Source organism: Onychomys torridus, chromosome 18, assembly GCF_903995425.1.
Source record: "Onychomys torridus chromosome 18, mOncTor1.1, whole genome shotgun sequence".
In the NCBI taxonomy this organism is placed as follows: domain Eukaryota; kingdom Metazoa; phylum Chordata; class Mammalia; order Rodentia; family Cricetidae; genus Onychomys; species Onychomys torridus.
The window spans coordinates 30774678-30844153 of NC_050460.1; the positions used below are offsets into that span (position 1 = coordinate 30774678).

Genomic DNA, 69476 nt, shown 5'->3' on the forward strand with positions numbered 1-69476 from the left:
GGGAGAATTTTAACTGGAGAACTAGATGAAGAACTAGAAGAATGAGGTGGAAGACGAGGAAGAGCCAGATGGGGAAGAACGAGATGAGAGAATTAAGATAGAACTTAGAGGGCACAGCAGACAAAGGTAGAGAGAAATCAGGCATGAAGGAGCCAGGCACAAGAACAGAACTGAAGCTGTGCAGACAGGATAGTATCCCACAGGAATAAAGTAGACGGACAAAGAGCTCAGTGTACTTAGATTCTTTTCCCAAAAATAATTCTCGCCATTTGTAGCTTCTCTTCTGGGTCCCTGGGAAGAAGATTATTAAGGCTGGTCCATAATAATATTTGAGAATGTCAACTTGACAGTGTTAGTTATTTGGCGCTAGAAACACGTCCCGAACACAACAAGACCACGGAAGAGTTTTATTAAAGTGGATAGAGGTGACAGTCCTGGGTGAAACACACATGGGTGGGGAGAGAAGGGGGGGAAGGGAGGGAGGAGGAGGAGGAGAGAGACTGAGAGCCTGAGAGAGAGTCATGCAAGGTGGCGCCGGCTTTTTAAAGGTTGGGCCGCGCATGCGTACAGGGACTCCTGTGTATACTCCACGCATGTGCGTAGATTACATGTAATTATCTATCAGACAGCCGCTAGAGTCATCTGAGAAGGGGAACCCCAATTGAGAAAAGGCCTCCATAAGATTGGGCTGGAGGCAAGTGACTAGGCCTTTTTTTAATTATAATGATTGATGGGGGAGGGCCCAGCCCATTATGGGTGGTGCCACCTCTGGGCTGGTGGTTCCAGGGTCTATAAGAAAGCAGCTAAGCAAGCCATAAGGAGCAAACCAGTAAGCAATGTTCCTCCATGGCCTCTGCATCAGCCCCTGCGTCTAGGTTCCTGCCGTGTAGTGTTCGAGTTCCTGCCCCGACTTCTTTCAGTGATGAACACTGATGTGGAAGAGTCGATGAAATAAACCCTTTCCTCCTCAAGTTCCTTTTGGTCATCACAGCAGTAGAAACCCTAGCTAAGTCACATACCATAGCAATAACTAAAATTTAAACAAATACATAAAGCAATCAGAAATACAGGTGTACAGACTTCACTAGACAGATGAACCAAGGAAATAAATGAGAAAGTGTGGAGAGGCCCCAAAACAACTTGACCACACAGCAGCCATGACAGGCTTAGGGGCCTAGACACAGCTTCTGTGACAGGCTTACTGGCAGGCAACACTCAGATCCAGGAAAAGCCTTAAGCTGATACCATCCAGGGATTCACCCAGGGATGAGGAAGTACCTGACATCCCAAACATTCCAACGCTTAGATAAGGTGGCCAGATGTCCCTGAGACTAGCACACACCTATTTTTGTTTTACAGATATCACTAGACAATTGTCAGCCAATCAAGGGTTCTGGGCCCGGAAATCCCCTCACCCCTACCTCTGCTGTGATAAAAACTCTGCCCCACCTAAGCTCAGGGCTCTCACTGCTATGATGGACAGACAGAGGGACCAAGCTCCAGAGCTTGAAATAAAGGCTCTCCATGGTGGTCTTTTGGGGGTCCCCGAGATCTGGGCATAACAAAAGTTGCAGAAGGAGAACAGAACCTCGGAGGGTTGGAAGAAAGAAGCAACTTTCTCTTTTTGGTAACAAGGTTGTGATTTTAGTTGTTGTGACTCAAGTTCTGTGGGAGCTAATGCAACAACAGGAAACTCAGGCGTTTTGAAGTATTTTTCTTTTCAAAAAGTTTTTTGAATTTTAGAGACAAGGTCTCATGCAGCTCAGGGTAGCCTTGAACTCACTACGTGGCTGAGGATGGCTTTAGACTCATGATCCTCCTGTCTCCACCCTCGAGTGCTGGGATTTCAGGCTTGTGGTCAAGCTGTTTTGGGGCCCCACCACACTTTCTCATTTATCTCCGTGGTTCATCTGTCTAGTGAAGTATGGACATCTGTATTTCTGATCGCTTTATGGTGCTCTGGGAGTCAAACCCAGGGCTTCTTGGAGGCTAGGCCAGCACTCCTAGCAACTGAGCCGCAGCTCCATCCCCTCAAAAAATGTTTCAAGGGTTGAGGATCTGCAAAACCTGGAAGAGCGGTGCAGCACTGCCATAGGCTGCTTAGAGAATGCAAAACTAGTGTATTACCCCAGGAACTAGGGTTCTTAAACACGTCCTCCATTTGCTACAACACATGCTTGTTTACTGAACTATCCAAACAGAGGAGTCTGAAATGCTGACAATTTGTGAATACAAAACATTCCTTTGGAGCCTGGAGAGGGGGCTCAGTGGTTAAAGAGCACCTGATGCTCTTCTAGAGGACCTGAGTTCAATTCCCAGCATCACAAAGTGACTCACAGCCACCTGTAACTCCAGATCTGACGCCCTCCTCTGGCCTTTGTGGCCACCAGCCATGCCCATGGCGTGCTGGCATACATGCAGGCAAAATTTCCATAAACAAAATGAAAATAAAGACATGTTCATTAAGATATCAACTGGGAGGAATGAACAACAAAAATGAGGAAAATAAATCAAGGGCCATGAAGATGGCTGGGCAGGTAAAGCTGCTTGCCCAGCCTGATAACCTGAGTTTAGTCCCTGGGACCCACATGGCAGAGCAAGAGAAACCCCAGGTTGTCCTTTGGCCTCCATTTACTTTCCTGGCATGTGCACACATGCACTCATTCACATACACACACACACACACACACACACACACACACACACACAATGTAATGTAAAATTTTTAGTTTTAAAAAGTCAAAAGTTCAGTTGGGTGGCAATGGCACACACCTTTAATCCCAGCACTTGGGAGGCAGAGACAGGCAGATTTCTGTGAGTTCAAGGCCAGCCTGGGTCAAATTATGACATATCCAAAACTGGGTATACTAAGGAAGGCAAACACATTTTCAAGCATTCTTTGATACCTTGAAAATTTTCTTGAGATAAAATATTAAATGAAACCTTCATGGTCCCACACCAAATGAACAGCATTCTTTCAACCTCTGCCTTAGTATGTGCAAACAGAAACTGTACAAAAGAAATAAAAACTCACTACAGTCAAGTCTAGATAATAGGACCAGAAGTGAATGTCTTTTTCTTTACAAAAGTTTTCTACTTTTTCGTATTTAAATTTTATTTCAGAATTGACAGAATAATTTCTGTCATAGTATTTTCTTCTGCTATAACAGAAAACCAGATTGGATGGGCTTATCTGTCTGCCTGTCTGTCTGTCTGTTTTTGAAACAGTGGCTCCTGGAGCCAGAGTGCCCCCACCACGTGTTGTACAGCTGAGGATGACTTTGTATTCTGATCCCCCTGCCTCTACCTCCCAAGTGCTTTGATAAAAGGAAAATGCCACCGTGTCCAGGTTATAAGTGCTGGAAGTGAAACCCAGGGCTTTGTCCATGCTAGCTAGACAAGCAATTTACCTAACTGAGCTGCACCCATATCCCTACGTAGTGTGTTAAGGTGGGAAGTTCATTTAGCTCATGGTCCTCCTGAAGGCTGGAAGTTCACTCACATGGCACTACCCTTTGCAGCGGGATATTAGCATCCACCATGGCTTGAGAATGGAAGAGGCTAAATCATTCACAGAAAGAGAAAGCACAAGCGTCAGATCCCATAGGCACAGCCGCCCACTCCCTTTGGATCACCAATATCTTCCTGGAAGCTCTGTCCTCAAGCCCTTGTTATCTGTTCTGGTCTCACCTCCCAACATTACTGGTACAGGAAGCTTCCAGTGCTGAAACCATAGCAGGCTGATTCTTTCAGTAAACAAATGAAGTTGACTGGGGGGGGGGGGGGGGGGACAGCTCATTTGGTTAATGCAGGACCAGAGTTTAATGCCCCAAACCTACAGTTAAACTGCATGTAGTATCTGTAATCTCAGTACTGAAGAGAGGCAATGCCAGGAGGGATCCCTGGGGCTCACCAGCCAGCTGAGCTGGATTTGGGGAGTTCTGGGACAGTGAGAGACCCTGACTTTAAAAAGAAACTAGGACCCTCAAGATGGTGATGGCACAGTCCTTTAATCCCAGCACTAGAGAAGCAGAGGTAGGTGAATCTCTGAGCTCAAGGCCAGCCTGGTCTACAGTGTGAGTTCCAGGACAGCCAGAGCTACCAGAGAAACCCTGTCTCAAAAAACCAAAACCAAACAGGGTCCCTACCAAAACAAAAAAAAAAACAAAAAAAAAAAAAAAAACAAAAAAAAACAAACAAACAAAAAAAAACCTCAGAGCAACACAAAAATGAAAAAAATCAAAATATATGAGCAAATGAGCAAGACAAAAAAAAAATGCCTAGACAATGCAAAAATATGTACAGAAACACCACTGAGTTCATTTTGTGTTGGCTGTCTACTGCTAAGCATGAGGCTGACCCTCAACTGCCGTTAATACGTCCAGGGAAACTCCATTGCAGAAAAATAGTTTTTCCTTTGTCAGCAGGTACCCATTGCTTCTTGGTTAGAGGTGGGAGCCCATGTCCAGTTCCCCATCTCAGTGCTGGGGCCCCGTCTGCCTTGAAGCTGTGTGTGCTGTCACGGTCTCTGTGCATTCAGATGTGCATCAGTCCTGTTGTGTCTGGAGGACACTTTTTCCTTGGAGTCATCTGTCACCTCTGGCTCTTACAATCTTTCTGTCTCCTCTTCCATACAGATCCCTGACCCAGAGGGGAGAGGGTTGGTGAAGACATCCCATTTAGGGCTGAGTGTTCCAAAGTCTCTTGCTCTCTGCACATTGTCCAGCCATAGGTCCCTGTGTTAGTTCCCATCTAATACAAGAAGAAGCCTCTCTGATGATGGCTGAGTGAGGCAGGCAGTGACCTGAGTCCCAGCCTGGTGTGGTCACGGGGGTCCCTAGTAGGAAGTATGACTGAGATTGGCAGCTGACACAGGGAAATGGTACTGAGCTGGAAGGAAAGTCTGAGAGGATCTGCAGGAAAGAGCTGGGTTCAGTTTTGTTTGTTTGTTTGTTTGTTTGTTTTGTTTTGCTTTTTTGTTTTTTCAAGACAAGGTTTCTCTGTAGCTTTGGAGGCTGTCCTGGAACTTGCTTTGTAGACCAAGCTAGCCTCGAACTCACAGAGATCCGCCTGCCTCTGCCTCCCGAGTGCTAGGATTACAGGAGAGCGCCACCACTGCCCGGCCCAGGTACGGTTTATCCAACTTCTATTTCTTTAATTTATTACTGTTTCATGTGTGTATGTGCTGTGTGTGTGTGTGTGTGTGTGTGTGTGTGTGTTTGAGTGTGAGTGTGTGACTGCAGGAGCATGTGTGCATGTGTGGAGGTCAGAGAACCACCTGAGGCATAGGCCCTTGCTTTCTACCTTGTTAGAGCCAGGATGTCTTGTCCTTCATCACTGCATGCATACACTAGGCTAGACGATCCAGAAGCTTCCAGAGACTTCCATCTCCACACCCATCTCCCCATAGGACACCCAGCCCTCCTGCTTGCAGAGCGAGAGCCTTATCCACTCAGTAATCTTCCCAACCCTTGTAGCTTCTATTTCTTGCCTACGACTTTCTATTTTTAAAATGTTTCAAGAGAATTTCTAATTGCTTGTTGAGGCATTTTTTAAAATGGCTACTTGAAAATCCTTCCAGATAATTCCAACACCTGACTTAACTATGTGTTGGCATCAGCCGATTTTCTTTTCATGCTTAAGCTGCAATTTTATATTTTTGGTTGTGAGCCTAGCCTTTAACGGCTGAGCCATCTCTCCAGCCCAATTTGCCCAATTTGGGGGAATGAAGAGTGCTTTTTTTTGGTTTGGCTTTTGTTGTTGTTGTTTGTTTGTTTGTTTGTTTGTTTGTTTTTATCTCCCTGACATGTTTTCTATTACATTAAGAAATATGAGTGCTGGTAAATGCTTTATTTCCACAGCCAGTTCCCATTAGGCTGAGCAGGCAAGTCGCAGCACGTATGGTGGGTGGGCTGTGGCTCTGTAAGAATCTCCTTTCTGAAGCCTTTTCCTGCACCGCTTTTGTCCATGTGTGGTTTATCTGGTTCTTCTGGTCCTTCCATGGGCTGCTGCTGCTGGTGGTGACTGAGGGCCAAGTGAATTGGCTGGTCCTCCAAGGGGATGGTGGAATGTTCCAGCTAGCTGAGCTGAAGGGGGCTTCCCAGGATAAAAAAACAAAACCTCTACTTCCCAACATCGAAGTCAAGAGACTAACAAAAGGAAAACAGTTTTAAATTCAACTCTGAAAAAAAAAAATAAATAAATAAATAAAGGACACTAGCCTAGAGAAAAAGCAAAAGTAGCTTTGAAAGGCCCTGACTGTGAGAAACCCCTGTGCTCTTTCCACAGGGTTACAATCTGATCTCTTCTAGCATACCCCCTCCCCAGCTCCCCGTCCTATGGGTTCAGGATGCAAAGCTTTAGCTACTGCATGTTCTGGGGCTTGAGACTGCCCCCTTTTCTGAGAGTGGGCTCCCTCAATTTTTCCGAGAGTGGACTGCCTGCTATTTCCCATCTTTCAGAGTTCCAAGACAAGTAGCTTCCAGCCTCTCGCTAGGGAGGTGTGGGGCAGAGAGCCTCCTGCTTATCTGTGGTTCTTTAATGAGCTCTAAGCACACTTCAGGCTGGAAACGGGACCGTAATGATTTACCTCTTGTACAGGTTAGGCTACTCTGAGTATGTGGAGGCGACAGGGTGGAGATAGGTGAGTGGGGTGTACACTTGGCTAGTGCCACCCAGTGATATGTGGGGACAGGACTGGCACCTCAGGGAAAGGAAATTCCCCAGTCCAGTCTGTTATCCCAATAGCATCGCTGCTGGCCTATCTAGAAAGGACACCAGATGGTCCATCTGTGTCAGTTCACCTTGAGAAGTCCATCTACCTGGGAAGATACACCCAGGGAGACACACCCAGAGAGGAGACACACCCGACCCACCTTCCTCTTCTTTCCCAGGCCACAGTTCAGATTAGCTTCTCTGTCTCCTTCCCCTCCCCACCCCCCCCACGGCTTGCATCAGCCTCCTCTGATGCCATTTCCATGGTCCAAACAACACTCAGCAAAGAACCACAGAAAGAGTCTACACCACCCAGACCAGAGCTGGACTACTGCTGTGTCTGCCTCTACCTGCTCCCACCTGCCTGGGAGCCAGTCCATTGTAAAGGAGAGACCCAGGGAGCCGTCTGATCCCCGTAATTGCTGAGGCTTTCTTTTTCTGTCTTAGCTTTTGTTTATGAAAAATTAAACTGAACACAGACATCGAGCAGGTGGCATCATAAGGGACTTGCTCTTTCCCAGTCCTCCCCCAGCTAGAAGCCCATCAGGTTTCCCACAGCCTTGGGGACATCTGAAGCAAACCCCAGATGTCACAGTCCTCTCACAGAGTCCTTGTGCTGTATCTCGGACAGAGCCCAGACAACCACCCACCTGTTTGGACAGTCTGGTGTCTGTTTGCTAGGTTCAAGGGCATTTATGGTTTTTGAAATTTCTAAATTTGGGGGATCTTACAGGACCCCCATCCAGACAGAGGTGTGTGATTACTTAAGGGGAAGCATATGACTGGGGTGTGAGGCCACAGTTCAGCACAGTGGGGCTCTGGGCCTGCAGAAGTGTGCAGGGTATACAGGCAGCAGGTCTGAGTCTCCAGGGACAGGCCCGGATTTGACTGTCAGGGGGATACCTTGGCCCATGTGTCTCCAGCATCCATCCCATCTTAGCCTGGATCTCTGAGTTCTGCATTCCCATGTGGGGCATAGTAGCCTCTGGGGCCTGTCTCTGCACCAAAGACTCAGGGGTGGCCTAGAGTGCCTGCTGGGCCCTTCTCTCCCGACCAAGGAACCACAGCTTCATCTTCTGGACTTCCCTCAGTGATGGACTATGAGATGGAACTGTAAGCTAAAATAAAGCTTTTCTCCCAAGGTTGCTTTTGGACATGGTGCTCTATCATAGCAACGGTAACCTAACTAAAGCACCCAGATTCATGCTTTGCATCTATAGACCCTTGAGTGTCACTCAACTTAGCCTAAAGCCCATGGCCTTACCAATGAACTCGACTCCCTAGATCTCTTATCCATTAGGAAAGACAAGATCATGAAGGCCCTGGGCAGCACTGGTGATGCTACCTGTGAGGCAGTGGTTCTCAATCTGTGGGTCTCGACCCCTTGGGGGGAGGGAGGGGCCATGTACCAGATATCCTGCATAAGAGATTTTTTTTTTTAACATTACATTTCATAACAGCAAAATTACAGATTTTGAAGTAGTAAGGAAATATGTTATAGTTGGGGTCACCACAGCATGAGGAACTGGGTTAAAAGGTCACAGCATTAGGAAGGTTGAGAACCACTGCCAGCGTGAGGGCTGAACACGGCTAGCCCAATCCTACCAGAGGGCCAGCTATTGTCAACAGATACACACGGCTCTGAGCTGAATGACTACCCTCAGACCTGACAGGTCTAAGCTCCCATCCCCAGTTGCTGAAAAAGCGTCTGTGCCCTGCTACTCCTCCAGGAGCTCACCTCCTCCTGGTGGTCCCAGCTAGGTCAGGGCCCCTTCTGGGAAAAGGATAGCCATGGCAGGAATCTGGAAGGAGACCTCCCCCACTCCCAGCAAGTGGGCCTACAGCTCCATTTTTGCTCTGAAATTTCTCAAGGCAGGTCCTGGCAGATGTTCCAAGCAGAAAGGCCCAGTCAGGGATCTGAGCAGCTGGCTCAGCAGATAAAGCCCTTGCTGTATATGTAAGTACGAGGGCCAGAGTTTGGATCCCCATCCTGGGAGGCAGAGACTGGAGAGGCCCAGAGATTAGATCCCCCAGATTAGCAAAACTCCAGGTACAGCAAGAGACCCTGACTCGGTAAAGAAAACAGAAGGACCTCAAGGAAGACACAGTTGTGAATACCTGACCTTCACACACACTCAAAAACACATGCATGCCTACTTACACACACATATGTGAAACACACACACGTGCACAACACTCACGAGTATGTGCAAGTGCGTGCACACAGGCACAAGCAGGCAAAACCCTTTGGGTAACCATTTGGACAGTGTGTCTGGCCACATCTCAACAAACCGTAGGAATCTGCCTTGCCCAGCCTGCCATGGTGGGGCCACTAGCTAGTCACAGAGATGTGTCCTGGGAAGAGGGGTGCGTGGTGCTCAGAAAAGTCGAGAGAAAGGGGCTTGAAATTAAGTTCCCACAGCTGGACGCACAGCCAGTAATGACAAGGACCAAAGTCTCCCTTACATAGGCAGCCTCCAGGCCAGGAAGCTCAGTGGTTCCTCGGGGGTGGCCTTCTTCAGACTGGCGCCAGCATGCAGCAAGCTACTCAAACTCCGGGGTAGAGGAGGGGGCAGTAGATCTCCCAGGGGCTCTGGTGGCCACCTCAGGTCTGCGTCCTTCAATCTACCGGAAATAGAGTATTTTTTAGGGGACAACTAGATCTTGTGTGTTCTCCTTGGGTCTGAGCAGGCAGGCCTTTGTGGAGATGCTTGGAAGGGTGCTGCAAAGTTCTGGAGCAGAGGCCCACCTGCCATAGGGCAATTCTGCCATGGGAGGGAAGGGAACGGGAGAGAAGGCTGTTTAGTGGAGGATGCCGGGCACTCCAAGAAAGTACCATTCCGGAGACCAGGCGACAATAGAGGGTAAAGGGAGCAGACGGGGTCTACGGAGACTGATGGGCTCAGGTTCCGTGAGAAATCGGCCCAGCTCGGCTCCCCTGGCCCCCACAGTACCAGCTCTGGACTCAGTCCCTTGGCTCCTGGAGGGCCTGAAATTCTATCGCTACCCCGAGTCACCTTTAAAAGTTTGTCCTCAAGCAAAACCTCTCTCGGCTCCCTCCTGCAGCCCCAGGGGAGGCTCTAAAGACAGCGTGACTGCCCCCTCCACTCCTTCGGAAACAATGGGCAGACAGCCGACGGAGAACCAGGGAAGCAAGTGTGGAAAATCCCCCAATTTTACAATGTCAACTGCTGAAACGAGGGAGCAGCCGGAGGCTGTGCCCCCGCGTGTCCGCCGGCGGGACTGCACTCCCGGGGATGGAGGGGGCGGGGATTGATCTCCTGGTTCTCAGACTATGAGGACGCATGGTGGGTAGGGAATTATGCTAGCTTGCTAAAGACGAAAATCTTTTTTTTTTTTTTAACGTTTCATAAAATCTTTATTGACAATTCACATCGTATATAATTTGCCTGTTTGCACAGTTTAATAGACTTTAGTCCAGCATCCTCATTAGGCCCATGACACCATCACCACTTTCTATTTTAGAACATCGCTGTAAAGACAGAATCTTAATATTTTCTCCAACAGAAGTACTATAACCCGTTTTCATCGGGGTCATCACAGCTCATCACCACTTGTCCTTTTCCTTTTCGTCCACAGTAGCTCAGAGCTCTGAAGTAAGCCTTCAGAGGACAAAGTAGTATCTGAAACACTGAGGCTAGACACTGCCTCCAGCAAACACTCAAGGTGGCTTCTTCTGTGCTCTCCTGGGGCTACGGGGAACCCTGGCTACCAGGGAGAGAAAGGAAACAGCAACCAGAACCCTTCCTGAGTGCCAGGAGACAGCTGGGCCTCATCGATCTCGCTGGCAATCCACGGCAAACCCTCGGGGTCACATTTCTGCCAGCTTTTCAGGGCAAAGAGTCTGGTAAAGCCTGGCAGGTCAGGCTGCAAAAGCCTCACTTACTTAAGACTTGGGGTACTTGATTTCGGGGCAGTTCACATGACTGCCTCGGGAATATCAAGAGGGACTCCTGGGCTTAAAGAGGATGGCATAGTCAAACCTTCCTTGTAAGAAAGGGCTTCCTGGCTAATGAGGGGACTCTTCGCCCATTCTGGCAAGAATGAAGTCTGAATAAACAGCCTCTCTAGACGAGATGCTGCCGACGCTTGAGGCAGAGTGCTCTGGCTACCACTGCGGTTTGTCACTGGGACACCACCCACTGCATACCTGTACCAGACTCTTCTGCCTTAATGGGGCTTCAGTTTTCCCACTGGTCCAGTCCAGCAGAACGCTTCCCTTGAATGCTCTGGGGCCACTTGGCGATAGGGACCATTTGGGGTGGCCTTCTCAGTCCTCAGCGCTTCTACCTCTGGCCCAGGGAACAGAGATGAACACAGGCCGGGCAAGGGCAGAGCTCTAGAAAGGTTTTCACCTGGTCAGGGAACAGAGTGAGAAGTTTGACTGACTCTGGAGTGGCCCCTCCCCCTACCTGTTTTTTTTTTTTTTCTTTTAAAGAATGGTTATTACAGGCGGTGCTTACAGATGCTTGCTGGTGGGGTTGGAAATAATGTATGTGTTGTGCCTGGCACCAGAGCAGCCCTATTTAAGATTTGCCTCTTGGCAGAGCCTTAGCAGCTGGGCTAAATAAATAAATATTCTGATGGGTTAGCTTGCCTCAATACCCTGTAAGTCTGGACTTCTATGTGAACCAAGTGCCATGCAGGAATACCACCCTGGTCAGCTACTAAAAGGGAGCTCCCTCAGTACATTGCTGTGTCCCTACACATAACCAGAATAAATCATTACTGGTACAGGCTGACCTCAGGTTTTCTCTGGGTCCAGGACAGTTCCAACTTGTAAGTTCTACTTGTAAGATGGGCAGGGGCAAAGGGCCCTGGATCTCACCAAGGGCACCCCTTCCCCAGGATCTAGGTCACAGGCAGTGTGTTCAAGGTCATGCATCCATCTGACCATAGTGGTTATTTCTGTGCTCGGACAAAATTTCATGTTCAGTGTGTGTGTGTGTGTGTGTGTGTGTGTGTGTGTGTGTGTGTGTGTGTGTAATAGAGAACAATGGACAACCTTGGATATTGCCCTTTGAGAGTGCCCACCTTGTTTTTGAGACAGTGTCTCACGTTGGCCTGCTACTCAGCAAACAGGCTGGTGACTTGCAGCTGCAGGGATGTGCCCATCTCGTCTTCCTCCCCAGTCCTGGAATTGCAAACAAATGCAAACACGTCTGGCATTTTAAAGGTGGGTTCCGGGTGCTGAACCCAGGCCCCCGTTCTTGCACGGCAATCACTTTACCAACCGAGCTATCAGCCCAGTTTCTGCTGTTCCTGAGGAGTTGGATTTGAGTATGTCTGTATTCTCTTCTTTTCTCTGTTTGCTTCTGGGAGGGATTCCTGGTTTGATCTTATTTTCAACCGTCTTTTTTTTTTTTTTTTTTTTTTTTTTTTTTGACATGCATTTATCCTGGTTTGATTTTATTTTCAACAGTCTATTTTGACATGCAACACTCTAGACCTGGAGTGTCATCCTCTCCCTCTCTTCCTTTGGATCTACCCCCTTAGCAGGACAGAACCAGGGCATCACCCAGCAGGACTTGATGTGGGCACCTGAGCCCGACAGCAGGAGTGCCTCCCAGAGGCCATGCTGGCCTGAATCCAAACACTGGAGCCCATCCCAGCTGCCCTAGGGTGTGCAATTCTGGACAGATTATCTCACACCCCACCTCCAGTTGCTGCTGGGGGCTAAGTATAGCTGAGGACCCGGTATAGAGTGCATACAATACGGCACAGGCTGAATGGAGCTGCTCATCGGGGCCTCCAACTTGCAGGCTGGGGCCTGGGATTGGGTTGAGGGCCCATGCTGCACCCCACTGCAGGTAGAACACCCGTCAAGGCTGCAGGTCCCTCCACTAACTTAAAAAACATAAAATTAAGGAAGTTGGAATGTTAAATGTCTTTTAACGTTGGTTCAGTTTTTTAAAACTATGTTCTGGAGTGTGACCAGGATCGAAACAATGCTTACTGGAGGAGAGGGACAACACAAAGCTGGTCATCCGCTCTTTGCAGACATTTCGCTTATCTCCATCGCTGGCTTCGGGTCATTGTCCCCATGCCACCAGGGGAATGAATGGTGAAGTCCTCTTCCGACCTGGATCCGGGCTCTCAACCCTCTCTTTACCTTCCCCACGCTTGCTGGTAGCCTCAGACCGCATGGTGGTCCCAACTCCCAGCGCTCCTCGAACTTGGAACTTGAGATCCTTCCGTGTGAAGGTCAACACCCCACCCCCACCCTCCGTATTCCCGTGGGGGCGCAGGTGACACAAAGTGTCCGGAGATGAAGACACTCAGGCTCCCAAAGCCATGGCCAAGGCCCAAAAGAACCACCCACGGCTGGGCTCAGGACAACCCACTCGCCACCCACAGGTCTGCGAGCTGGAACCAATTCCCTTTTCCGTCAGCCATCAGCGCAGACAGTGTGTGAGAGCCACGCGACCCCGCGCCCGGCAACTGGCCCGGCGCCCCGGCTTTCCTCCCCCACTCCACCCCCACCCCTCCCCCCAGGGCGCTCCAGAGGCGGAGCGGAGGATCGGAGCGGGCGGCGACAGCAAGAGGCGCCGCGAGGGCGGGCCGGGGGCGGGCCGGGGCGGGGCCGCGACGGACTGCGGAGACGCGGCGGCGCACGGGGCGGTGCAGAGCGTTCTCGGCGCTGGGCTCTGCGGGCGGGTGCGGGCGCGCGCGGCTGTGGGGCGCTGTGGCGGGGGCCGGGCTGTACGCTAGCCAAGCCGGGGATCGGGGCGGGGAGCAAGCACGGCGCCGCGGAGGCCCGGGGCCCGCGACGCTGCGCACAGCCTGGGCGCCGAGTAGCCGGGCCGGGCCAGAGTGCGGGCGGCGGCGGCGGCGGCGGCGGTGGCGGTGGCGGAGCAGCTGCGCCCCCCGCCCTCCCAGGCCCGGCGCCCGGGCCGCCGGCGATGGTGACACATGCGGCGGCGGCGCGCCGGCGGCAGGACCATGGTTGAGCGCGCCAGCAAGTTCGTGCTGGTGGTGGCGGGCTCGGCGTGCTTCATGCTCATCCTGTACCAGTACGCGGGCCCGGGGCTGAGCCTGGGCGCGCCCGGTGGCCGAGCGCCACCCGACGACCTGGATCTCTTCCCCACGCCGGACCCACATTACGAGAAAAAGTACTACTTCCCGGTGCGCGAGCTGGAGCGCTCGCTGCGCTTCGACATGAAGGGCGACGACGTGATCGTCTTCCTGCACATCCAGAAGACCGGCGGCACCACCTTCGGCCGCCACCTTGTGCAGAACGTGCGCCTCGAGGTGCCCTGCGACTGTCGGCCGGGCCAGAAGAAGTGCACCTGCTATCGGCCCAACCGCCGCGAGACGTGGCTCTTCTCTCGCTTCTCCACCGGCTGGAGCTGCGGGCTGCACGCTGACTGGACCGAACTCACCAACTGTGTGCCGGGTGTGCTAGACCGCCGCGACCCAGCAGGTCTGCGTTCGCCCAGGTGAGCGCCCGCTGCGGGCGAGTGTGATGGCCGGGGCGGGGGGTGTGTGTGCCCTAAACCCCGGGTCAGATCAGCCTTCCTTGCTCTCTTGGGGCCCCTTCCGATCTGCTGGCTCATCTGTCCCTGCAGCTGCTACTCCTGACCTCTGATCTCTCTTTTCACCCTCTCTTCCGTGCCTTTTCCTCACCGCTGGCCTGGCTGCGCAGTGCCCAGACTTCCTCTTGGGTCTCCGCCCGCTGCCCTCTGTCCACCTCACCTGCGGTGTACTGCTGGCTAGCCTAAAAGATAAACCTCCGGACTCAAGGTCCAGCCTTGAGTCTAGAGGCGGAAAAACAGGTGTGTTTGTGTGCGTATGTGTAGCCCATGCCTGTCTGGTACCAGAAGTGGAGCCAGAGAAATGAGGTCCCTCTTTCCCTGCACCTGTGGTGTCTCCAGGCCCTCCAGTGCCTGCCAGCCTGGGGAGGAGCTGCCAGGAAAGGGGTGGGCTCTGGCTGCCGGTGTGTGCAGGTAGAACAAAGGCCTGTGTGACCCGGGCTGAAGGCGGGGAGAAGACAGCACTACCTGGCCACCCCAGCCACGAAAGTGGAACAAAAGCCTCGGGTTGGGGACTGCCTTCCCTAGAAATCTGTCCGCCCTCCAGGTTAGGGATAGCTGAGGTAGTTAGGGCTACTTGTGCAGTCTTCCAGCAGGGCCCTTCAGTCTCCTTGTCTGGGGGGAGTGCGGATGAGGGTCAGTGAGGTTGGGGCAGCCCCCCAGGAAGCACTTTGTAAAGTTGAGACAGTAGTCCTGTTCCGGTTGGTGCGGGCTGGTCCCCCCAACCCCACCCCAGCCCACCCCTGGAAGGGCCAGGATTTAGGGTTTCTTGCCTGCCTTTGTTTCTCTCCCATATTCACTGTAGGACTGAATTTACAGATGAGCTAGGAAGTGGGCGTGGGCAAGCCTTGGCTGATGTAGCTGTTTTCTTTGGTACTCTTGGGGCAGGAAGGTGCTGGCTTTCTGGTGGGGTCAGGGACCCTCCAGGGTCCAGCCAGCCTGGAGCGGTTAATGGCTCACAGCACTGCTTACCTTACAACCCCAAGTCCCTTTCCCAAACTGCCAGAACACTCTAAGATATTAGAGTTGGGTAAAAGATCTATTTTCTTTTGCCAGACATGCTGTGCCCCCACCCCTAGCAGTTCCCATTCTCAAAGGACCCTAACCTAGACCCAGAGTCTCCTTTCCAGGCCCTTGAAATTGCTTCCTGTCCAGCACAAGCTCTGCTATGCACACATACATGTTCCAGGTACAGGACCCATTCCATGGTTCAGTCATGCTATGCTAGATGGAGCTGGGTATGGCCACAGCAGCTGTCTACTTGTCAACCAGTCAAGGCTGTGGGTGCCCAGTGCTGGGCACTGACAGACGCCAGCAGGCTGGGGGAGGCCCTCTCTGTCCACAGGATGTGGAAGCTGGGACAGGGGGCATCCTATTTATAGGCAAACTGTGCGTGCTGCTCTTGGAGCTGTAGAGAGGCCAGAAGCTTTTGGAGTGAGCCTACCCATCACAGATGACTATTGGCTACAGATTATAACCAGGGTGCTCTTCTTGTAGTCCTATGGGTTCCCAGGGTGAAGAACCCCGGTGCCCCTTGGCTGGAGTTTGTTCCAGAACAGAGGCTCAGGTGGCCTCACGGCTGTGAACAGGGGTGGATGGCACCAGATGCTCTGCACAGGCCTGGGCTGCCTGGAAAGGGTGTGTGGCACAGGGATGAAAATGCTGTGTGGACTGCTAACCCCCTGAGCCAGCAAGTTGCTGACTCAGCAGCAGTGGACTGGGTGGGGGAGGGGGCCCTTGGTTCCAAAGCCTCTGACTGTGCCCCCCAGTAGGTGACACTGGGTTCCTCTATGTCCCTGTCTTCTCCCTCACCCCATGTGTTTCCTTTCTAGTCACTAGGTATATAGCCGCCACTCCCACCCCCCACCTCAAACTAGCTCAGGAGACTTTTATGCATTGACCTCCTGGCTGTACCTGAGTTCCCCCACTGAACCCTGTCTCAAGCAGGACCTGTACGCCCATCTGCCCAGGGACCTTGCCGCTGCCTGCCATTGTCAGGGTAGGGGCTGAGCCCGTGATGGCAGGGTGCCTGGTGTTGAGTGGCACTCACTGTCCCCCTAGAAGGCTGTTCCCTCCCAGACTCCTTGTGAACTGGGTGGGGTGGATCTTCTCTTCCTCTTCTCTTTGCCCTCGGGGTTAGGATAGAGCTTGGACAGCTGACTCTGCCCAGCAGCTCCCAACCTCCCGTGGAACAGCTGTCTGGGACTGCTCTGAACTGAGCACACATTTGGGTGACTAATGGGGCTGGACAGGTTGGCTGCTTACAGCAGCTCTGGTACTTCTTGCCTTGGTGGGGGAACAGGTGTGTGAGGAAAGCGTTGGAGGTTCCTGTGGCCTCTGTCGACTACAGATGTCTCACATCTGCTAGCTGTGTGCTTCTAAGACCAGCCTGGAGAGACATGAGAGTTGCTGGCTGGCCTTGGACAGATGGAGCTGCCAGGGGATGATATTTACCAAGGGCCACTGGCACCTGGGCCAGCTCTAGTCTGAGGATGTGCCTTCCCTTTCTGGTGAACACAGCATGCCTCTGGGGGCCGCTGAAACCCACAGTTGATGGCTCTGGGCTCAGTTTGTGACTTCATTAGTGACTAGGGGTGAGGGCAGGAGGTTTGGATGCCATTCTGGGGTGGTACCTCATGGGTCTGGAGTCCTCCAGAGTCGAGGAGTGAAGAAGTGGAGTAGCCTGGCATTAAAGTAAGAGTCTTTTTTTTTTTTTTGAAGCTGAAGATCGAACCCAGGGCCTTGCGCTTGCTAGGCGAGCACTCTACCACTGAGCTAAATCCCCAACCCTAGAGTAAGAGTTTTATAGTCATATAGTCTTCCTCTCTGTTGTAGTAATGGTTTTCTGTGACTGAGCAGGAAGAAGGTGTAGGGTTGAAAAGGGAAGCCCATATTCCCCTCCATGGTTTTGTTCATGTTGAAAGCCCCAGTGTCAAGGAAAGCTCAGACTGTGGCAGCCGTAACTGGGCCCTCTGTGGGTCCATTCTTAGCTGCCCCATGTGGAGAGTTGGAGCATTCCCTTACTTCACATCCGTAAAGAATGAGTGCCGAGTGGACACCACAGTGTGCAAATATTTCACATAGCTTTGATTTCCTTTGGAAATCCGTCTGAGTAGAATATCTGAGCGCTCTGGAGAGCATCCGTGTTAGTTACTCTTGGGGAATGTCCATGCTTCATGCCTTCCAGCCTGTGCCCTCAGAGTTCCCTTCCCAGCTCCCACCTCACTGGGATCACAACTGTGGTTTTTACAAAGTTTTCTTGGGCTAGGAATGTAGCTCAGTTAATAGAGTGTTAGCCTAGCATGCAGGAGGCCCTAGGTTCTAGCCTAGTACCACATCCAGCCAGACAAGGGGGTGTACCCCTCTATCTCCAGCACTCCAGGAAGTGGGAGCAGGGTGGGGTCATAAGGTCGCAGTCATCCTTGGCTGTATAGTGGGTTCCAGCTTGCACTACATGAGACCAGGTCTCAAAAACAACAGTAACAAGTTTTTCTTTCCTTTCTTTATGTCTTTCTTTCTTTCTTTTTTTTTTCATTTAAAACCTTGGCCCCAACTTGGAAGTTGCTCTTATTAAAAGAAAACTATTATTACATTTTGCGTGTGTGTGTGTGTGTGTGTGTGTGTGTGTGTGTGTGTGTACACGTAACTGCCATGGACACACATCAGAGGTTAGAGACCATCCTTTGGAAGTCAGCTTTCTCCTTCCACCCTGTGGGTCCAAGGGATCAAGTTTTATGGCTGGCATCTTTTATCTATTGAACCATCCATCTTACTGGGTTTTTGCTTGTTTGAGCAAAAGGTACTTAGATTTTTTAATGCAAAGCCCTACCCTAGCCATACCATTGGGGCAGTACGGCCTTGTAGGGAACAGGACAGGCATGTCTTATCATTCTAGTTGCTTCCCCACCCGATTAAGGACATCTACAGCAGGGATCCGAGGACAGTCTGAGGTGCTGGTGAGGTAGCGCTTGTCCCTGAGCTCTTGGTGGTGGTCTCAGTTGGCCCTGTGGCTTTCTGGGAGTTCAGTCTCCAATGTGATGATAATCTTGAGGCTCTGAGCCTTTAAGAAGGGGGTCTAGGTGATGCAGTTATCTGAGGACACCTTCCTAAGGGATAGGGAGATCCAGCCAGTTAGTTCCTGAAAGAGTGAATCTGGGCCTTTCCATGGTTGCTCTGTGGCTTCCGGTCCAGCCATGTGCTCTCTCTTGCACACTGTCCCACGGTGATGTCATCTGTGCGCCACAGGGCCCTCACTAACTCCGAACTGCCGCTGGCATCATATCCTTGGATCTCTAAGAACTGAGGTAGTCAGCTTGGCTTTGGAAAGCACCCAGCCTTGGGGATTTCATTACAATGGAAAAAAAGTATGAGATAGTCCTCAAACACCCCATAAAACAGGTGTATGCAGATTGGCCGAGGTCAACTCATCCGAGTGTCTAAGCCTGGAGGGCCTGGGGCAGCATTTGGCTATCTGTCCATCCTGAACCCTGTACCTCAGCCAGCCCTCTACTGTCTCCTGCCCCGGTGGGAATGATTGTCCCAGGTAAGAAAGGCAGCCACAGGTTCAGGGTATACAGGCTTCCCATACCTAGACAGAAATGAACAATTTTACATGAAACCTGAGCCATCAGGCTTACTAAACCTGACAGCCTTCACCATAGGGCAGGAATCAAGGCATGTTCTCTTGGCTCTGAAAGGGAACACTGGCGAGGTCTGCTGACTGACCGTCTGTAGCGGCACAGGGCAGCTTCGAGCAGCCTCCCCTGCATGGCTGGGCTGTTCTCACGTGGTTGAAAAGAGTAAAACAGGAGAAGCCGTGCTTTGGAAAACAGTTACAGAGTGAGGGGCAGGGCAGATCATCAGGCCAGGCTCTCCCGACCCACTGAATAAATGGTATGCACTGGGGGCAGGTACTTCTGCTTTTCGGGACCCATCAGCAAGGTGATGGGACGCATGTATACTAAGTGTCTGTCATCTTGTAAGACTTTTTTTTTTTTTTTTTTTTTTGTCTTTTGGGGAACTCGGTTGCCTTTCTTTTCTCCAAAGTTAGACTTTGTTATTTTGCTTTTGTTTTGAAGGGAGAGTGCATGAGACTGGCAGGGGAGGGGAGGGGAGGGCACTGCCAGGGCAGGCAGAGTGTGTGTGGTTCCAGTGGGAAGTGATGTGGGCAGCATCGGACTGGGTGGGAAACCCTCTCCTATGGACCCGGGTTGGCGGGATGGGGGAACTATAACTGGTTCCAGAGGGCGGTTCCCTCTGGTTTTGGTGTGGTGGCCAAAGCTGGTCAGAGAGATGAATGGAAACAAGAGATACTTGGAGTACTTGGAGATAGCCTAAAGTGGAGAGAGACAGCCCAGCTGTTAGTGTCTCATCTGCCTTAGAATTCAGGCCTGTCCTTTGCTGGCTCTTGGTCTTCTGGTCTTGTTTGTCCCTGAATAAAATGCCCCTTCCTGCTGTGGTATTGTCCCGAGTCCCCAGGGTCTGTGACTTTGTAGAAACGGCTAGTACATTTGCACACACACAGGACAGAGCTAAAAGCCGGTCAGTCCATTCCTGACCTCTGACCCAGAGAAAAGACTCTCCAGCTTCCAGATAGTTTCCACTGGAGACAATACAATGCTTCAGCCTTGGTGGGAAGCTGGGGCCTTGCAAAGCCAGCTTGGATAAGCCTTCTTCCCCTACCGTCCGCCCTTCTGAGGCCAGGCCCATTGTGTGGGCACTGGGAGCTCCGCTGGTCCACACCCCTTAGCATCCTTTTCTTGCTTCCAATCTGCTCTCCTATGCATCCCATAAAACGTGTCATATAGTGGAGGCTTCTCTAGCCTCTGTGGCTGGCTTGTGCTCTGTGAGATACCATCCAGACAGTTGGACCATTTGGAGGCTTCACCCATACTCCCAGCTTCCCCGTTACTCATTCATGGATTCACTGAGCCACAGACTTTGGCCTGGGCAGTCTGTCACAGGGCCAGTGTGACTCTGGGACTGAGTAAGACACATCTCCATCATAAAGATGGAGATGGCCGGCCACCATTGGGGTCTAGAGAAGGACAGGTGACCTCATGATGCATCCAGCCCCAGATTGTGCTCACATCTTGTGGGAGCCATAGCCGTTCATGATGTTAGAATTCCACAGTCCGCCAGCAGGGAGGGCCCAGCTCCCCATCTGGAGAACAGGCTGTCTGTGGTACCCTGGTGGGTACTGCTGAGCAGGGCTTTGTACATATGCATGGGGCTTCAGAGAGAAGCCCCTCCCCACAGCCCCGCATCTGACTCAGCTTTGAAGGCCCTGAGCCTTGCAACTGCCTCTGTTTGTTTACATGGAGAACGTTAAAAGGCCCAGCAGCAGGGACATCAGAGCAAATCAGTAGTCGTCTGGAAAGACAGTCAATTAGGACTGGGGAATTAATGGTTTACAAAACTGTAAAGCACCGAGGTCAATGGCCAAAGTCACCTACCCCTCCTTCCCTCTCATGGCAGGCCTAAGCCCCTCCGTGGGCCAGGCTACTCCAGCCAAAGCCCTCTACTAACTAGTCAGCCAAGCCACTCCTCAGAAACTGTGCTTGCCCGGGGGACCCTGCCAGGCCTGCATCTGGAGTCAACAGTATGGGGTCCAGTTTGGGCTGCTCCCTGCCTGGACCACTCAGAGCCTCGTTTTCGGTCTTCACTTATTCCCTCGTGAAATAGTGAGAGTCCAGAGCCCAACAGGGCTCAGGTGGTAAGGTCCACTGGGTGCAGTGGGTCAGGTAAGGACAGGAGGTACTATGGCTGCCCAACATTACAGAAGCCAGCTAGGGAGATGGAGGAGAGCAGGAGCTGGGTGTGGCGGGCATCTCCAGGACCATACTGAGGTGAGGGGCCCAGGCTTGAAGCTGGCCCAACCAAGTACGATCCCAGCTTTGCCTTCCCTAGGCTTTGCAGCATCTGTGCCCCGATTCCCCTTCTGTAAATGGATTACCTTGACTGCCTGCCAGAGGGGTAAACTAGATCCTGCACATAACAATTCCTCCAGGGGCCTTTCTGTTTCTTCGACGGGTTACAATGAGTCTTGCCACTTCTGGGAACAGAAAAAGGGCCTCCAGAGCCAGCTCTCAACCTTGCTCTGTGACCTGGTGGGATCTGAGGCCGGCAGCTCAAGCCTAGGCAGGGTCTAAGTAAGTAGCAGAGGATGATCCTGAACTGATGTCATTCATGCCTCTGCCCTCTGAATGTTGCGATTAGAGCCGTACACCTCCATGCATGGTTTTATTCAGTGTTGAGGATTGAGCTCAGGCCTCTGTGGCGCTAGGAAAGTACTCTGTCAACTGAGCTACATCCCCAGCTCAAATGTGGAGACAAAGCACATCAAGCCTGGGATTGTATCCATGGTCTGACTGCCCTCTGTTCTGAGGAACTGAGGGGGTGGGGGCAGGAAGAGTGAACTTGCTATGGGCCGTGCTCATTGACATGTGGCACCTAGGCTCTAATCAGCCCCACTGCAGGGGTGCAGTGGAGAATGGGGTTGTGCTCACTTTTGTTCACTTCTGTCTGTCTGCATCTGCCCCATCCTGCCGCCTGTCTTCCTTTTACTACTTAGCAGCTAGGCTACCTCTCCCCAAAACCAAACACTAAGCTGCTTCAATGTTGCAAACTTTCTAGGCCCTGTATCCAGCTGTATGCACTTGGCCTCCTGCCGGCCTGCTGTCTGTGCTCGGTCTGTCTCTGAGGTCTATCCTTGCTGGTCCATGACGTGCATATATAATCCTTCCACCTCCCACTTCAGCCCCATGGCTGTCTAGACACAGCTCCTGTTTTCTCGGCTTTGTTCTGCGAGCAGCCTGGAGGGAGCTTCATTTCATGTTGCCTGCCACAGTCCAGGTTATTAAAACTGCACCTGTTCGTGGTCCTTTCTACCCCTTCTAGTAAGAGAGAGCGGCCCATCCTCAGCCCACAGCAGGCCCCTGCAGACTTAGGCATGTCGTTTGTCTGCTATGAAATAAGCATCAGTGGCCTTGGTGCTCAACTGCCTGCCGCCGGGTAACCTCTCCTGTGTGTTGACTGCTGAGGCTTTCACTGCCGTTATCTGTGCATTTGGCTTTGGATTTCCACTCCAACCAGGGGTTGTTGATCCTCTCCCTGTTGGCTGGTCGGGTCCTCTGTGTGTCTTAGGCCAAGTTCCACGGGTGATCCGCCCAGCAGGTGTCACCTCCAGCATGCCCATCCACCTTTAATGTAACTCTAGGCTCTTGGCTTACATGGGCACTGCAGTAGCTAGAATCAGGACAGCTCGGGCACCCTCTGTCCTGTCGCTGGGACCATGTGTACACATGGGGGAGGGGGGTGTGCCTGCTGACCTCTGACCCCTCTGGGACCTTGCTGATAGAGGCAGTTTCCACCATAGGCCTAGATAGCCAAAGACGTGGACAGATGGCTGTTTTATTACACTGTGCTCCCAACAATGCAGACACCGCAAAGCTGCCGTCAGAGGTACCCAGTAGGGTCAGGGTACACAAGCTGAGCCCAGGAAGGCCAGGTATTGCAGGCCCCATTTATCAGGGTCTGAGTGGAAAGAAAAGGCCTGAGAGCTAAAACCAGAGCCTGAAGGCTGCTGCTTGGAAAGTACACAGGCTCCATCTCTCTGCATGGGAGATGCATGTCCAGGACCTTGGACACCGCTTGTCTGCATCTGGTACCTGACCCTCCTCCCCATCCACAGTCTGTACCATCTGCTGCAGCCACACCCAAGGCTGTCCCCTGCATGATGCCGTTTTGTGGACAAGCTCTTAGCTCTGTCCTCTCAGGGGAGGAGCTTATCACGGATGACCCACACACACTCAGCCCCACCCCGATGCCTCACCCCACCAGTGCGGGACAAGAGAGCCTGACAAAGTGCCCCCCCCCCAGTATGAGAATTAGAATGCTCCGGGGCTTGCAGAACCCAGGGGACAAATGTAGGCCGTTGCTTTTAGCTCATGGGCAGCGAAGGAGAGCATCTCCCTCCAAGTCGTCACTAAAACTCCCGTGTAAATATTTACCTCCCTGGAGCTTCGGTGTCCTTGGGAAATAAAGAATAGTTTGGGTGTTTGCATCACCGTGGTGAGAAGCGAGATGGGTGTCATTTCAAGCAGGGAAATTGGGGGTGTAGGGCATAGTATGAGCCTTCCTGAATCTTAGACCTGAGGGAAAGCTTTGTCACGAGCACTGCCAGAAATGGGGGGAGGTACCAAAGAGTGACACCGTGGGGACCAAGGCAGATAGGAGTCACAAGAGTACTGGTCTTAATAATGTAAACCCAGAGTCAGATGTCGGGGGAAATGCCGAAAGGTCCGAGAGACAGAGGAGCAAGGCACAGCCACCACCTCTCACCTCACCAACTCCTCAGCATAAAGACACTGAGCTCCTGTCTCCTGCCTTACATTCCTCCCTCCAGCCATATCACTTCCTGTCTCCACCTCCCTAGTGCTGAGATCGAAGGTGTGTCCACCACTCTGACTCTGTTTCTCTTTTAGACTGGATCAATCTTGTGTAGCCCAGGGTGGCCTTGAACTCACAGAGATCGGTCTGCCTCTGTCTCCTGAGTGCTGGGATTAAAGGTGTGTGCCGTCACTGCCTGGCCTCTGTGGCTAGCTAGTGGTTTAGCCTCTGATCTTCAGGCAAGCTTTATCTATTAGATCATAAACAAAGTATCACCATAGATAGGCTTTGCCAGGACAGATGATAAATGATCCCACTACAACCCTCACTTAGTGCCAGGCTTCCTTCAGTCTCCATCATTAGGGGCCCCATTCTGTAAACAGTAAACTGAGAGACAGAGAGCATAAATTAATTGTCACATAAGGTCACCCATGGCAGAGCCACAAGCTTGTGGTTCCATAGTCCCCTATATCCCTCTCTTACCCCTCCCCAGCAAGGTGGTCTCCCCACCAGGGGATCTGGGAGTCTGCCTCATGCCAGAGTCTGGGACCCACCATGCTTCCTGTCTGCAATGGGGGTAAATGGGGGTCATGGTAGGCCTGTCAGAGGCCTGGGATGATGGAAATGACATGGGTGGAGGTCCCTGAGTGGCCACCAGGTTCCCACAGAGTCTAAGAAAATGGATGGTTGCATAAGTTCATTACGTGTGATATGGTGGCTTCCCAGAGATTCAAGTCAGGGGGATGGGAAAGCTCATGGTCTCCCTTGTATGGGAGAGGCCTTTTTATTGTTGTTGTTTTTGTTTTTTTGAGACAGAGTTTCTCTGTAGCTTTGGAGCCTGTCCTGGAACTCACTCTGTTGTAGACCAGGCTGGCCTAGAACTCACAGAGATGCACCTGTCTCTGAGGCCTCCCAAGTACTGGGATTAAAGGCCTGTGCCACTACCGCCCAGCTTCTAGAGGCCTTTTTAAGTATAATTTTTAAAGATTGATTTGTATGTATTTATTTTATTTGTGTATATGACACGGGTGTTTCTGTGTGAGTGTGTATGCCCAGTGTGTGAGTGGCTTTGGAGGCCAGAGGAATGCATTGGATCCTCTGGATCTGGAGTTACGGATGGTTGTGAACTGCCCAGTGTAGCTGCTGGGAACCAAGCCCAGGTCCTCTACACGAGCGGCAAAGGTTCTTAGCTGCTAGCCACCTCTATCTAGCCTCTAGTTCCGTGCCCAGTGTGAAAGTCAGAGGACCACTTGGAGAAGTGGTTCCCTCCATCCAACCTGAGGGCTCCAGGAATTGAACTCGGGTGGTCAGGCCTGGTGGAGAGTGTTCACCTGCTGAGTCACCTTGGAAGCTGGAGTCTAGAGGTCTCTGATGGAAAGAGAGGCCCTGCCCAGGCCGGGGGTGGGGAGAGAATGAGCCACAGGAGAGTGGGTTGCAGCTTTTCTTTGTGAACAGAGACTTTGGTGGCCATGCCGTACATGGCCTTGAGGGGCTCGGGCTTCCTCTGCCACCTCTGTCCCTGTGACAGGTGTGGGTTGTTTGGCTCATGCAAGCCCAGGCAAGGCTACTTGCCAGCCCACCTCCTGAACTCTGAGAAGGTCCACTGCCTCCCCCATCATGCTGTTAGAGTCATCAGGAAGTCGAGTCCTGTAAGGACAGGTTTGTGTGCCTTTGCTTTCCTGGAAGCTGGGCTGGCAACATGCCCAGCAGAAAATGCAGCTTCTATAGGGGACCAGCCGGTTTTAGTCACGTGGGTAGAAGTCAGGAATGGGACCAGTGGGCCATTTGATGCAAAAGCACATCTCTTCATATCCTCAGCTCTCAGGGAGCTGGCTTGGAAAGGATCCAGAGCATATCCCAGCAGCCCAGGATTGCTGTATTAAGTAGGGTTTCTAGAAAGAACTGAGTGTGTGTGTGTGTGTGTGTGTGTGTGTGTGTGTGTGAGAGAGAGAGAGAGAGAGAGAGAGAGAGAGAGAGAGAGAGAGAGAGAGATGAGGGGGGTTTGATATGAGTGTCTGGGCAGTTGACATCAGACAGTATGCATTCTGGAGAGGCTAAGAACCCAGTAGCCCACTTGCTGCTGAGTCTAAGAGGCAGATGCCTCTGAAGGCCTAGAAGATTCCTAGGGCATCCCGTGTCTTCAGTCTGTGCTGGAACCCAAACAGGCTGGGTGCTGATGCCAGTGAACAGTGAAGGATGGCAGCCCCACCAGGAGCACCTGTGCCCTGACCAAGAAGTGAGGGCAGACCATCAGGCAGCCATGCTTTCCCTCTGACCTCTCTACATCTAAGCCATCACTGGGGATGATGGGATAGTCGTCATTGTCTTCCCCCAGGTCCTGGAAATGCCTTCACAGACCTTTCCAGAGATGTGCCTCTTAGTTGAGTCCAGGCGCAAACAAATTGGCAATCAAGATAGCCATCACAGAAGGAAAGATCTTCTGACTCGTCTGCAGTGTGTGGATGTGTGCATTAGGTCAAGCTCGGGTGCTGTTCCTTAGGTTCTCTCTGCCTTAACTGTTTTTTAATTGATAAAGTTTCTCACCAGCCAATAGCTCCACAAGTAGGCTAGGCTGGCCAGCCAGTGAATCTCTGCCTCAAAGCCTTCCCAGTCCTGAGATTACGAGTGTGTAATTGCAAGCCACCAAACCTGGCTTTAAAAAAAAAAATTGTTTGTGTGTGTGGTGGTATGTGCATGTGTGTGTGAAGTTATACATCCTGTGCTGAGGCCAGAGTAAGACATGTGGTGTCCTGCTCTATCCTTCTCCACTGATTTCCCTAAGGCAGGGGCTCTCATTGAGCCTGGCAGCCAGCCAGCCCTGGTGATCCTGTCTCTACCCTCTCTAGTGCTGGAGTAAGAGGAATGGGTGTGTGTGTGTGTGTGTGTGTGTGTGTGTGTGTGCGCGCGCGTGCGCGCACATGCAACTTTTCAAAAGAATGCTGGCATTTTGAGCTCCGTAGCCAATACTCAGAGGTGTGTGTCTTAGTTGATTCCAGATGTGATCACATTGACAATCATGATAGCCATCACAGGACGAACATGGGTTCCTCACTGCTCACAGATGTCCAGAAGACTTGGGGGTGTAGAGGCCATGCAGCCAGGGCTGTGGCCTCCTCCCACACTGCAGCATCCTCCCTGCACTCAACACTTTTTATCTGTGAGTGAGCACCATGTGATCTCCGCCTGGCACAGGCTCCCAGGCAAGAAACTGTGCTTGGGGGATCTGAACCTGAGCTGACTGTTCAGCTGAGCAAGCCCCTCCAGGCCCTGTCACCCACCTTCTTTCTCTGTATCCTCCCTTGGCCTCAACTCTGCTACAGTTAGCTACTGTGTCCCCTGGCCCAATCCCCCTATCTCTTTTGCTGGTCAAGATGGGACTGTGCATGGTCTTGGCTTAGTACTGTTTCACAGTGTGCAGCACCGTGAACTGTGAATGACCCTACCCTTATGATACATCATCGCAGGAACTTGGTCAGGTCAGTAGGAGGGGCTACCACAGAGCCCTGGGGTGATGATGCCTTCCCTACAGGGAGTGGTGCTTGATCATGAGAATGGAAGCAGGTGGCCATCCCTTGAGGAGACAGATGCTGAGCTGTTCCAGGGTGGGGTCCTCTAACTGAGCTGGACATCAGTGTGCAGCTGCTGCACCGCTGCGCTGCTCTGCAAGGGCTCAACCAGGACACAGCCCGCCTCCTTGAAGGCCCCTGAGGTAGAGGCTTTTCATACCCCAGCTGCAGGCCGGAAGACCACTCAGAGCTGAAGGACTCACCACAGTTCCAAGCTGGTCTTATGAAGATATGCTAGCCCAGGGGTCTTTGCAGAGACCTCTGTTTCCAAGGCCACCCTGAGAGACACTAGACCTTTGCAGTCTGTGGTGTAGGTGCTTATTTTTCACTTACCCCACATAGGACAAATCACCTGTGCTTGGGACAGCAGTAGGCTCTGCCCTGAAGGCTTCATGGCCCTCTTCTCTTCAGTCTTGTACAAGAGGAGATGAGCTCTTAGGAGGTTGGGTAAGCTTTGGGAAGATGGGCGTGGCCAGCAGTGCCCCCAAAGGGTGGCTGCACTAATTTTCCAGAGAATCAGAACCCATAGGCTATAGGTAGGGAGGCTGATGAAGGTGCAATCACAGGAATTAGCTCATATGATCATGGAGGCTGCATTATTTCAGGATGCGATCTCTGCCCACTGAAGATCCAGGGAAACCATAGCAAGTCCAAGGCCAACTTTGCAGACACTGATAACCCGAAGTGATGATGCCAAGGGCAGGAGGAAGGGGTCACCCGGGTGCTGTGGAGCATGTGCCCAACCCAGCTATGCCATTTCCTGATGTGCGGCCCCCTTGGCTGTTCATGTGGTGCCTACCGATGCTCAGGGAGGGAGCCTTACTTAGTTCCCAGATTTCAATGCCAGGCATTCCTTCCCAGCCCACTGGGAGTCGTTAATGCAAGCAGGCGACACCAGAAGTTAGCCATCATAGTACCCTTTGACACATACCCAAGGCCAGATGCAATGTCAGCTACCCAATCAGAATGGCCATTATTCCCAGGTACCTGCGTGATGGCCCTGAAGGCCAGGCTGGACTTTGCAGAACAATCAGAAGTTGATTTAATGGTTAACAAGTAACAAATGTGCACCCAAAAAGGCTGACCAAATTACCCCTGCTGTGGATTCTCAAGCATCCAGGCCCCAAGAGGAGAGGGGTGGGTAGCCATAGGAGGCAGAATAGCCCCAACAGGGCCTATCCTTCCTTGAGCAGTGTGTTAGGAGAGAGGGAGGCTGGGACCCTGGTGTCCCCTGCAAGCCACACTCCCTTCCAGGCTGCTTGCTGCTACTTACATACCACCCTCAACCTTTGGCTGCTTTTGTTTACGAATGCCCCTCGAAGAACAGGGTTGCACCCCCTGATCTGTATAGCAAGGATGCTATAAGGCCAGGTGCCAGCACAAGACAGATGTTCCCCAGACCTACTCAGGCTGCCTGTGGCTTCCCAGTGCTGTGCCGATGGAATGTAGTGCTGTCACATGTCAGGAGGTTGGTTCCGGTCACCCTCTGTGGCTAAGGAAGCCCACAGAGAGCAGTGACTCCCTATGAGGTGGTCCGTGGGCGTAGGAGGCAGGATGAGTTGAATGAAGAAGCTGGAGTGGAAATAATGCATATGTGGAGAGCTTCTCCTTGGTCACCAGACGCCTCTGCAGTGCCCTTCTTGAACCAGAGAGGGACTTCGACCCCTAGGGAGCTGCCAGGCATTCCCGAGGAGCCACAGAGGGACTCGGAAGAGGGTATTGTGGGTGTGTGCAGGCATTCTCAACTGAAGGCTCAGTGAGGAAGTAAGCATGTTTGCACATTTTCGCAGCCTTGATAGAAACAGGCCTAGCCCTGCCTGCGCCCAGCAGCACCCTCGGCTCCTGGTCAACATCTGTGACCTCGGGTCCTGCAGCTCAGCAGCTGGCCATTGAGTGGCCAGGAGCAAGTGTCCTCTTTTGCCATGCATAAGAGATGCCTAAGGGAAGAGCACATTGAACACAGGCCTGACCGGAGCCCCAGTGCTCAGGGTCTACACCCACCCCTACGATGCACAATGACGCCCACTTCTTTTTTGGAGTGTGGCCTGACTTTAAGGCACACGCAGAAGGATCTTCTCACTGGAGTGTGTGTGTGTGTGTGTGTGTGTGTGTGTGTGTGTGTGTGTGTGTGTAGGCCCCACCTCGGGACCCTACTGTTCAGATGATTAAACCCTGGGGCATGAGTTTAATCCTTTATCCTTCCAGACTCAGCCAAGACCCATTGCCATTTGGACCCATGAGGTGCCCTGGCCACCTCACTCTGCTGCTCCTGTGAGCCAGTGTAGAAATAGACTCGCCAGGCCTTGAGGACACAGCAGTGATTCCCTGGGATCCTGCTGGAGACTGGGCTGTGGCAGGTGAGCTACAGTTCTCACATGTACATACGTGCCCCAGTGCAAGAGTGGGTGAGACTCCTGGGATAAAGCAGGAGTCTGACAGGGCAGGAAGCCTGCTCTCAACATGCACCCTCGCCCTCATACCTGTGTGTGTGTGCCTGCACATACACGCACCCATTTCAGCTCGTGCCTTGCTGCCAATAGTGACTCAAACACTCCAGAATCCCGTTTCTCCTTACAAGCACTTGGCACTCAACACATTTCCTCCTGCTTGGGGTCCCTTCCCGCCAGTGCCCGCTAAGAGCTGAGCCATTTTCCACTCGGTGGCTGGGCAGTTTCTGCAGCCTGGCCCTTCAGAAGCCCTCAGAATGACTCGGATGTGGGAGGGTATGTTTCATGGGTGACCTCTCACTGCAGAGGTGGACTGAAGCCTCCGTCCAGGGTCAGGTCCCCAACCCATACGGAAGACTGTTGCTGGTGTGTCTGCACATCTGAAAGCTTGTGCTAAGATGATGTGAGCTGAGTGCTTACTTTCTTCCCTTGTGCCCTCCTGAGAGAGGGGGACCCATCTAGGAGGATGGCAAACCTTACGTCTTGGGTGAAACGTGTGTGCCCTCCTCACAGCCAGTGCTTGCTGTGACCCTTCCTCAGGAAGGACAAGGACCAGCAATTGGATCAGACTGAAGAAGATACTGAGCCTCTGTCCTGGCAGCCCAGGACAGGCCTGTGGTCCCACCTCTGGCTCCTCCTATTGGCATGATTGGAAGGCAGCTCTCAGCACAGAGACCTGGGGCATGGACATGAGGAAGAAGGTGCAGTTGATAGTGTCAGTGCCTTTCCCTGTGCCAGCCTGCCCCTTCTTTCCAGGCGCTTTTTTGGGGGGGACGGGGGTTGTTTCTAGACCGGGTTTCTCTGTGTAGTTTTGGTGCCTGTCCTGGATCTCGCTCTGTAGACCAGGATGGCCTCGAACTCACAGAGATCCACCTGACTCTGCCTCCTGAGTGCTAGGATCAAAGGCACGTGTGCCACCGCTGCCCAGCCCTTTCCAGACATTGTTTACCCTGGCACAGAGTCATTACCGATGGAAGCCTGGGTGAAGAGTCACAGGGAGTTAGTTGCCCTTCTTTCTCATTGGGGAGTGGCCTCCAGGAACAAATGAATGGGGGTATGCGGGTGTATGTGTAGTGAGGCATCCTGTGCTGTCTCTGCTTCATCCCGGGAGTCCTCCACCTCCACTCCTGGGTACTGGAACTCAAGTGGTGTGCCACCTCGCCCAGCCTCCCACCTTATTTTTTGAGGCAGAATTTCTCCCTGAATCTGGAGCTCACCTATTTGAATGGGCTGTCTGACCAGCAAGCCCCAGAAATCCTATTGCTACACCCGCCACACCCAGTGCTGGGATCACAGGCATGTGCCACCATGCCCCACTTTTCCACATAGGTGCTGGAGGTTGGAACTCTTGCTTGTATGGCACGTGCTTTACCATTGGGCCCTGTCCCCTGCCTCACTGTGGTTTAGACTTGCAGCCCTCTTAGGCTCGGGAGTGGCAAGCATCCTGTGTGCTTGTCTAGTCAGCCTCTTTACCTACTTTTCAATGGATGGGTTGGTGTTTTATTAAGTCCCAAGAGTTCTTTATATATTATGGATATCTGGGTATCTATCTATTACCCAACACAACATTTGCAAGTATCTTCTCCTATTCTGTGGGTTGTCTTTTCACACTGGTGACAACTTTGGCTCACCAAAGTTCATAGTTGTCTCCTTTTGTCTTGCTAAGAGATCATCACCCCGTCCAACCTCAAAGCTTTTCTACAGTGTTCATTTACTTCTTAACTCTACTGATCCATTCCGCATTGGTGTTGATATGTGAAGGAAGACAAGGTCTCAAGGTTCAGACTGAGCACTTGTCTATGCTATACTGGGCCCCAGATCCAGTGCCAGCACCACAAGGTGGGGTGATGTGGCCATCTAGTTCTCCTATCCCTATCCCTGTAGACTGACCTTGACATCTTTGTCACACTGTGATGGCCGGGGTATGAATATGCAATCATGCAAGTACTTATTTCAAGGACTCCTTGTTCTCTTCTGCCTCTGTCTTCTTTGCGCCAGTACCAAACTGTTTTGTTTTGGTGGAGATTGTGGTAGTTTTTTTGTTTGTTTTTGTTTTTTGTTTTGTTTTTCAACACGGGGTTTCTCTGTGTAGCTTTGCATCGATCCTGGATCTCACTCTGTAGACCAGGCTGGCCTCAAACTCACAAAGATCCGCCTGCCTCTGCCTCCCAAGTGCTGGAATTAAAGGCGTGGTACACCACCACCACCACCACCACCACCACCACCACCACCACCACCACCACCACCCGTCTGTTTTTTCTTTTGTTTTGGTTTTTTTGTTTGTTTTTTTGAGACAGGGTTTCTCTGTATAAGAGCCCTGGCTGTCCTGCAACTCACTTTTAGAGCAGGCTGGCCTTGAACTCACAGAGAACCGCCTACCTCTGCCTCCTGAGTGCTGGGATTAAAGGTGGGGTGTGTGTCCTTTAACATGTTTGTTCTTTATGTTCTTTATGACATACATGTTTTGGTTATTTGAGATCCCTTCCAGAAGACTCTAAGATGAGCTCTGTATACATGGAAAATATTTTGTAATTATGAGAGGTATAACGATCCGTGTTAATCCCACTACCACAATTTAAAGCCAAATTTGTAGCAAGCTTTACATAAATCCTGGCCAGGTGAATGGGCTCTGGCCAGGTCCATACCGTAGTTCCCGGGACATGGCCCCCAATCCAGTTTTGCAGGAGCTTAAGTATTTCCCATCAGGTCCAGTCAGGAGCAAGGGCACATCCTGAGTATTTCCTGCCTGTGAACCTCCTCCTGCCCACAAGTGATCGGTCACATACAGTACAGATGGATCAAACAAACTGTTTAGGGGAGTGAAAGCATGTGGCTTGTTATCTCCCATAAACAACAGCCTCCAGCATTGCAGAAACTATCTGTCCTTGGGCAAGGGGCTTGCAGATCGGAGGCATTTTTGTTTCATGGCTCTCTAAAGCAGTGATTAAAACTTAAAATGTAACTTTGGCTCTCACACCTGTGGTTCTGTAGTTCCTGGTTAGGTCTTCTAAGCCATCCGCTTGAGCGTCTGTTCACATCTGTGGGTGTCAGTTCCCATCTCTCGTTCACATGCTACAGTTTTCAGTATACACATCTTTCACCTCCTTGCTCAAGCTTACCCTTAATGCTGCTGAAAAGGTGTTTGTCTTGTTAATTTCTTTTTCAGATGCTTTATTGCTGGTATCATCAACTGATTTTCAAATTCCTCTCCCACAGCATTGCCAAGTTAATTACTTGTATCCCCCCCCCCCCCATATAAACTTGTTCCTCCACAAACATAACTTTGTCTTTTCCTGTTTGGATGGCTTTATCTTTCTTTTCCTCACCTATTTCTAGGATCTTTATTTCTAGGATTATCTTGACTAGAGCAAGCAAGTAGGTGTCTTTGTTTTATTTCTGATGCCCCTGAACCTATTCCCTACAGCTTCCCCTCTTCCTAACTGGTTGCTGACAGTCGCAGAAGCCAGTACTCAGGTACACAGATGATTGATCTGGTGGCCTAAGCCCAGCGTCATGTCCTCACCATGCTCGTTGATCTCCAAAGGCTAGCATTGCGCACAGACAGGCCACCTCTGTTCTCGGCCTCAGAGACCTGGTTTTATCAAGGAGCCCTGTGCAGGGTGGGCAAGGGCTGTAGAGGATCCCGAGTCCTGGGCTGCTGGCCTAGACACCACACAGAGTCTCTAACCCAGCCAACAGCACTGCTCACAGCCAAGTTCCAGAGCAGTCAGGAGTCAGTGCAGAGCCCCCTGGGCACACTCACACCAGGCATTCCCCTGTGGATGGGGACCTCCACTAGCCAGGAAGGGGTGATGGCCACAGGACTGTATCCCAGCCTCACAGTTTGTTGTTGTCTTGTGCTCCTTTGTGAGAGAACTGCGTGTGTGTGTGTGTGTGTGTGTGTGTGTGTGTGTGTGTGTGTGTGTGTACGTGCAGGCCTGTGTCTGTCTGTCGGTCTAGGTTTGTGTTGGCTCATCAGTTCTTGCTTCCTTTGGAGCCTCAAGCGAGGGATGGGCTCCGGGAAGGGAATTTGACACCTCACTGCAGCCCTGCCTCCACTCCTGAGCTTTGTCTGCACCCAGACCCACCCTGCTTCACCCAGACAACCACCCTGCTTCACAGGCCCAGGATACACATACTCAGAGGCGGTGACCTTAGACATGGACAGTCCCCCTGGATGCAACTCTCTCAGCACCTGGAGACCCTTCCACACAGTTTGTGGCCTACTGCTCTAACCAACCAGAGCTTCTGTATCTCCCCCCCACAGCCCCCCCCCCGCCGCCACCCTCCCACCCCCCCACTGCTTGATGAATACAGTGTGGTCTCCGCCAGTCATTTGCTCTCGGTTTTAGGGAGTGGCTTTGGGATTGTTGGCCTGTGGGCTTCTTGCCAAACCTCACCTCAGAGGCTTAACTGAGGCTTCGTTCCGCCCATGCCCCATGGGGCCAGACTCATGGAGAAGCAAAAGCAGGAGAGGAAACAGATCTGCCTGGCAGACACAGGGCCCTCGAGTGGGCCATGGCTGCGAGCCGCACTCCCTTCTGCGGAGACAGTGGAGGGTGGGTCACTGGCATGTGTGGCCAGTGCTGCCTTCAAAATGACGAGGTACGTCGCTGTGATATGGTGTGTGCGATGTTGGGATGGGCCCTCCAGGAGGGAAACCATGGAGGCTGTACATGGACAAGGGCTGCAGCCGCACCGAGGATCTGGGTGCTCTGCTGGGCTCTTTTTGAAAGAGAGGGAGGGAGGAGAGAGAGAGCTTCCACACACATACAGGCAGAAAAGAAAGAACGACTCCACAGTTTCCTTTGCGCCCTGTACACACACCATGGCATGCACACACATATCCATACACAAAGGCACACCATAATAATAGCATAAATTTAATTCAAAAGAAAAACGGGGCCGGGCGGTGGTGGCGCACGCCTGTAATCCCAGCACTCGGGAGGCAGAGGCAGGCGGATCTTTCTTTGTGAGTTCGAGGCCAGCCTGGGCTACAGAGTGAGTTCCAGGAAAGGCACAAAGCTACCTGTCTTGAAAAACCAAAAAAGAAAAATGATTCAATGGTATCCCAATGGCAGAGCTGGGACCTTCCTTCCAGAGCTTCAGAAGTGCTGGCAGGGCCAATATGGAGGTGGTGTTTGCACAAAGGGGCACGTGACCTAGGGGCAACCAATCTAGGGTGTGAAAGGATCCGGGTGTTCCTGTGGGCACATCCTATGCCCTTAAGACAGGTCATTTGAGGACCACAGGGACAGGTCCCCACCCTGAAACATAAGACAAGGCCAGTGACAGACACAAGGGGACCATGTGGTCAGAGCATGGCATGGGAACCCTGAACTCTAGCTCTGTGGTCATCTTGCATGAGGTGGGACACTTGGATGCCTCACACTGCAGTCCAGGCCTCACGCTGCCCTGCTCCCTGACTGGATTCTCTAGACCTCACACATCTCCACATAGCCCAGGGACTCAGCTCTCACATTATGGGGTGCAAACCTTTGCCTCTCGGCTCCTATCTGCTGTCACCTCCCCATCAAGAAGCATGGTAGCACCCTGTGGGTGCTGGTGAGCATGTCCCCATCACAGGAAGGGCAGTAGTGACAAGGACAGATGAAGTCCAGGCCACCGCTCCCAGCTGCAGGCTGCCCTCCCTCTCACCTCCTGTTTCTGTCTCCTGGGTGAGTCAAGCCTTCATTTCCACTGAGAACCTGTCAGCTGACCACACCCCAGTTGCCCCTCCCACTGCCCTTCTGAGTCACCCCCCCCCCAAATGTCAGAGGTCCCGTGTCTTGGCCTTTACCCCTCTGCATCCCATGTCTGAAGTCCTCCATACTTAACAGGATGGCTAAGCCCTACTTGCCGCCATTGCGAACTGACACTGGATGTCCAGGTCTCCCCCACTAAACTATTGGCTTCCCCAAAACTTTGAGGGCCCCAGCATCCTGCCCAAGTGCGCTCTCACGGCTGCTCCCAGGAAGTGTAGTCCCACAGCTGTGGAAAGAAAAGGCCCTTTTTCTTGGGTGAGCCTCAAACCCTGGTGTCCCTACCCTGGTGGGTGTGGTTGTACCCCACCCCCAGCCCCCCCAACCAGAAGTGTCTGGAGGGCAGATGGGCCAGAAGCCTGGAGCATTCCTGCCATTTCAGGAACCTAGCTGCTCCCAGCCAGGGCAGGTCAAAGCCAGGGGGCCCAGGGCCATCCAAGCCTGTGCCTGTCCAGGCCAGCCTGGATGATCCCTCTAGATCCTCTTGGCCTGTCTTAGTGTGGCAGGAGGGCCTGGGGGCACTGGCTGGGCTAAATCCCTATTGTGTTTGCTCAGCCCTCCCCCCCACTTCCCAATTCTAGCTGCTCCCTGTTAACTCTTTCCTGGTGGGCACTGCCCCAGCCTAGTTAGTGAGACTTCTCCAGATACTCAAAGATACTCAGAGGCCTTACAGGCTGCACTCTCTCCCATATGCACCCTAAGATCAGGGAGTTTAGGAGAGGTCTTTGTGGTACTGCCCAGGCCAGGGTTGGGCAGTGGAGCAGGGCTAAGAACACCATAGAGGACGATTAAGTATGTCCTCCGGCAGAAGAGCCTATGGGCATGTAGCCAACTGCACGGCTACCCCCGCCCCCATGTCTGTCCAGAGCCTCCCACAGACACAGAAGGAAGGCAGAAGAGGACTGGAGAGCCCCAGCCCTGTCCATTTGCATGTCCTTAAACACCTTGCTGTGGGCTGGTGAGATGGCTCACTGGGAAAAGGTGTTAGCTGCCCAGGGGCCCACATGGTAGAAGAGTACTGGCCTCCGCACGTGCCCTTTAAAACACACACACACACACACACACACACACACACACACACACACACGCACATATACACATAAATGAATAAATACTCTTTAGGCAGGGCATACAGCACTGCTTCGTGGAGAGGCCCACCCTCCTCTAGGCAGGATACCAGGCCCCTAGAGGCCCCAGGGCCCCATGTCACAGCCGGAGCCTCCCTGAGGGTGCTGAACTGTGCCCTGGCTGACGCATGACTGAGCTCACTGGTACCCAGGAGACCAAGCCAGTACAAGGAGGAGATGGCTGAGAAGGCCGCTGCACCCACCTTCAGCCTCCAGGACACACAGCCTCAACACACACACAGCCTTAAATGCTGGGACCCAAGGACTGCAAGGACTGTGGGGAGTGTCCACCCTGTACTAGGCTCCCTGCTGACCAGCGATGTCTACACATAGAGGGGAACTTAAGGACAGTGGTGCCCCTGAATCCTGTGTTACTTCATATCGGCACAGGGAATTAATGCAGGGAAGCATGGTCATGTGTGACCTGTGTTCGAGGAATTCTCACATGACGGGAATTCAGTATTCCTGCTTTCCCGGGGGCTTAAGACTGAAGAGGCATTCCATTTTAGCAAATACCCCTAAATGCCTATTGAGATCTATAAGTACGGAGTCCACTGCAGGGGGGTTTTCTCACTGCAGCTCACCCTACACACCTGGTGTGATACTTAATCTTGATTGTCAAGCTGTTGATTTAGAATCACCGTGGAAATAAGTTGTGTGTGTCTGTGAGGGAGTTTCTAGATTAGTAAGGTTGTTGAGGTGGGAAAGGCCCGTCCTCAGTAGGGGTGGCTCCATCCCATAGGCCCATGTCCTAGCATGACGGAAAGGAGAAAGGGAGCTGAGCAGCAGCATCCGTCTCTGTGTTCTGACTGGGGATGTGATATGTCCTGCTGCCCTGCACTCCTGCTGCCTGCTGCCCCCACCATGACGGACTGAGCCTTCAGACTGTGAGCCAAAGTCAACTCTTCTCCCCTTAGTTACTTTTGCCTGTGCAAACCTGTCCCAGTCACAGTACACCGCCAACACCTTCTCTTGGAGATGAGTGGACCAGAGTTTTGTTCGGGACCCTGGACATCTGTGTTGTGATGAAATTGTGCTGTTCTCTCTATGTTTGTCTGAGTTGTAACTTTGCAGTTCCGTTGGGTTTGTGATATGTGCCGGACAGCGTTGTCTCCTCCTTTCCTGTCTAGGGGAGAGCACCTAAACGTTGGATAATCTATTATCTTAAGTTTTGGGAGAAATAAGTTGCATTTTTGTAGGAACCCCACCACCACCACTACCAACACACACACACACACACACACACACACACACACACACACACACACTTTATTTTGAAAAATACCAAATCAGAGCTGAGAAGATGGCTTCATGGGTGAAGTGCTTGCCACCCAACAGGAGGACCTGAGTGAGTCTTTTCAGCCTCCTCATACAAAGCTCCGCATAGCGGTCCAGGGAACTCAGAGGCAGAAGGATCCCTCAGGCTTACTAGCCAGCTAGTCTAGCCACATCGGGGAGCTCCAGGTCCAGTGGGAGACTGTATCAAAATAAATAAATGAACAAATAAATAAATAAATAAGGTAGAGAGTGATTGAGGAAGTCACTTAGACCTTCCACACACACATGTGCACACACAGAAGCAGATCTTCGAGCAGTCGGAATAATGAGCTGAGATGGCCCTCTTCCACTGAACTGTCAGTATTTTATTTGTGTTCTCTCGTGTATGAGAACTCATTCAATTCCTAAACACACACACGTGAACTTGTAGATACATGTACACGTACGGGCACGCACACACACATGACTGTATAAGTGTGTGGTTTCCTTAGGTAAGAGTAAGCCCAGCTGTTCCTCGGTGTATGTTGTTAGGCCTTTAGGAGATTTTGTTCCGAAATAGATTCTTCCCTCTGTATTAGTCCAGGCTGGCTGCAGACTAGTGATTCTCCTGCTTCAACGTCCCATGCTAGGATTACAGATGTGTGTCACCACACCCAGGACTTGTAGGGATGTCTTCAATTACTTTGTGTGTTGGGGTGGGGGGCTTGTGCTTGTATATATGTGATGGCGTGTCTGCATGTGCGTATGGAGACCAGGAGCCAACCTCTATTGTTAGTTCTCAAGCACCATCCACCTTGATTTTTGAAACAGGGACTTTTACTTGCTTAGAACTCATCAAGTAGGCTAAGCTAGCTGGCCAGAGCTCCCTAGGGATCCATTTATCTCTAGCTCCCCGGTGCTGAGATTATAAATGTATGCTACATGCTGTGTGTGCACGCATGTGTGTGTGTGTGTGTGTGTGTGTGTATGCACACACAAGTACGCAGGAGTACTTGAACACATTCATATGTGGAGGCCAGAGCAGAACATTAGTATCTTCCTTTCTTGTTCTTTACTTTATTACCTTGAGACAGGGTCTCTAACTGAACAGATAGTCACAGTTTAGTCTAAGTTGGCTAGCCAGCAAGCTCTCAGGACCTGCCTGGCTTTTTACATGCCTGCTAGGGAGTCGAATTCTGGTCCTAAGGCTCACGGAGCAAGTGCTCTCACTGAGTCTCACACCTAGCTTTTTACATGTGGATTCTGGGGATTGAACTCACATTCTCATGCTTGCGAGACAAGCCCTTTACTACCTGGGCCAACTGCGTGGCCCAGTTCTGACTTCACTTTTGAGATTGTAGGGCAATCTCTGATCTTATATCTGGACATTTCCTGCAAAATATTTGACAAATGGTTTCTCTCTTTCTCTTGCACGTCCTGGTACCTCCGCCTCGATGGGTGAGAACAAGGTAAGCGCCTTTCAGCTGCTTCTCCTTCCTCCCCTGCTGGGCTGGGCTGAGCCTACCTGGACCACTCCTGCTAGGTGCCAGGTTGTGAACCTCGGGAGATGCAGTGTCTATTTCACAAGGAAGAAACAAGTCAGGGGTGTTCTGTGGGGACCCTATTCCAGCCACAGCTGCGCAATGGCAGAAGCCCTTGGCTAGCGGGAGACCTGTGTCCCAGTGCTGACTGGCCCACCTGGTTCCTGCCGGGTGCCTCGTGAAGGCTGTCAGTGATAGATAGAGCATGTGTGGCCTGTGAAGTCAGGTGCCTCTGGGAACCTCAGTTTGCCAATCCACAGAGGGCTCTACTAGTGACCAGAAGCAGGGTCAGCAAGTACCTGACAGGCTCTACCCTCCTTTGGAGGTACCAAGCGGAAGAGCACCTGTTGAGAAGCTGAAGTAGCCAGGTGTGGTCGGGGAGGGTTCCTGACTAGAAAGACAATCGTCCCCAAGACCCAGGGTCATTACAGATGACACAGCTTTCCCATTGAATCCACCAAAGGAGGTCAACTCCTTCCCTGTGAACAAAGCTGGGTCAACAGGGCCACAGGCTGACCAACATTGGGATATTGCAGGGAATTTGGTCACACAGTGGTTCTTTCTAGAACGGTTATCAAGGCGCTGATTTCTTTGGGTGCGTGGTGTGGAGGTGTCAGCCTCCTTTTGAGGAGAGAGAGCTGGAAGAGAGCTACTGATAGGGTGTTGCTTAGCATTGTGGGCAAGAGCCAGCCACCATCTTTGAGTTCAGCAAGTTGGGCCTGGAGGGTGACCCCAGAAAGGTAAAGATACAGAGTAGCCTTCCAGCTTTGAACATAGTATCTATATTGCACATTTAATTCATTGTGTGTTTATGTGTGTGTGTATATATATTTGGTGGTGGTGGCAGTGTGTGTGTGTGTGTGTGTGTGTGTGTGTGTGTGTGTTCACGCATGTGTGCACAAGCACATGTGAATCAGAGGACAACTTTCTGGAGTCACGTTAGATGGTACACATTTTTGTGTTCTTTTGGTTATTAAAAAAAAAAATGGAAAACTACAGGGAAAGCAAAGAAAAATCTACCCAGGACACTAGACAAAGACCCCAGCGTAAGGCCTATGCCTCACTACTGCCATATAGTCTAGTATGTCATTGACTCTGGCTTGTAGGCCCTGTGCCCTTCCAGTCCTGACAGGGACGGTTTCTGTCGAGGTGTGGCGTACCGCATGGTGCTTTGTGTGGTCATGACTGTGTAGCATACGTGCCTGGCACAGATAACCAGAGTTGGGCGCTGCCTGGTTAGTGGCAGAAGCAGGTGGAGACTGGCTATGGGTGGGTGCCTCAGCCCAGCCAAGCATGTGTACTGCCCACATTGGCAGAGCCCGCACTACCCTCTTTGCAGGCCTCTATTTCTCCTCTTTGGCCTAGCATTCATGGTTAGGGAGGAGGGTAGAAGCCAGCTCCAGGCGATGAGGATGTGAAGAGGTCTGAGCTCTGAGCACCAGCCCCCAAAGAGGGGGAGAGGCTGAAAGAGTTGAGTTACCCTTCCTCCCCTGGGTCTGAGGCTTGAGTGCGCAGGTCCATGCCCACCTCCTTCCTGCACACACCCAGCAGAGAAGCAGTGTCCTGTCACCCTCCCTTGACCCCAAAGTAGGAGTGCATGCATGCATTCAGGCAGAAGTGACATCTTGCCTGCCCAGCATCAAAAAGCCAGAAAGTACCAGGCAGGTGGGCGTGAAATATGAATGAGTTACAACAGGCAACCCTTCTCTCCTCTTCCCTGGCATGAGGCCCCCCGGGCAGCCTCTCCTCTCACTAGACAGGCCCACTCACTGGAGCCCTGCCTAGATGCCTCAGATAGATGCCAGGACGAGTCCCTCCCTCTGTGTAGGAGGGTCCAAGTAGAGCACTACTCAGAATGTCTTAGAAAAATCCTTCAGCTAGACTGGCAGGGAGGCCATGGTGAGAACCCCCACATCCAGCCACTGGTCCCCTCTTCTGTCAAGAGAGCAGATAGCTCACAGGCCTGGTTCAATGGGCTGTCCTGTTTTCTGGAGAGTAACCCCAGAAAGGTAAAGATACAGCTTTGAACATAGTATCTATAGTACACATTTAATTCATTGTGTGTTTTTGTGTGTGTGTATATATTTGGTGGTGGTGGTGGTGGTGGTATCAAGGACAGCCATTGATAGGACCTCCTCCAACAGCCCCTTCCTGGGCGGGGCTCCCCCAGAGCCTCCCCTGAGCCCCTACCAGCCATACTGACAGCAACCAGGTCAAAACCATCTTGGGCCTAGTGTCCCAGCCCAGTCCTCTAGGTTGCCCAGTGAGGAGCTTGCTGTGGGTCTCCACTCACACAGGGTTGGAACTGGAATGGGTAACTAGGAAGTATGTCACGGAGAAGGGGCCTCACCTTGGCATGTCCAGTCAGCTCACAAGCTGGGCCAGGAGGCAACCCTGAGCTCTCCCGGACCTTATCTGGACTTCGTGGGATCTGCATGGTTCTCGAAGCTTTGAATAGCTGGCGCTCCTCCCAGGTGGGACCACTACTTCTGGTCAGTGTGACCTGCCTTATCCTAGGGAGAAGAGGGACTTTGGGGACCTTCATGCTGCCACCCAGATGCCCACACAACAGCTCAGTTCCTCTGTGGGAGCAGCTCTTTGGCAGGAAGGCCTCTTGGTAAAGCAGCCAGCGTCATTTATAAAGTGAGCAAAGATTTTCACACTCCCACTGAGCTACTAGGTGTTGCCAGCAGGAGGGGACCATCAAGGTTCCCACAGCGAACTGGGGAACACTGCACTTTCTCAGTTTTTTTTGTTTTTGTTTTAATGGTTTGGTATTTTGAAACAAGAATGGGAAGTTTCGTTTTGCTCATGACAGGGCCCTCCCCATCCTGTCCTGCACACAGGAGATGTTCCATAAATCCTGCGGAAAAAGAAACCAGAGCTGAGAGGGTAATGCTTCCTAAGGCTGGCTGAGGCCTCACGCCCCAGGACCCAGCCACACCTGTCCCTTCACCAGGTAGACGAAGCTCGCTGGCCAGTGAGCTTCTTCAAGGGCTCGCCCGTCCCCACCTCCCATCTCACTGGCACTGAGATTACAAATGCGTTCCAGTCCCAGCTTTTTCCGTGGATCTGGGGATCGAACTCATCTTCCATCCCCCATCCCAGTACCACCCCACTAAATCTTTGTGGGCCTAGAAGTATATGTTTTCTGTCAGCCTGTTGAACAGGTAGATGTGCTGAGACCTGGGAACTGAGTGACTGTGTCGTCCCCCCCCTGGTCCCCCCCCCCCCCCCCCGCCAAGCTGTGTAGAGGGACAGCTAGCCCAGTGAGGTCCTTCCTGTCAGTTTAGCCCTGGGACCTCTTGCTCCACTGTCCACTCCCCAGGCCAGAACTGCAGGGGTTGGGGTAGGGTGAATAAGATAAACAGTCTTGAGTGCTAGGGCAGGAATGAGTGCCCCTCCATGCACCCTGCAGAGAGAGGCCAGCCAGAACCCATCAAGCCAGGCTGCCATGGACAGAGAATAAAGTCTGTCTTGGTTGGGGATTTAGCTCAGTGGTAGAGCGCTTGCCTAGCAAGTGCAAGACCCTGGGTTCGATCCTCAGCTAAAAAAAAGAAAGAAAGAAAGAGAGAGAGAGAGAGAGAGAAAGAAAGTGTTTCAAACAAAAATTGAAGGCAAGAACCTACACCTGAGGTTGTCCTCTGACACCCCCCCCACACACACACACACACATGTGTTCCATGGCATGTGTACATGGGCACACTCATGGATACACACACAAAAAAGAAGCATAGAAAACTAGCTCCCTGGAAAGGAGCTGGATAGGCCCTGGGCCTCGGCAGGCTGCCCTACCCAGGTAGGACCTTTTGACATGCTACCCACCCCTATGCTACATTGCAGCCATGCAGTGCCTGCTGCTTCACATCTGGGTGTGAAAACAGTGTGAACCAAGTTCAAGTGAGCCTGTGTTCTCAGGAGAGTGGCCCAGGTTCTGTGGCTGGTGAGTGAATTAACTGGGACAAGCAGTAGGTACCCCGTCAGTGCATGTTTTGGGGGATGCTTGTGCCTCCTGGAGACCAGACATGGGTTTGTTGATGCAAAGGAACTGAGGCCCAGCCCAGGGCAGGGCCGGAGCACACTTAGCCAGAGTACCAATGGTCAGAAGGGCTGTAGTTAAATTTGATGGAGTGAGGAGGGACAGGTCTAGCCTTGTCATCCAATCATGTCCTGGCTATAAAACCCAGGAAAGTCAAACCTCTTCGGACTCTGAGTTAAAGGAAGAGGTGTAGTCACTGACACATCCAGGGCTCAGAAAGAAGGGGAGACCACAGTGCACAGGCTGGGTAAGCACCTGTGGTATGCAAGGCAGATGGCAGAGACCCAGAGCCAAGTGTGGCTGGGACAGATGGGAAGGACTCAAGACGAGGCCCTGGAGAGGTGGAGGGGGAGTATCAGTGTTGGTGGCCCTGGGCATGGGGCCCAAAGCACGCCAGAGCCATGGACCCCTGAATCCTCCAAACACCCAGCTGCAAGCTTAGTAGAAATCTGGAGGAAGGCCCAGGGCGAGCAGCCTGCCTCTTGGCACTTAGGCCAAGGCTGAGCAGGAAGGATAGCTGTGAACCTGGCTGAGAGAGACCAGTACTCAGAATGAGGTTGCAAGGCTGTTTCAAGGGTGGGGATGGGGCAGATCCCAGCCTATGTCCAACTTGATTCAGGCCAGGTTTTCTGTAAGTAAAGAAAGCCTTCCCTGGCCTGCATGTTGTCAGCCTAGAAAGTGAGGTTCCTACCAGAGGGTCTGTTGGTGCCGTTTCCATATGTATGTTTCCCGCAGCCCTAGGAGGTGCATTAAGAGAGCTGCATCTGCAGGAGAGGTTGCCTCTGAGCCCAGGGAGCAGCCGGGGGATCCCCAAAACTTTATCAAGAGGGTTGGAGGCCTCCTTGGCACAGACATTATCACCTGCACCTCAGCCGTGGGCTGATCACAGGAGAAAGGCCCAGGAGACCCCACTGGCAGCCCTGCACACAGTTCTAGATGTGAGTGTGGCCCTTGGAGGCCACCACTTCACTCTGGAGACCTGGGCCAGGCGCTACCTCGTGGCGGGAATTGGTGGGGAGGAGGAGGGTGGGTTCCTCCTGCTTCTGAGCTTACAGTAAAGCTTCCAACAGTATAATTGCACAGTAACCCTTGAGCCACCAGGGTGTCTATGACCACTCTCACTATAGGAACTGCCCAGCAGAGATGCAGAGGCATAGTGCTGCTCAGCCTGAGGGTCAGAGAAACTCCAGGGCCTCTCCCACCCAGGCCTGAGCCATTAGGTGGCAGTGACCAGCCTGCAGTTTCCCATGCTGCCAGCAGATCCCAGTGGATCTGACATGACATCCCTGATGGCGGTCACCAGGAGGCTTTGCTCCATCACTGTGTAGGAGACAGCTGGGAGAGGACCATGTCCCCACTTCACAGGTGGCCTGCCCAGGATCCCACAGCTGAAGGCCTGGAGCCATGCCCTGGGTTTAAAATAATAGCTAGGTCTTTGCCAAAGAAGTGACCCGGAAGTGGAGCTAAGTGGAGCTGGGGATATGACTCAGTTGCTAGGGTGCTTGCCTAGCGTGCATGAGGCCCTGGGGTCAATTGATCAGTTTCCAGCTGCACATCAACCAAATGTAGTGGTTGTGTGTCTGTCATCCCAGCACTCAAGAGGGAAAGAGAAAAGGTCAGAAGTTTAAGAAGGTCAAGGTCATGCTCAGCTACATAGTGAGATTAAAGCCACCCCCAGGTTCCTTGAGACTATATTTTAAAAAAAAAAAAAAAATCCCCAAAAAACCAGCAGGTGTTCTCTCCTGTGGTAGAGACGCCCCTGGACACCGAGTCGTGTTGGACCTTAGAGCTCAGACACCTGCATGCCTTGCTGAGCAGTGGCTGCTGTATCCTGGGATGACTCAGACTTCTGTCCTAGATTTGTGGCCCCCTGCCTGGCAGCAGCTAGACTTCAGTTGACCCCATCCCACCCTCCCACCCCCGTGTCCATGTCTCCCAAACATCTAGCATCTTCTCTTCCTACCAAGAAGCTATTAGGATTCCTGCCCTCAGCTTGGACTCTACAGTGAGAAGGGGATGTGTGTGATGGAGTAGGGGACCTGTCCAAGAGTCCACACACGGGCAAAGGTGACCAGGGTGTGCGCCCTGGCTCCTAGGACAGTGCCAATTTCTGTTTAAAGTCACTCACCTGGGATGCTGCATTTTCCCTGCAGGGCTGACTCAATTTCCTCCACGTGGCCCTCTCTGACTTACAGCTAATGGACCTTAGCAGAATTGACCTGTGGTGGATTTGTTTGTTGTCGTTTGCTCAGAGCTGAGTCACAGGCTGTGATCTGGACAGTTTTCAGCAAGTTGTCCAGGCACACATTCCAAGCGGACACATTTACCTGGCCTTCTGGCTCACTAAATTAATTATGTGATTATTGCTGAAACCCTAATGCCCTGGGCCCTGGAGCTCTGTATCCAGGAGCTTACCCTCACATTGCCTAAGGTCCTCAGTGGGTCGGCTCTGAGGAGATGCCCTAGGTTCAGGGACCAAAACAGGAAGTTTACATTCCTCCCTTTCCAAGGAGCCAGACAGAGGCTGGCCACAGTAAGAGTGCAGCCATGGAGACACCAGAGGCTCTTCCTCTACCTGTCTAGAAAGTGGGGCGTCTGCTTAGGGTCCAAGACGACCACAGATACTTGGCAGTCACTTGTACCTTCCAGCCAGCAGGAAGAGAAGAGAACAAGGAAGTGTCCCTGGGGACATCCTGATGGCCAGGCTTAGTCACACAACCGTACGTAGCTGCAAATCACATCCTGAGACGCTGTCATCTTGAGTGTCCATGCAAGCGTAGCTCCCTATATCTATATTGGCTTTTTTGCTATCTATAAGAATTTTGCTTAGGCTGGGGCTCTTGAAGTGTCCATGTGATTTATGTTGGGCTAGCCACTCACATCCCTGGGTATTCATTTCCCATTTCTCCAGCTAGCTGCATCAGCAGATTGTATAGGTCACCAAAAGAGGGCCATCTCGGGCTCAGCTGCCTCATCCTCACCCAAGATAGGATTCCATTCTGCTGTCCCACACTTCCACACGGGCTGTTGGTTTGGGGTATTAATATGCTCTGGATGTCCCGAGGGCAAAGGGGGCTCATGGGAGGGATAGGTAGGAAGGCTTGAGCAGAGTCTGCAGCCTCTTCCTTTGTCCATGCAGCCCCTGACCCTTGACGTCATGAGGCCTGGGCCTGAACTGGGATATTTTTGGAAGCAAAATCAGTGACTCAACAGAAATAACCCCTGCTTTTCTTTAGGTATTAGCAGAGGGGTGGCCTTAGACCAGCATTTTCTACGCTGCATTTGGAGAGAAAAACACACATGCCTCTTCTCCATGGCTGCTAACAGCAGCTCAAACTTCATGGGCTGAGTGTCCCACAAGCACCAAGCAGGGCTAGCTGGCCCTGCATACAGGGTCAGGAGCAAGGATGTGAGGGCAGGCCCCTGGAACCTGTTCGCTTGCAGACACGATACTAGTTCACCCTCTGCCTCCATGAACCCTTGTCCCTCCGGGCCATCCACTTGATCCCTTACCCCCCAGCCTGCAGCTGTGCCCTCTGGGAAAGGAGGCAACACAGCTTTGCAGTCTCCAGAAGCCTTGCCCACGAGCCCCATTCCATTCACAGAGAAAAGAAAAGGCAGCCAGCCCCACATGGCTTCTGTCTGCCCCACAGTGGTACTTGACACCAAAATCACACTTTATTTTTCTAACCCAGGAGCAGGGCCACACAAAGCCACTGTGGGGTAGGAAGTAGCCGGCCCCTGGGAATCTGGTGGCAGGCAGTGTACGCTAGCAAGGATACTTTGTGTCAGGGGCTCTCCAACTTTGGCAACCTCCATAGTGTTCTCTTCCTCATCAAGGACCTAGGGCAGACAAGGTCTGCTTGCTTCTCCCAGAGAGTCCCTGCCTTGCTCTGTGATGCCCCACAGGTCTGGGGTGGTGGCAGCTGTCAGAATAGGCATGAGGGAGGGGACCCTATGCTTGAGTGTTCTGAGTATCTGAGAATTCCTCACATTGTCCTTCTGGGACCTTCTGAACTAGAGTCAGGTGTCTTAAAGGGTTATTAATTAATGTATGTATGTATGTATGTATGTATATGTGTGCGTCTCTGAGTTTCTGTGCACCATGTGCAGGCAGAAGCCCCCAGAAGCCAGAAGAGGGAGTCAGATCCTCTGGAACTGGAGTTACAGGGAGTTTTGAGCCACCACATGGGTGCTGCGAACCAAACCCAGGTTCTCTGCAAGAGCAGTCAACACTCAACTGCTGGGCCAGCTCATAGATAGCATCCACCGTGGTTCTTGGGGGTTTTTTTCCATTTATTTTCTCTTTCTCTCTCTGTACATACAAACAGAGCCGTATGAATCTGACTTTAGGCCAGGTGATGGTGGTGCATGCCTTTAATCCCAGGACTTGGGAGGCAGAGGCAGACTGATCTCTGTGAGTTCGAGGCCAGCCTGGTCTACAGAGTGAGATCCAGGAAAGGCGCAAAGCTACACAGAGAAACCCTGTCTCAAAAAAAAAAAAAAAAGTAGAAAGCATGAATCTGACTTTATCCTTGTGTTTGTCCTCATGAAGGGTCCCTGGGCCCTGAAGAAACCAGAATAAATATGTAGTTAGGGTTAAAGTAAAGAGAATGCTCGGAGCCCCTCACATGTTCCCCACCACTTGGTGACTCTGGTAAGCCTCTCCAGGTATCAGAGCATGCCACACTTCGTTGTTACTGCTGCCGCAGAGGCCGCCGTAAGTGCTTCTGTGGGAACTAATGTGGCTCTGCAATATTTGTTTACGAACTGAACTGGGCCAGGCCTAGTGACACATACCTGGAATCCCAATACTCAGGAAGCTGAGGCAGGACAGGAGGACCGCAGAGACTTTACAGCCAGCCTGGGCTACACAGTGAGACCTCTCCCCCACCCCGTTTTTTTAATTTTATAACCCTAAATTGTATCATCCTTCTGACTATGGGTAGCAGTATCCTCACTCCCATTCAGAGCACAACGGAGCTGGCACTTGTAAAAACTGCTGCCTTTGTTCCAGGGTCTGAGTTTTAGGACCCGTGACTGATACCCTGACCTTTAAACACCTCTGGTTGGTCTTACAAAGAGGTTCAGCCTTGGAGAAGCCAGCAAGAAATGTGCCCTGACAAGGAGTGTGTGTGTGTGTGTGTGTGTGTGTGTGTGTGTGTGTGTGTGTGTGTGTGTGTTTTCATGTTCATATGTGTATAGATACACATATACACTGCATGTAGAAGGTAGAAACCAGAAGTCAACCTCAGGTATGATTCCTAAGGTGCTGTCCACCTTGGGTTTTGAGACAGGGTCTCTTACTGGACTGGAATTCACCAAGCAGACTGGCTATCCATCACACCTCAGAGATCCACCTGTTTCTGTTTCCCCAGCTCTGGGACCCAGCCTTTCATTTTTTTTTAGCATTTTTAACATAACAACACATGTGTTGGTAAGTAGGTGCAGACATGCCACAGTGCACACCAATGGCCCCGTGGGCATGAGTGTGTGTCACAGGCTGCAGGAGTCTTCTCTGTGGCTCATTGGTGTCTTCTTGTTTCGTATCTCCCCAGGACAGCCAGCGTCAAAGTCAGTGTCCTCTGGGTTTTGAACTGTAGCTGCTTTTCTCAATGACATGACAAGAGCATAAAGGGGAGGATCTTTTTCAGGTCAGGGTTCATCATGACAGGGAATGCATTGCGACGAGGTACAGGGCTCCTGGTCACTGCACATCTTCAGTCAGGAAGCAGAGATGATGCAGATGCTCCTTCTTTCCTCCCATGTTTATCACCTGGTACCACCTACAGTTGCTGAGGATCCTCTCACCTCAGTTAATTTAATCTAGGACACCCCCATCCCTGCCACGCTGCTACCACCATGCCCAGAGACATGTCTCATTGGTGATTCTAGATTCTGCCAAATTGGGTGCTGATATTAACCATCACAAGGGGCCTCGCCACACCCCTCTACAGGGTAAGCATTGTAGAATTTGGAGGTAGAATTACCTAGCCTAAGCTCCTCATTAAGCCACAGCATCTTGTCCCTCCTCCATCCAGGCTCTGGATTTCCTATGAGCCTGAAGCCAGTTAGCTAGGTTAGTTGGTTAATTGGTTGGTTGGTTGGTTGGTTGGTTGGTTAGTTGGTTGGGTGCCAGGTGTTGTTCGAACCTTACTTAGATGGTCCTTTAATTTAAAAACGAAAACAAAAACAAAACCACCATAGCCAGATATCAGGGTGAAAGCTGAAAGATCAGAGAAGCAGAACAGCCAGCCACTAGTTCTTACGTCTAAGACATCCTCATTCTAAAGAGAATAAGTTCCTGTTTCCTCGTGCCTTTATACCTTTCTCTGCCCAGACATCACTTCCTGGGGTTAAAGGCATGTGTGCTTCCCAGTACCGGGATTGAAAAGTGTGTGCCACCACTGCCTGGCTCTGTTTCCATTGTGGCCTTGAACTCACAGAGATCCTGATGGACCTCTGCCTCCCAAGTGATAAGATTAAGGGTGTGTGCTGCCACTGCCTGACCTCTGAGTTGAATCTAGTGGCTGGCTCTGTCCTCTGATCCTCAGGCAAGTTTATTAAGAGTATACAGTATATCACCACAGGCAGATGCAGGCACAAGCGTGGGTTAGATCAATACCCTGAAACAGAAGAGGGAATGCGAAGCCCCCTCCAGCTAGTAATGTGGCCCACAGGAGGAACAGGTACGGGGGTGGGGGTAGGGGCAGGAAGCACTGTCTTCTACTAAGGTAAAGCTCTTGAGACTGGCAAATCTCTGAAGCCACGTGTTCATTGAGCTGTTGCAGATGCTTCAATAAAGGATTGGTCCTGGGTGAGCACTCTCAGCTGCCAGATGAAGACAGTAGGGATGGGTAGCTGCTCAAAGTATATCTACCAGCTAAAGAGCTGAGCGTCTTTTACCGTGAAAACTGGTAGGCTTTGGGTGTGGCTTGGTTGATAAAGTACTTGCCTAGCATGCACAAGGCCCTGGGTTCAGTGCCCAGCACCATAAAAGCCAGAGGTGGTGATGGATTCCAGCACTTGGAGGGGGAGGGGGAAATCAGTTCAAGGCCATCCTTAGCTACATAGGGAGTTTGAGGCCAGTCTGGGCTAGAGACTATCTTAAATTGTCAACAAGGAATTTACCTTATCTATAGATAAGAGAAGCAGGGTTATACTAATTAGAGAAGTTACAGGGTTGGAGGGCAGTCTATAAAGAGAGGAGCTTGTTGCTTCCTGCTACTGGATTGGCTGGGTTAGTAGTTCTGGAATTTAAATGTAAATAAGGCATGATGGCAAGCACATTGAAGTCTGAGTCAAGATTTCAATATCCATTCCAATATAAAAATAGTGGGTTTTCCCCTGAGCTGTTACCCAATTCACTTCCCCCTTTTTCTGGTTTCTCCCAGCCTTACCTAGTTCTTGTAATTAGATTTAGGCTATGTTCAGGTTTTTATTCCTCGTGGTTGTCAGTAGAGAACTTGGCTCTGGCTGGACCAGTCCCCTGACTCTGAGACCAGTTCCCAATCATTTGTAAGTATTGTGACAGTCACCTGAGTTCATTTGGGATCAGATCCCGGTTTGCTCTCTCCCCATAGGGCCAGTAGGAGATAGCATGCTGACTCTAACCCTGAAGTCGTTCTTACATAGCCCCTGGCTGGCCTCAAACTTGCCAGTAACTGATCCCCTTTGGGTTACTTTTCTTCAAAGATTAAGGCAAAGGGAACCTTGTTTGTTTGTTTTGTGTGTGTGTGTGTGTGTGTGTGTGTGTGTGTGTGTGTGTGCATGCTTGTGTGCACATGTGTGTGAAAGCCTCAAGTTAGCATCATCAGGCATCTTCATTGCTCTCCCCCCTCATCTGTTCAGACAAAGTCTCTCGGTTGAACCGAGCTCATGGATTAGCTGACTCAGCTAGCCGGCCTACCTCGGGATCTCCCGCATCCATCTCTCAAGTGCTGGGTAGCAGGTGGCCTGGTCTAGGACTTTTCTTTGTGGGGATCCAAAGTCCTCGGGCTAACATGGCAAGGAGTTTATCCACTGAGCCACATCTCCAATCTCTGGGAACTTTTTATCATGCCCATTGACCAGGCCTGCTTGGAGAATTTGCTCACTTTCTCTCTCCTGATTTCTTCTCACGCTCCACTGTGATTTTTAGTGGGGTAGCTGGGTCCAGTGCAGGGGCCCAGCCCCAAACAAAGGCCTCCTGTGGTTTGCTTGGGGAAGCTGATAACAGGTGTCCAGTCACTCTCCATTCTTTTTTTTGAGACAGGGTTTCTCTAAACCTGGAGCTCACCAGTTCAGATAGACTAGGCTAGCCAGTCCCCCAGTGATCCTCATCTCTCAGACTTCTCTGCACTGAGAAGGTACATACTCTACAGCCAGCTTTGTGTCTGTAGTTTAGGATCTGAACTTAGGTCCTCATACTAGTGCTGCTGGCCATCTCCCCAGCACCTCAACATACAGGTGTGTGTGTGTGTGTGTGTGTGTGTGTGTGTGTGTGTACACGCGTGTGTGTGTGCGCCAGAGGACACATATAGAGGTCAGAGAACAACTTTACCCACCAAGCCCCATTCCCCTAGAACCCCAGTGCTGGGATTATAGACGTATGCCGCCATGCTTGGCTTTTTAATGTGGGTGCTGGCGACCCAGACTTGACTCCTCATGATGGCTCTCATCTCCCAGCCCTCCTGGTTTTCCTACAGACCAGGAGGACACTCTGGCCTTGCCTTGGCCTCTGGTCTTCACCACAGGCCCTTCTGTAGTCAAAACCATAGGTCCACAGTCCTCTAAGCTGCCCTGTTCGGGAGTGCTGCCCGAGGCCCAGGGACTGATGTCTCCCACCAGGCATTGTTGGTCCCACCTGCCCAGGCCAGAGAGAACCCAGAAGTACTAGTTAGGAGCCAGTGTTCCTCCCAAGTCCTTGACAACCCCTCAGTGGACAGGTGTGTCAGCATGACTGCTGTCAGGCCAGGACCTGTTACTTCATGTCCGTCATGGAGTATTTCTGTAGAGGCTGGGGGGTAGCCTTCACATGGTGGATCTGACCCCAGATCCTGTGAAGGGAGCTCACCCTTCCCCAGTGAGACATTCTGTCCTTGGTGATAAGGGCAAAAACTCTAATTAGCACTCACCTGTAGCCTCTAGCTGTTGTTGCTTAAAAAGACCCGGCCTGGGTCAGAAGTAGTTCATGGTCTATGCAGAGATAGGCATTGTCATAATCTAGTCTAAGTGACCACCTGAGAGGGTGGTCTCCGTCATGAATTTTCTGGAGATGATGTGAGTTTTGCCGAAGTTGAGATTTGTAGGTTTCTAGTTAGAAGAACTTGCTGTCTGAGTAGGTATGGGTGGTGGTCACTGTTCAAGGGAGAAGATACTGCTTCCGGAAAAGAGGAAGGAGCAAGCAGGCTTGTCTCAGATCAGAGGCAGGGTTCCTCTTCTGTGCTCTTATTCCAGTGACCCCTAATATTTTCTAAGTAAGCTTGTCAGTCATACTAATGTTAAAGCTTGCTGTTTCCCATTTTCCCTTCAGTCCCACCAGCAATCACCCCCACCAGATCCCAGGTGGCACCAGGAAGCTGGAAATGTGGAGGCTAGAGGAGGTGAAATGAAAACTGAGCCCTAGGCCACCCTCAGCTCCGCCACCCTCAGCTCCCCCACCCTCAGCTCCGCCACCCTCAGCTCCCCCACCCCTCGGCCCAGGTTCGCCACCCCTCTGGTTGAGATGGCACTGACCGTACTTTGCAATGATGGTTTCACCCAGCATGGTGTGAGCAGGGCTAAAGGGGAAGAGAGGAGCACTTTCACGGTCTTCCTGCCTCTCACCCACCACCCCCTCCCATGGCCCCAGCAGTGTCAGCTGCCTAGAATGACCAACTTTCCCAGAATTCCAAGGAGATAAGAAGCAGGACATGGCCTGGAGACATCAGTTGCAGCCCTTTACTGCAGAGTGTTGTCCCAAGAAGGCTCCATGGTACATTATCCCTGCCTGTTACCGCCTGGGGGTACGTGGGGGCTGCATAGTTGCAGCCACAGGTGTAGGAAGGCCTCCTACCTTCCCATCACTCCGGTGACCACCATGGGCCCCATTCTGCTGACTACCGTGAGCCCTAGACTTGTCCCTGTATGGAGTGTATCCAGAGATGTGCCCTCGAGGTCAGTGTAGCATGGACACCTTATAGGTTGGGACCATGGTTTACACTGTGTTCACAGCAGCACAAGTGGCCAGCCACCCTGAGAGAGTACAGTTTGCGAGGGAGTCCCTGAAAGCAGAGCTGCTTCTGTGTACATCCCCAAGGCTCTCTATGTGACCAAGCCAACTATCATCCAGATGCTGGGACTCAGGAGGACATGTGGTTCCTTTCAAGAGAGCAAGTGGGGTATGTGTGCGCGTGCGCGTGCGCGTGCGCGTGCGTGTGCGTGTGTGTGTGTGTGTGTGTGTGTGTGTGTGTGTGTGTGTGTGTGTGTGTGTGTGTGTGTGTGTCTTGGAGACAAGAGGCAGTTGTGAGCTACCTGTTGTGGGTGTTTGGAACTGAATTCAAGTCCTCTGGAAGAGCAGTATATGCTCATAACCACTGAGCCATCTCTCCAGCCCCCTCCCCACTCCACTCCCTCTTTTTTTTGGTGGGGGGGGCGGTTTCAAGACAAGGTTTTTCTGTGTAACAGTTCTGACTGTCCTGGAACTCTCTCTGTAGACCTGGCTGGCCTCAAACTTCTGTTTTCTTTTTTAGTAAAGATTGTTATTTATGTGTGGGTACCCACTGATACTTGAAGAGGGTATCAGAACCTCAAGAGCTGGAGTTAGAGATGGTTGTAAGCCAGGACATGGGCCTGGGAACTGATCAGGTCTGCAAGAACACTTTAAGATTTATTTATTTATTATGTACACAGAAGAGGTCACCAGGTCTCATTACAGATGGCTGTGAGCCACCATGTGGGTGCTGGGAATTGAACTCAGGACCTCTGGAAGAACAGTCAGTGCTCTTAACCACTGAGCCATCTCTCTTGCCCCTCAATTTCCTTTTCTTTTTCCTGAAGTGTTTGGGGCGCATAAGAACTTGCATCACATCTGTGAGAAATAACTCACTACTGAAGACCTGTACCTTGCCTCCCTGAAGGCATCCCATAAGGCTGGTGTCCTGGGGCCACTGTATACACCCTGGGGCCTCCATCCCAAAACACACCAGCTCTAGCCTGTCTCGGATTTCTAAGTATACCATCTCACTACCGTGTTTTTTATATCATTTATGATTTCAGCATAAACACCCATCACTAAAGATAGTTTCTGGAGATTTCTTTTAAGATTTATTTTGTTATTTATGTGTATGCCGGTGTCTTGGTATGTATGTACCTGTGCGGGGGTAACTGAAAAGCCAGAAAAGGATCTCAACCCCTAGAGTGGGTTACTGGCCATTGTGAGCCACTTAACTGGGAGTACTGGGGACTGAACTTGGGTTCTGTAGAACAGCAAATACTTACAACCACTGACCCATCTCTCAAGCCCCAGGATTTTGATTTCTGAAAACCTGATAAACATTGTTACTGTAGTCTGTGAGAAAGCCTGGCCTCTGAGGCCAATCCGTACAGTGGCCATGCAGATAGGAAGTATCACACTTTACAGGACCCTAGAGAGGATGGTGGAACTTTTCAGGGTATCTGGCCTGTTTCTGAAGTCAGGGTAACATGAGCCATGGGATGAGTCATGGCAGATTCTCAGGGTGAGGAAACTTAGACCTGGGGGCTGCTGGCTCTCCAGCTGCACAGGACTCATCCAGGAAGAAGGCAGACCTGTCGATGAGCCATGCATGGCCTGACCCTGGAACTGCCATCTGTTCAGTACTGATGGGCATCTGAACCAAGGACAGAAGGCTTGCAAACGGCAGAGGTCAGCACACAGCATGTCAACAAGGTATATAGGGCCCAGGCACAGGCCAGACGGGCCTCATTCAGTTCCAGCCTTTGAGGGGTGCGGCCACCGTCTGACCCACTGAGAGAAACAGTCGTCCCCTCCTTCCTATGGCTTTTGCAGCCCACGCCTCCAGGATGCTCTCCATCCTAGGAGCCTTCCAGGACATGGCCTGGAAGTCTGTCCGCCCCCAGGAGCTCCAGAGCACAGGACATTGGAGGACCAAGCACTGCTGTGGGGCCTTCCTCTGCAGTCTTTAATATAGTATGGGGCCAGCTCTCTTTTGTCAGAACTATCACTCCTGTGGCTTTCAGGATGTTTGGTGGCAGCTGGTGGGACCTCCTCACTCCCTCACCAAGATGTGTCAGCCGAGCACCTGCTGGTGCCTGGGGCAAGAGGGAGCTGAGGCCAGGCACTACAAGGCATCATTCTGCGGTCCCACTTGGAAGGCGTGCCCTTGGCAAGTTCCTGCCTCGGACCCCAGGGTTTTCGACTCAGAAATGAGTGGTACAGCTGAGAGCTTGCTGCAGCTGGAAACGGCGGGTGTTACTTGGCCAGGGGTCCATGCTGAAGCGCCACGATCGTCATAGCAGACCTAGCCCTGTCCTCACCTCTTCCTCTCGCCGTACTGATCTCTCCCCGCTTTCTCATTGTAGGAAGTTCTACTACATCACTCTGCTGCGAGACCCAGTATCCCGCTACCTGAGTGAGTGGCGGCATGTACAGCGTGGAGCCACGTGGAAGACCTCATTGCACATGTGTGACGGGCGCACGCCAACCCCAGAGGAGCTGCCGCCCTGCTACGAGGGCACAGACTGGTCAGGCTGCACGCTGCAGGAGTTCATGGATTGCCCCTACAACCTGGCCAACAACCGGCAGGTGCGCATGCTGGCCGACCTCAGCCTGGTGGGCTGCTACAACCTGTCCTTCATCCCGGAGAGCAAGCGGGCCCAGCTGCTGCTGGAGAGTGCCAAGAAGAACCTGCGCGGCATGGCCTTCTTCGGCCTCACTGAGTTCCAGCGCAAGACGCAGTACCTGTTTGAGCGGACGTTCAACCTCAAGTTCATCCGGCCCTTCATGCAGTACAACAGCACACGGGCGGGCGGTGTGGAGGTGGATGAGGACACTATCCGGCACATCGAGGAGCTCAACGACCTGGACATGCAGCTGTATGACTATGCCAAGGACCTCTTCCAGCAGCGATATCAGTACAAGAGACAGCTGGAGCGCAGGGAGCAGCGCCTGCGCAATCGCGAAGAGCGCCTCCTGCATCGCTCCAAGGAGGCGCTGCCGCCGCGGGAGGACCCAGAAGAGCCAGGCCGCGTGCCCACCGAGGACTACATGAGCCATATCATCGAGAAGTGGTAGTGGTGGCAGGGGCAGAGAGTGATGGGCAAGATTTAATGGGGAAAGAAGTGGGGCCAACAGTTCTTGCTGATTGGTGTGATAGGATACTCTAGACCTTGATGGGCGAGGTAGGACCTCTGGGACAGGTGGCCTCCCCGCTCTCCTGGCCCCCATGTCACGCTTAAAACTGAAGATTTGAAAAAGACTCTCGAGGGGACATGTCTGCTGAGCCGGGAGTCCCACACCTACTATGCACGCACTGGCCCCAATGACCAGCCCCTCTAGGAACACATGACTAGCTCCTATTGATCATCTAAAGCTCCTTGGCCTCTGGGGACCCTAATAAACCAGAATCTCGGGGAGCCTTTTCCTTGAGAACACAAGTGTATCTCTGAGGCGTCCTCAGACCTGGAGTCTCCCCTCCTTACCCACCACAGCTGCTTTCAAGGTCAGGGTCAGCCCCAGCTATGGCAGAGAAGATTCAAGTCTGGCACCTGGCTGCTGCACTCTGGGCCTTGATCAAAATCCACAGTCCATCCTGGCTTTGAGGAGCCAGGCTCAGGCAAGAAAGGGATGGACACCAGGAGTCCCCCCCACCAATCCCTATGCTTTCTGATCCACCACCCCCCAGCCCTGTCACTGGGACATTTATACAAGGGCTCATGTGCCACACTGTTCCCACCATACCAGCAATTCTTCAGTCCCGTGCATAAAGAGCATCCCTTGGCTGGGATACAGGGCCACACCAACCTGAGCTGATACTGAATGGCCAGGATGGGGACTTTCCCGTCCTCAGCGAAGGTTGGAAGGAACAGCTCTGAACATCCTTTCTGGGGCCTGTATGCACAACCCTCCCCCACTCTGTCTCGCTCTCTCTGCATCTTCCTACCCATCCAAGTCTGACCAAGCTAGTTCCAGCAGCCCTGGGGGCCAGCCAGTGTCCCTACTAGAAGCCATGTTGCATATCTGTTTTTAAGCACTTGCCCGGTGCCCTAACTCTTGTGTTCTCCAGGAGGCCCTGGTGGGCCCACCACTTAGTGGAGGTGTCATGACTTTCAGCCCATTTGCATGCAGACGAGGGTTGTAAGCTGACCCCGAGGCAGGAGAGGGCCTACTCCCTGTCTCCACGTCACTCAGCACTCAGGCCAAGAAGGGGTGGGTTACCACAGACAAGAGTAGGGGCCACATGTAGCATAGCAATATTCCAGATGTTGACAGGTGTAGCTGCTGCCCCAGAGCAACGGCTTCATCTTCACATGTGTGTGGTATAGGGTCTACACTCAGGCACCAGGCACTTGACCTTGGGGTCCACAGGCAAGATGAGTTCTGATAGGCACCATCCGGCCCAGTCCAGGGCCACCTTCATGGTGAATGGTCACACTGGGTAGCAAGGTGAGTTAGGCGGTCAAGTCCACTGCGAAAGGGATCGGCTTAGACACTCAGTTTAGAGCAATTATACTTCTGAGAGGAGCTTGGCGTATTTGGGGAACCCTGGGGTCTTTCACAGGTCATGTTGGTTGTTGCCAGCTTCTGTCAGGAAGTACCCCATCTCCACATGGCCCCTCTTCACAACTTCCTGTGTATGTGGCCCAAACATAGAATCTGTTCTATACATACTAGAATATGTTTTAACTTACGCCCCACCACCCTGACTCACACGGAAGCACGGGTCACTTCTCTATCTCTGCTGCGTTGGAAAAATAGCCCCTCCCATCTCAGGCCAGCGCCAGGCTGAGGAATCCTCAGTCCCTTGACTGTCCACCCCTGCCTAAGGCTCAGGCCACCAGCTTTGGGGCACAGCTTCCTGGTACTCAGAGCATCTCAGAACAGGGTGCTTCCCCCGTCCCTCCAGCTCCAAGGACTCTGCCTACCCCAGGGGCTGAGAGGCCATGCAAAGGCAGCAAGCTAATAACTCAGTCCCGAGGCACCCTGCAGTCCTGCAGACACCCCCTCTTGGAGTGAGTGGGGAGCGGGGACCCCAGAACTGTCCAGGCACCGCGTCTGAACTGGAACTCTTTCACTTGAACCCGGGAGCTTTAAAGCTTTATTTATTTATAGCTTCTTATTAAAAAATAAAAAGTGTTGAGAAGGAATCTTTTGGTTATTCATACAGAGCAATGAATTGACGGCGGAAAAGCAACTGGTTCTCTTCAAATTGTCTTTGTCTAGGTGGGGAATGAACAGTAGCAGATGAAATAAACCCTGAAAAGGTCCTCGCGTGCTGTGTGCTGTGGTCTGTGCTGATCCCTCCCAGGCATGGCAACTGCCTGAATCATAGGACGTTAGCAGGGGTGCAGGTGAGCCTGCCCAAAGTGGATGCTGGTAAAAACAAACCACAAAGGGTAGAAGCATCATTTATCACAGCGGGGGGGGGGGGGGGGGGCTGTCACCAACAGCAATGTCAGTACCATCTGTCGTGACTTCCTCTGCTCAGCGTTAACTTGGAAATGTTTCAAATGGCAAAGGGAACGATGGCTCAGATACTCAGTTGGCAGAGTATTTGTCTCGCGTGATGCAGGAAGCCTGGGTTTGATTCCCAGCACTCAGGAGGTGGAGGCAGGAGCATCTATCCAAGGTCATCCTTGGTGACAGCAAGTCGGAAGTCAATGGTGTAAAGACCCTGTCTCAATAAAACTAAGCTTACTCTTCATTGTAAGAAAGCACAAGTTAATAGAAAAGATTTCATGGCTGGCAAGATGGCTCTGTGGTTGAGAGCTCTGGCTGTTCTTCCAAAGGACCTAGGTTCAATTCCCAGCATGGACACAGCAACTCAAAACTGTAATTCTAGTTCCAGGGTATCTGACACACAGATACACATACAGGCAGACCACCAATGTACATTTTTTTTAAAAAAATGTTTTTTTAAAGAAAAGATTTCATGTTGAAGGAGCAAGAACTGTTCTTAGACCATCAGCTCCATGTTTGTTCCTTATCTGTCACGGGTAACTCAACACCATGACTGAGTTACAAAGAACAGGTTTGCCAGGCGTGGTAACATGTGTCAGTAATCTAGCAAAAAAAAAAAAAAAAGCGTTTGCTTTTGGCTCACAGTTTTGATCCACATTAGCTGGGCTGCTTGTGGTAGCCTTGCTGGCAGAGCCCTGTCTGCCTGAGGCATATTGCGCCCAATGAGAAGAGAGACAGGTGAGGCAGTCCCGTGTCCTCATGGAAGCAGGAAAGGCAGGAAGATCATGGGTTCTAGGCCAGCCTGAGCTGCATGGTGAAACCCTGGCTAAAACAACATGAAAGACCAGAGAAGTGGTTCAGCTGCTAAAACGCTTGCCTTGCAATTGGGAGGATCTGAAACAAACAAAAGCCAGATGTGGTGGCATGCTTGAAATCCCAGTGCTGAAGACAGTCACAGACCCAGCCAGCCTAGCGTACTTGGTGAGTTCCAGTCCACGGAGAGATCCTGGCTCAAAACAACAATGGCACCTGAGGATTGACAGCTGGGCTCACCAAGCACATGCACACACACTTGCGCGTGCACACAACATGCACACGTACAATAGGAGAAGCACATGTATGTGTGTCCTCTAATAAAGCTGAAGGACTTATTCATGGGACTTTACCCTCATGATCTCTAATCCTGATCATTTCCCAGTGGCCCTCGTCTGAACACCATATTCAGAGAGTGAGTTCTTACCCTCTCACTACTTCCCACTGTGGATTAATCCATACATGAAGCCTTTGGGGACACCCCAATTATATCAAAGCCACAGCAAACTCAGAGTTCAATGAAGTAATACTTTATCACACTCTTTGCTCAGTGTTCCATTTTCCATCTTTTACACACAGACATACGCACACTCACTTTCTGAAATGTCTAAAGATAGGTTATAATCATGAGACCCCTCTCCCCCTAAACACTTGCACATATGTCTACTGAAATGACATTCTGCTATAACATTCAACCCAACTGCCATGCCCCCCAGGCATAACCCATATGCAGGATCCTTGTCCCATAAATGTCTTCAGGCCCAAACACTACTTCTCTACCTCTCATGTGTTTGTTAACTGGAGCCCACACACTCTCTGGTTCTCTTCATACTATTGATATTGTATATGTGGGAATGCCCACACACTCTCTGGTTCTCATCATACCATTGATGCTGTGTATGTGTGAATGCCCACACTCTCTGGTTCTTGTTATACTATCAATTCTGTGTATGCGTGAATGAGGGTACAAGAATTCATGCCACCGTGCACATGTGAAGGACGGGAAAACCCCAGGGGTCAGTCTTCACTTCCCAACTTGTTTGACACAGGATCTTTCTGCTGGTTTCTCTCTGCCTACACCAGGCAATCTAACTGCAAGCTTTGGGGGATTCTCCTGTTTCAGCTTCCCATGTCCTCTTGGAAGTGCCAGGGTTACAGATACTAAGTGTCCAGTCCTGACTTGGGTTCTGGGTGTATGAACTCAGGCCCTCATGGCAAACACCCACTGAGCCATCTCTCAGCCCCACACTGACACTATTGACTAATAAGAACCACTAACCCCTTCAAAGGTGCACAACCCATTCCCCTCTGATCCAATTATTTAACCATCTTGACCCTGAACAACAGGCAGGGACCTGTTGCTACTGAGCATTGGTTCTGTCCTGGGGCCTGGAGAGACTGAGTCCTCCCTACTGGTTTCCTATAAGGGAAGCAGAGAGTCCCGAGGAACCCCAGCCGTCCTGCAGGAACTCTCAGGAACTGGTAACTGGCCGAAGAAGGAATCCTCGTCACTGACTGGGGCCTATCATCAAGCTTATTTGTGACTTGACCCCAGCCTCATTTCTGCCCAAGATCTCTGTCCTTGACCACTGAGTCCACACAGGGAAGGATCAGCAAAAATCTTAAGAGAATCAGGTTGGGGACACAGCTTATGTGCTGACACCCAAGTGTGAGGACCTGGGTTCTGTTCCCAGAACCCACATAAGAGCCAATGCTGGGGAGTCATGGCATTGGGGAAAAGGAGACAAGAGGCTCCTTGGGGCTCACTGTGCAGCTGGTCTTGCCCAGTCAACCCTCCGTGTTAAATGAGACACTAACATAGACGTCCTGACATCCTGAGTTCAGTCCCAGAACTCTTGTGCGCTAGAGGAAAGAAAGGACTCCCAAAAGCTGTACGCACGCACGCACGCACGCACGCATGCACGCACGCACGCATGCACGCACCAACACATTTAAAAAACAGTTGAGACAAAAATAATGTGGAGAGCAATCGAGTAAGACATCCATGGTGATTTGAATGAGAAGTCCCTCACGGGCTCAGGCATTTAAACACTTGGTCCCCAGTGGGTGTTGCTATTTGGGGAGGCTTAGGAGGTGTGGCTGAGCTGGAGGAAGTATGTCACTTGGGGTGGCCTGCCTCCTTCCGGTTTGCTGCATGCTTGTGGTTGAGGATGTGACCTCTGTTTCCTGCTCTGACTGCAATGCATGCCTGTTCCCATGCCTCCCTGCCATGGTGAACTCTTATCCCTGTTGATGTTGTTGTTGTTGTTGTTGTTGTTGTTGTTGTTGTTGTTGATGTTGTTGTTGTTGATGATGTTGTTGATGCTGTTGTTGATGATGTTGTTGTTGATGATGTTGTTGTTGTTGATGTTGTTGTTGTTGATGTTGTTGTTGTTGTTGATGATGATGTTTTTAAGACAGGATCTCACTGTCTGTTTCTGGCTGGCTTGAAACTCACCCTGTAGATCAGTCTGGCCTCAAACTCACAGACGTCCACCTGCCTCTACCTCCCAAGTGCTGGGATTAAAGGTGTGTGCCCAATGCCTGAAGGAGACTCACACACAGGACTCCTCTCAGACCCCGGATGAGGCACACCAACACCCAAACATCTGTTTTCATAGAGAGATCTTTTATTAAGTGAGTCAGGCAGAAAAACAGCAGCAAGTGACCTTGCAGGTGTCTTTCTTAAGAAGAGAAAAGGGGAGGTCTGTGTTAGAATGGGCTGGGATGCGGCGGGATGTTTTGATTGGATGCGGCGGGATGTTTTGATTGGGCGTGTTAATTAGGTGAACCAAAGCGCGTTTCTGATTGCTGGACTTTAATTCTTTGATAGCTGGGCCTTGGTAATCAGCCTCGGGAGGAGAAAGTGGCCAAATAAGGGAATGGACCTTGGGGGTTAGCTTCAGGAATGTAATCATTAGCAAGCAGAGGGAATGGGGTGGAAGGCAAGGCCTGCTGGAGCCGCATGTTCCAGTGAGCTAGTGTCCCTTCAATGCCCAGCTCAAAAGAATAGTTTAAAAAAATAATCTAAGAGAAATTGCATTGGAATGCTCTCAAAGCTCACCACAGCTTTGCCCCACCCGAACATCATTTCACATTTCACTGGGAGATTTCTTAAGTAAACAGTGGGCCTCTCAGCCTGGCTCCTCTTGGAGAAGCCTGGATGAAAATGTCCTCCATTTGTGTGTGTGTGTGTGTGTGTGTGTGTGTGTGTGTGTGTGTGTGTGTGTCTCCAGTCGGCTCTCAAAGGCCAGTCTCATGGTCAAAGGCGAAATCAGACCTGAACTCCTCCCCGGAAATGGAGTGCTCCTCCAACTATTCCTGTGTACTAAAAAGGTTACTGAAGTCTCCCTGAGGCAAACAAAAGAGGCTCCTGTCCACCCTAGCCCAGCTTTTACCTGCCTTGCTACAGAGCCCTGAAGGTCTGGTAGGAGCCCCACCATGACCTGGGCCTCCTGAGCTGCCGAGGAAACCATCTCCTTACCACTAGGACTCTGAGTTCCAGTTAATACACTCCTCCACTCCTGCATCAAGGCCAGCTGTCACCAACCCACAAGCCAGTCCTGTCTACTGCCCCAGGTCCTCGTTTGCATCAACTGGGTCTTAGCTTTCCCCATCATCACGCCCTGACCTATTGGAGCCCCTCCGCACACTGACCTTTCTGAAAGCAAAGCAGTCTCTGGCTCCAGGTCTCTGGTCACCTTAACCACCGAAATGAGCCAATGAGCCTGTCCTCTGGCCAGCCTTACAAGGAGGGGGACCCCTACGTCCCACACAGGGCCCCAGGGACCTGTAGAACTTCCAGGTGGACACTGGTGTATCTAGGATGAAGATACTGGTAATTTATTAGTGGTATGGGGGGGGCACTCACATTAGGGGATCCCCCTGCTGGGAGAAGCCAGTTAGTTCTCATTCCCAGCAACTGCATGGACCCTTCAGAAGTGGTCTGTCAGGTGGAGACTTCCGTCCCACTCTACTGGATTGCTAGCTTTTTCTTTTCTTTTCTTTTCTTTTTTGGACAGTGTCTCACATAGCCCAGGCTAGCCACATGCTCTATATGTAGCTAAGAATGATATAAAATTTCTGATCCTTCTGCCTCCACATACAATCCTATATGTTCACCTCTAGTTTATGCTGCCCTGGAGACTGAGCCCAGGGCATCATGTGTTGTAGGCAAGCACTCTCTACCAACTGTCTACAACTGTCTGTCCCAGCAGTGACCCAGTCCTTGACTTTCTCTGGAGGCAGGCCCATCCACTGCCATGAAGGGAGTTTCCAACACTGACTGTGGAAAGACGAGCCTCCTTGTGGTCCCTGGAACATGCAAACACATGTACTGCCCAGCTGCTCTGAATCAAATCATGGGGCCAGCCTCTTCTATGAGCATGAGGAAGAAATGTCTTCTTTCTCTTTCCACCCAAGAGCTGTGGCAGTTCTCCTGCCCTCATTCTACCTTGCTTCTGCTGAACCCCCCTCCCCAGCTGGCTAGTGGTACTAGGGGAAGCCAAGCTCCTGGGCATCACCCAGGTGTACCCAGGCCTTGCCCTGGGACAACTGTTCACTGCCAACCTCTGATAGACAGTGTGCTTTCTACTAGTCCACTCATTCTGACCCAGCTTCCAATGGCCTCGTCTAACACTCAATGGAGTGGCTCCAAGGGCACTCTCCCAGCAGGGACAGCATGTACGCGCGCACACACACACACACACACACACACACACACACACACACACACACACATTCCTCCTCCGGGTTACTATCTTCCTTCAGGATGCCAGAGTCAGCCCTCATCTGCTACTGGCTGTTAGTACAGCTGAGGTGTTGGTATGGCTGAGGCCCTGCTGGAGGAAAGCATGGAGACTCTAGAGGTGGCCTGGCCCCTTGGGGGCTCTGTCACTGGGTCCCCACCTCAGCACAGCTTCCCAACCTCCCCCTACAGGCTCTTAGCACACCCAAAGGTTGTGTTCTATGACACAATAGCTAATAGAATGAGGCCATATTCCCACCTACCCTGTGGCTCCCAACACCACCATGCTCTCAGCTCTCACCCCTGCCCCCATCCAGGGCCTTTCCCAGTGTCCATCTCTGACAGAGACCCAGGGTTTGTCCTCCTTTCTGTCCAGAGGGTCTTTGCTTTCTTGAAGTCCTGCAATGTCATAGCTTCCCATTGGGACCCCATCCCCAATGGTGTTCCAACCCTGTGGTTGCTGGGAGGGGCCTTTGGAAAACACTGTCCTTTGTCAAATAAAAAGCCAAGCATTCAGGACACAGAGGCTAGTCTACAAGGAGTCCCCCGCTCCCCCACACACACACCTCTTTGTCCATTTCCAGTGCCTCAGCTACCAAGCACCTGCTGTGCTCTTCTAGGTCTGTCTGAAGGACAATGTAGGTCCCATACATGGATACATGCATCCTCCACTGTTTGTGTCATGGACGCCCCCCCCCCCCAGAACTAGCTGGACTCATCCAGGCTCTGCAGGAGAGGTGCACTGGCTTCAGCAGGCTGGTGTTTCTACTCTGAACTGTGGGTGCTCACCTCTGGCTACCAAGCTGCCACAAGATCCCTGACAAGTCCAGAGCCTGCCAGTTCCCCTGCTAGGCATGCCTGGTGGCAGGACGTCTGTCTGTGTCATACAAAGTTGTCATAATGCCTCTGTTTTCTTGACACTGGATATGGGGTGTGTTTAGGGTTTGCCTCTTTATAAATAAATCCTATCAATCCTCGCTGTCTTTGTCCAAACCGTTATTTAAATGTCTTTGCAGAATAACATTCAGCCTCATGCACAGCCGCCAAGACCCTGTTATTGGTGAAATTATTAAGGCCACTCCACGCAGTTAAAAGGGAGGTTTATTTTGTGGGGTAACTTATAAATGAAGGGGTAGGTTGCAGGGTCTGGGAAAGGGATGGCGCAGTCTGGCAGTGTTCTCTGGAGAACTCTGCTCGGTCTCCCTCCAGCATCCAGAGTCCGGGAACCAAGAGAGAGACCTCTTCCAGATCCTTGGTCTTCCGCTTCCTCCTCCGCCCTGCCTTGTGGGCGTGACCATTACCGAAGCCTCAATGGGGGTTGGAACTTCCAGGCCAATGCTGGGATGGCTATCCACTACACCCTGTTATACTGTAGTCACTTGCTGTGGGATGATCCTTCTGTGCACTGTGAATATGTATTACTCTCATTGGCCAATAATAAAGCTGTCTGGCCTATAGCAAGGCAGGATAAATCATCTTTGGCTAACATATGTACTTTGCACAGTCTATACTTCTATTAATATAGATATGTATGTTACCTTTAAAAATGTATATGTTTTCAGAGAAGGGGACCAGACATCAGTGAAAACAGGTGGCCCAGATGATCCAGCATTTCAAAATGCCTCTGATACAGTTTCCTCCAAGTTCTGCATCCAGAACAGCTTCAAGGCTGCTGACTGAAATGATCCAGCCTCATAGACTACTCCAGCAAGACTTTATTATCCTAAATTTTCCCAGGGTCCCTCAAAGATTACCAGTGCACCAACATTACAGAGGAACTTTTGTGTGTTTATTTGGGACAGGGTGGTTGGAACAGAAAAACTGCTTCCATTTACAGTTACTGGCTAGGACATGGCTGTGTAATTGGGAGGCTCAGAACCCTCTATTTAGAGAAGCCACAGGCCCTGATCAACCTGTTTTAAGGTAAAAGGGAATTGGATGCCTTTTTTTTTTTTTTTTTTTTTTTTGGCCAAACATTAGTGGGAGGATTGAAGACCTGCCAACTCATCCAGGTAGGTCAGGTTACTCAAGGACCCGATGAGTCACTTGCTGGGTTTCCGGAAGAACTGAGACATATCAGATATTTACTCCCATAGACCCAGGTGCCCCTGAAAACCATATTGCCTTTGTCATGCAGGTGGCCTCAGACATAAGGAGAAAACTCCAGAAATTAGAGAGAATTGAAGGAGTGAGAGGTCCCAACTTTTGGGAATTGCTCAGAAAGTTTACAACAGCCTAGATTCAACCGAAGTGAGACAGGGAAAGAAACTCTCCCAGGCTGCACCCACTGTCTTTGGGGAAATGGGGGAGTTAGGGGTTCAGGACTCACCAGCATCATTTGGTTAAGTCCTGCATGCAGATCTGTTGGGATTTAGACAAAAATACACACAGAGCACTCTGCTCTAGGGTCTAGATGGCCTCCACCTAGCTCCCACCACTAAAGAAGAATGTGGACAGGAAACAGAAGGTCTTCTAGAAACCCTCCAAGCCTTGGGATATGGAGTCTCAGCCAAGAAGTCGCAGCTGTGTGTCCCTCAGTTCACATCCCCAGGCTAGGCTATAACCTAGAGGAAGGAAAGTGGATGCCTCCCCATGGCCATCCTGCAAATCCTCCCTTACACACAGAAAAACAAGTATTGGGATTCCTGGGTTGTGGTTGGCTACTACCAGTTATAGATAATGGGTCTTTCTGAGATAGCAAATTCCCTCTCTGCCAGCACCAGGGGTGTGCAGCCTTGGGAATGGACTGAGACTGAGTGGAGGGCCTTCAAAGCTTTGGAAAAAAGACATATTGTCTGCTCTGGCTCTGGCCCTGGCCCTCCCTGACATTACAAAACCATTCTTCTTGTATGTGGATGAGAATAGAGGCATTGCCTAGGGGGTCCTCACACAAACACTGGGACCCTGGAAAAGACCAGTGGCATATCTGTTCCAAGAGTCTTGACCTGGTCGCAGCTGGATGGATGGCATGTATAAAGGCCATAGCTGCCATCGCCATGCTGGGAAAAAAAGTGACAAATTAACTTTAGGGCACAAACTGTTCCTGATGGCCCTACACTCTCTTGAGGCCCTCTTGAGGGGGCACCTGAGAGATGGATGTCTAACTTCCAGGTGACCCTTCTTCTGGAACCCCATATTCGGTTCCACAAGATGGCAGCCTTCAACCCTGCCAGTCTCCAGCTGAATAATGATCCCACAGGTCCCCTATAGGACTGTGTTGAGGTGACTGACCTGATCCAGTCTGTTAGGCCTGATCTGACTGACGTCTCATGGGTGACACCAGGCAAGGTCTTATTCTCAGTTTAGAGCAGTTTCTCCTAAAAATGGACTGGGTATGCAGGGGCAGCAATGGTGACCCAGATAAGACTATCTGGGCACAATCTTTGAGCAGGGAAACCTCAGCTCAATAGCTGAGTTTTAGCATTGACTTAAGCCCTCTGCCGGAAAGGCCAGGGGGAGCAAGGTTATCACCATATACACCGATAACTGATGTGCCCATGGAACTCTCTCTACACCAAGAAAGAGGATTGCTAACATCAGCAGGAAAAGAAATCACAAATAGAGAAGAAATCCTCACCCTACTGGAAGTCATCTGGTTATCTCTAAGGGTGTCCATTGTCCATTGCAAAAGACACCAAAAAGTGGACTCCCCAGAAGCCAGAGGCAATAAATAGAGTTGTCTTGGCCACCCAGAACGTGGTCCTAGAACCAGTGAGGCCTCTCCAGGTGTTGGTAGCTCTGCTGGAGCCCCGTTACCAGACTGTCCAAAATACAACCCAGGGTAAGATTGACTGGGCCATAGAAGAACTGGTCAAGTAGGATAAACAAAGATCATGGATGCTGAGTCTGGGAAGGCAACTGGGTACAGTTCCCCACCAAGACATCCACTAGGGGACCATGAAAACTGCTGAACTCCTCAGACCCAGGTATTATGTTCCCAATTTGAAAAGCCTGATTAAAAACACCACTTTCAGACATGCCACCTGGGCTCAGGTGAACCCCAAAGGCAGAAAGGAAGACCCCACAAGGGATCTTGGCTCAAGGAAATGGGCCTGGCAAACACTGTGAGTAGGGCTTTACTGAAATCAGGAATACTGGTTTTGCTATAAGTATTTGCTGGTGTTTGTAGATACCTTCTCAGGATTGGTAGAGGCCTGCTTCACCCCAATAGAGACTGCTACAGTGGTTAATAAGAAACTTCTTCAGAAAATAATTCCTAGGTTTGGATCACCCCTAGCTTTGGGGTCTGACAACAGCCCAGCCTTCACAGCCAAAGTGTGTCAAAATCTGATAAAGGTATTAAATATTAGTTGGAAATTACATTGTGTTTATAGGTCACGGAGCTCAGGTTAGTAGAGAGAATGAATAGAGCTCTTAAGGGGACTCTAACCAAATTGGTCCTAGAAACTGGTGACAAAATTGAGCCAACCTCCTCGCTTTGCCCTGTGCATAGCCCAATGTACTCCTTACTGGGAGAGGTTTCCTCCTTTTGAGGAGGAAGTTGTGTTTGGGAGACCACCTCCTATTCTCTCCAAGCTCCAAGATATTCCTCAGGCAGAAATGTCTAACTGCTCCCTTCTCAAGTCCTTGCAGGCTTTTCAGGAGGCTTGCCAGGCCATTGACCAGACTGTGAAGGGATCCCGTCATCTCTCACCTCCAAACCTACCCACCAATTGCAGCCAGGAGCCTTGGTTTGGAGAGAGCATCCCTTCCTGGGCATGGCATCCCTTCCTGGGCATGGCACCTGTCTGGACTGGATCCTACTCCATCATTCTCACCACCCCAACTGCCATCAAGGTATCTGGTGTCATCTGTTGAAAATAGGTCAATGAGGACCAGGACAGATGGACTGTCACTTGAACCTAGGACCCCTTAAAGAC

The 69476-nt window shown here is 51.5% G+C and overlaps 1 protein-coding gene and 1 long non-coding RNA gene across 2 annotated transcripts; one reads left to right on the plus strand and one right to left on the minus strand.

The window, feature by feature from the left end:
- Positions 1–10119: 10119 nt before the first annotated feature.
- LOC118569957 lies at positions 10120–13178 on the minus strand. Its single transcript, XR_004943108.1, has 3 exons — positions 12692–13178; positions 11770–11869; positions 10120–11090 (listed from the first exon to the last, which is right to left on the minus strand). It is a non-coding gene; the product is annotated as an uncharacterized LOC118569957 (long non-coding RNA).
- Positions 13179–13360: 182 nt separating this feature from the next.
- On the plus strand, positions 13361–58843 carry Hs6st1 (heparan sulfate 6-O-sulfotransferase 1). Its single transcript, XM_036168351.1, has 2 exons — positions 13361–14174; positions 55940–58843. The coding sequence occupies exons 1-2, from the start codon at positions 13648–13650 to the stop codon at positions 56649–56651; spliced, it is 1239 nt and encodes a 412-aa protein (XP_036024244.1). The 5' UTR covers positions 13361–13647; the 3' UTR covers positions 56652–58843.
- The last annotated feature ends 10633 nt before the right edge of the window (positions 58844–69476 follow it).

Excerpts from the sequence above, each read along its gene's own strand:
- Hs6st1 (XM_036168351.1), top strand. The coding sequence starts at position 13,648 with ATGCGGCGGCGGCGCGCCGGCGGCAGGACCATGGTTGAGCGCGCCAGC. Across the intron at positions 14,175-55,939 it reads GCAGGTCTGCGTTCGCCCAG|GAAGTTCTACTACATCACTC; the intron begins GTGAGCGCCCGC and ends TTCTCATTGTAG.